Source organism: Caenorhabditis remanei, chromosome IV, assembly GCF_010183535.1.
Source record: "Caenorhabditis remanei strain PX506 chromosome IV, whole genome shotgun sequence".
Taxonomy (NCBI): Eukaryota; Metazoa; Nematoda; class Chromadorea; order Rhabditida; family Rhabditidae; genus Caenorhabditis; species Caenorhabditis remanei.
Window position 1 is genome coordinate 6,200,599 of NC_071331.1, and position 72,089 is coordinate 6,272,687.

The 72,089-nt window shown below is 34.8% G+C and overlaps 4 protein-coding genes across 4 annotated transcripts; 3 read left to right on the forward strand and 1 right to left on the reverse strand.

Annotated features, from left to right (window-relative positions):
- Positions 1 to 17,274: 17,274 nt before the first annotated feature.
- GCK72_012575 (uncharacterized protein) lies at positions 17,275 to 18,484 on the forward strand (the record flags this gene model as incomplete). The annotated part of the gene is made up of 2 exons (XM_053729218.1): positions 17,275 to 17,435; positions 18,352 to 18,484. 2 exons carry the CDS (start codon positions 17,275 to 17,277, stop codon positions 18,482 to 18,484), a joined length of 294 nt encoding a protein of 97 aa, XP_053583990.1.
- A 6,210-nt stretch (positions 18,485 to 24,694) lies between these two features.
- Positions 24,695 to 43,630, forward strand: GCK72_012576 (uncharacterized protein; the record flags this gene model as incomplete). Its single annotated transcript, XM_053729219.1, has 13 exons — positions 24,695 to 24,699; positions 25,469 to 25,531; positions 26,597 to 26,750; positions 29,893 to 30,127; positions 30,394 to 30,591; positions 35,599 to 35,724; positions 36,618 to 37,136; positions 37,532 to 37,963; positions 38,066 to 38,245; positions 40,649 to 41,767; positions 41,821 to 41,979; positions 42,329 to 42,497; positions 43,372 to 43,630. The coding sequence occupies 13 exons, from the start codon at positions 24,695 to 24,697 to the stop codon at positions 43,628 to 43,630; spliced, it is 3,618 nt and encodes a 1,205-aa protein (XP_053583991.1).
- A 20,211-nt stretch (positions 43,631 to 63,841) lies between these two features.
- On the forward strand, positions 63,842 to 64,111 carry GCK72_012577 (uncharacterized protein; the record flags this gene model as incomplete). Its single annotated transcript, XM_053729220.1, has 1 exon — positions 63,842 to 64,111. One exon carries the CDS (start codon positions 63,842 to 63,844, stop codon positions 64,109 to 64,111), a length of 270 nt encoding a protein of 89 aa, XP_053583992.1.
- Positions 64,016 to 66,836, reverse strand: GCK72_012578 (uncharacterized protein; the record flags this gene model as incomplete). Its single annotated transcript, XM_053729221.1, has 8 exons — positions 64,016 to 64,129; positions 64,231 to 64,354; positions 64,400 to 64,535; positions 64,581 to 64,626; positions 64,672 to 64,767; positions 64,813 to 65,148; positions 65,233 to 65,412; positions 66,657 to 66,836. The coding sequence occupies 8 exons, from the start codon at positions 66,834 to 66,836 to the stop codon at positions 64,016 to 64,018; spliced, it is 1,212 nt and encodes a 403-aa protein (XP_053583993.1).
- Between the last annotated feature and the right edge of the window lie 5,253 nt (positions 66,837 to 72,089).

The window sequence follows — 72,089 nt, forward strand, 5'->3', positions numbered from 1 at the left end:
TATAATACATTTCTCATTTTTTGGTAACTGTGAAGTTGATAGAATACGGTTATTGTTTTTCTGTGAGATGTTTCCTTATCTTTTTTTCACATTCCACATTGTCACCATTACAAAAATCGGGCTTACGGCATTATGATTATTTGCGAATACAGTAAAATTTTTAATAGTTTCAAAAGTTGCTTTTATTCCATAGATTTCATAGTTCAAACTATTCAGGAGTAATCTGATAATGTCTCAAAAATTTGTGATTGAGTTTCAATAATGCAGAAAATGTTATTATGCAACACAATATTATCTTTCACGGTTTCAAGTTTAAGTTTTCAACCAGATACAGAAAATTTTGTATTGATATGTTAACCGAATTTCGAAAAGTGAAAAACATTTAAAGGATTATTACGAATTTCAGTCGAATCAGTTCTAAAAAACGCAGAGTGTAAAACATTAATCATAAAGTAGTGTTCAACGTACCCCACAACTATTTGAGTATCATCTTCCATGGAGACCTAAGAATATTCATGTGGTTTCCGCAACAGAAAACTTCCAATCTAGTTATTTTCTTCTGTAATTTCCTGTTTCTGTTGGCGAGTTTGGAACTTCTATAACCATTAATACTGTTTCGATATTATCACATTTTGAAAGATTTTTGCCCGAATTCATTACTGAATAGCAGAGCTGTGCGGAAGTAAAATTTTTGAAAAAGGAAGAAGGAAGAAGGAAGAAGGAAGTAAAATTTTTGAAAAGGAAGAAGGAAGAAGAAAGTCGAAGGAAGGAATTCCGCACAGCTCTGCTGAATAGGTAAAAATTTACTGACATTTTCAAAAAAATTGAAACTCGTTGATTGTAAGTCAAATTTCTTTTAAAAACCAAAAATTAGTAGTTCATACCGTTCTATTTCTTGTTAATTAATCTGGTTTTTTTTCAAGTTTGAAATTGGAAACAAGTCAGTTTCACAGTGTTTACTTTTAATTTTAATTTCGATTCAAAGATATTGCACGACTTTCTCCTCTTTGTTTCTAATTTTGATTTTTCTGTTTCAGATTGGTATTATCAGTTTTGACTGAAAATTGATGGTGGTCTTGTCACTTTTTTTCCGATTTTTGCTACTTTTTTCATTCAATATTTCTGTTTCTGGGACTTGTTAAGCTATACACAGAATCTTCACTGATTCTTGCAAAATTACTACTGACTATCTGTTTTCAATCATATGCTATCCGTTTTATTACCTGTTTCATATTTCCTATTTGACGTAATTTCTGTGCCATTTATTTTGATTCTTTGAGAAAACTTTGAAATGAATTTTTCTCCCTTTTCAATATCCAAAAACTTCCCCAAAACCCCCTTAATGAGTGTCCCCCCAGTAAAAGTGAAGCAACCCAAACCCCCCCCCCCAAAAGTAATTGGTTAGTACATAGGAGGTCCATACACTATTTCAAGTACATCATGTCAGAATAGATTATCTCCTCACATCTAAGTCTCTCTCTCTCTCTCTCTCTCCTTCCTACCAGCTGGCTAATCTGTCATTATTAGGCAATGCGGGCGGGACCAGAAGTGTTAGAAGCGAGAGAGTTAGAGAGTGACAGAGAAATGTGTTAAGTGTTGGTAAATGTTCGAGAAAGTGTTTGGGGGGTGGAGATTAGTCAAGTGAACAAGCAACATTTTTTTGTTCATTCCTCCGATTTTTCTGCGTCTCTCGGTTCCTCATGCTCTCTAGCTAGTTGGCAGTAATCTGTTTCTGTTTCCACTACTGTTTCATTGTGCTAATTACTGTTTCCGTTTTTTTTTCTTTGAGTTTTCAATTCCATTTTATCTCTCTGAGAATTCCTACTCCTCCTTTCATCCCAATTAATTTGCCCCTAACCCAAATGGACTGTGAATAAGACGGGGGCGGAAGGAGGCAAAAAGAGGTGAACATGTGGTGGAGCTCATAGGATATGCGCATGTCCTATCCCCCTCTCTCTCCCCAACTGTTCGTTTTTCAATTGGTCCCTCTTCTTTCGATGTTAGTTAATTATCGTTTAGAAAAGGGGACTGTTAGGATGTTGAGAGGAGTTGTTGCATTTTTTGAAATTTATTGACTACTGAAAATCTAGAAAGAACTGTTTCTCGTTTCCTTGAATCTGAAAATGTTTTCTACAGAACAGTTTTCCTGCCGTTGTAATTTTTTACCTGATAAACTATTTTTTAGAAAAAAATAGTGTTCCTCCAAATTTGGCCGAGCATTGTCTTTTTATTCCTTTCATTTATTCATCATCTCGTCGCAACAGGAAAATTTTTTCACCGTTTCATGCTGAACTGAACAGATCTAAAAGGTCCTGTTTTCAGTCTGTACATCGGAGACTGAACATTTAGAACGACGTATTTATTTTCTCATGTCTTTGAAACTGAAAATGTTTTTTTTTCAAGTAACATATATCTCGCCATTGAGCAATATTTTTAACGGATTAATTATTATTAGAAATTGGAGTTTTTCCACGTTTGGCATTGTCTTTTTATCCATTTTATTTATTCATCATCTCGTCGCAACAGAAATTTTTCATTATTTTATGCTGAACTCAACAAATCTAGAATGTCCTGCTTTCAGCTTGCCGCAAAATTTTTTTTCCTGGTACTTTCGACTAATTGAAATGCGTTAAGCCATCAATAACTAAAATTTTCACTGTTTAATCACGTTTCTAACTACAATTAGATTTATTTATTTTGTTTCTGAGTATGTTCTCTTTTTACTGTATGTTCCCTTTTTTAAGACCGTATTCATTTGCAGCAGAGATGCACGAAAGTCTTGTCTTCCGCATTTCTCTAAATTGTCTTCCGTGCATCACAGATGCATTCCAACAAAAATTTCGAACTCCAAATTTTATCAAAACTAATATTCAACGGGTTTTCTAGCTGAAATTTCTAAAAATTATATCAGAAGCATTTGGAAAGCACTAATCTGTGCTAGAATATAAGATTTATCACTAAGTGAGAGAATGCGCAAACTTCTCATTTTCTTTTTTGCCGATGCAAATTTCCTTCCGTCTTCCGTGCATCTCTTATTTGCAAATTGATAAACCGTTAATTTCTGTCGTAGAGAAAACTTGCAAAAGTTAGTAGCATCCCTAATTTTCATACACTGTTTTTTTCATAATTTTCTACGGATGGTCAGAGTGTGTAAAAAAAAGTTATTATATTTCTCACTCATTTTATCTAAATTTTCTACTTCATAATTTCCACCGTTTCATCTACATCGTTTCTACTTGATATAAGTTCTTCAATAGCTAATGTGTTATCTATATTTATTTGCTTCCATTCTTCCATGATTTTGAGATTAAGACACACTCTCTGTGAAACTCGAGCATGGCGATGTACAGAAAAAAGTCAAACCGGTTTTTATGGGTTGGTATTATGCATAGTGGGTACCTAGACAACTAATAACACATTGGTCCATATTTCATTTGGCTCCGCCCCTACCGTCTAAAATAGCACCTATGGGAGGTGAAAATTCTTTAAAAAAATCTGTAAGTTTTTTCGATTAAATTTTGACGGGAACAAATAGAACACGTTATTTTAAGCATTTTTTGTGTTTTGACCATACTTTTAGCGCCTCATTTTCACCGATAAAAATGTCATTTTTGTTAAATTTTCGGGTTTTTTTCAAACTTTTGTTTATAACTCAAAAAACTATTATTTGTTTGAATGAGATCTTTTTATATTCGGAATCTACATGAAATTTGAAGTAATATAAGCAGTGTCCGGTCAAAAATCTCGGGGTACCTATTTTTGCTACAGAGCAAAATATGCAATTTTTTGAAAAATTTCAACGTACCCCTACTCATGGAGCAAAAATTCAATGTCGCCAAATCGTTTGAGATTTTGTCAGAATACTACACCAGATGTGATCTATTCAATCCCAAAATTTCAGCTCATCTGGTTCAATCCGCAGCTTTTTTGAAAATCACTATGTCAGTTTTCAGTGTTCCAACCGGAAAAAATTCCATCAACTTCGAGAGGCGGGGATCAAACCGAATGAGCTGAAATTTTGGGATTGAATAGATCACATTTGGTGTAGTATTCTGACAAAATCTCAAACGATTTGGCGACATTGAATTTTTGCTCCATGAGTAGGGGGACGTTGAAATTTTTCAAAAAATTGCATATTTTGCTCTGTAGCAAAAATAGGTACCCCGAGATTTTTGACCGGACACTGCCTATATTACTTCAAATTTCATGTAGATTCCGAATATAAAAAGATCTCATTCAAACAAACAATAGTTTTTTGAGTTATAAACAAAAGTTTGAAAAAAACCCGAAAATTTAACAAAAATGACATTTTTATCGGTGAAAATGAGGCGCTAAAAGTCTGGTCAAAACACAAAAAATGCTTAAAATAACGTTTTCTATTTGTTCCCGTCAAAATTTAAACGAAAAAACTTTCAGATTTTTTTTTAAGAATTTTCACCTCCCAGAGTGGCTATTTTAGACGGTAGGGGGCGGAGCCAAATGAAATATGGACCAATGTGTTATTAGTTGTCTGGGTACCCACTATGCATAATACCAATCCATAAAAACCGGTTTGACTTTTTTCTGTACAGTGGGTAACAGCTCGAAGCTCGAGTTTCACAGGGAGTGTGTCTTAACTGCTTCAATAAGAACATATATAAATTAACGTTCCTTGTGCAATCGATGTGACTTTTGATCTCGTTGCCAATCTTACTATCATTTCACGTATTCAGCCTTTTCAGCGTTATCAAAAGTACTAAACTCGAATCTCATTACAATACCATATCTCTGATAATTAGCGATGTCTTCAAAACTTGCTTAACTTTTGTATTTTTTACCGATTCAGTGTCACCATCTGTAGTCTTGTCAATTTTCCAAGTCGATCGATTCAAGTCGGTTAAACGGATTTTTTTTGAAACTTGATTTAAAATCATATCCTTAAGAGTTTCATTTAATTTTTTTGATCTTATAGTTGGCAACTTTTACCTGGCATGTATGTGCTATCTGTTACCGTCCGAATCGGACTATGATTCAAGTTAAATCAGTTACATGTGGGTTTTTCTGAGCATTTATCAGCTCAGTACAGTTCTTACAACTGCGCTCCACCGAAATCCTCTTGAGAAATATCTCTTAATTTCGCATATTCATGTTCCTGTATTACACTTAAATTTTGCTTGTTTTTCTTGATCATTCAAATCTCAACCCTATCAGCTCATTCAATTAATATCTGAAACAGAAAATATTCACTAACTTTTACATTAACATTTCTTGAATTTGGCGGATTAGATACGATGAAGCAGACCCGTCCGCAAAAATAGGGCAAACGGAAAAAAATCTGATTCCGAATTATTACTTCTTTTCATTGTAATTGTAAAAAAATACACCGACTTGTTCAAAACCCACTGTTATCTTATGCAAATGTAGAGCCAGAAAAATGTCAATATTAAAACATTGTTAAAGTTTTCTACGTATTCAGATTATAGGCCTAACATGATGTTATCGGAGCAAATCCCAACCCAAATTACTTTATCTCGTGCTGAAGTTGCTCTTGAAATTTTATCAAAAGCTTCACAAATTTTGCAAAAATAAACAAAAAACTTTGTCAATCCCAGGACGGATCACTGTTTACCGATTTTAGCTTCTACTTAAACTACTTGACAGGTTTATGAAGGTTAGTATGTTCTAAGCTGGTTATAGTTTTTACAGTTTCCAACACTGGTTACAACCATAATGATATTCATTGTTTTGATGGGTTTCACTTCAGCAAAACAGTTTTGAAAACTTTTACGCACATCGGATTTCTCGTTCTCATTGTCAGCTCTCCTGCCTCACGTCTACTCATTTTCTTTTACAACGAAGCACAGGTCAAAAAATAGTCGCTCACATATATTTTTTGAAATCATTAAACTTTAAAGCTTTCTGTCGCTGGAATGGACTTCTAACTGTTTTTTACCAGTTCCACTCTCTGCTCAAGTTACTGACTTCTTTAATTTTTAATAATATTTATTGCTCTTAGATTGAAACTTAGATTTACATTGCTTAAGCAGTGCATAAAATCCATTTTGGATCACATAACGTTTTAGTTCCTGAAAACTGTTTTTGCCTGTTTCATGAGCATTTTTGCTGGTTTCTTGGTGTTTGAGATAATTGTTTGGTTGATTTCCCATTGACTCAACATATTTTTGTTTGAGCGAATCAGTATTGAAACTTTTCAAAAACTCAACTTTTACTGTTTCAACTAAGTAGCTAACGATGATATCGGTTACTCTTCTGTTTTTTGAACGATTATCATTTTTTCCCATTAAGTTATTGATCAATCTAGGCTATCCAAAATTGACTTGAAGACGACAGTGTTTGTTTTCCACCAGGCGTTCTTCTTTGCCACGCAATCAAAACTTATCAGTTTTTCCCGCTCTATTTCATACGTTACCAATTCATCGTAAGATTTTCTTGAGATAGCATTTTGAGATATTGCCAGATAAGATGAATTTTGATACGTCCAATCACAGCTTCTGTTTCATCCATGCTTCAAAAAAACTTTTGGTTAATTTTTTGGTAAATCTTCCACGGTTATTGAAAAAATTCCTTTGAAACTCACAATTATTGGTGACATCTCATTTTTCAAGTGACATCTTACAATAATATGACAGTTCAATAGAATATCTCAATATTCCGAATTAACAAAACCATGTTTTTCTCGGATTCACATTGGTTGGTTAACCAAGTGGAACAAGGTGACGGTAATGTGATAATAGTTTATATATTTAATGTTCTTGGAAGTTCATAAAATATGCGCCTCTTCTATTTTGTAATAGTCCATATTTTTGCGAGTATTCCCCCAACATTTTCCCACCATTCTTCTCCTTCTTTCCCCAAAAAATCTGTCCTCTAATACTTTCGGAGATTCCCCCCTTCTCTGGGGGGTCGAGCCTCTTCCGAAATTGTTTGTTTAATTAAAATTTGCTATGTGTGACACACAAACATCCCTCTGCCCCCTTGTTTCCATAAGATAGACACACAGCACATGTATACATGTACTTGAGGGCGAGCAAAGGCATGCCTTTTGCCATTTTTCAAGAAGTTTGTCTCATTTTTGTTTTGTTTCTTTTCGGTACATGTTTTTGATGGGTTTGTTATAGAGAGAAGAGGGTGGATTAGTTTGGTACGGGGGGTACTGCTCTTTTTCACTTTTTTTTCATTTTCCTCGCCTGAAAGAGTGGAAGTAAAGTCAAGTCACAGTTTTTCTGTTAGGAATTTTTTGAAACTGATAAAATAATTTTTGTTTCAAAACATTTAGAAATTTGAAAATTTTCATTCAGTTATGTTGATCCAACGATTTTTCGTGTTCAATTCAACTTAATTTATTGAATCGAAACTGTACCTGAGAATGACGAACAATCTCTCCGTTACCCTACCAAATTCTAATGACTGAAAATCATACTTGCAAAATATCGGCCCGGCCCGGCTCGGCCCGTCGGCGCGGGCCGGTAGAGAAAGTTGCCGGCCCGGCCCGGCCCGGTCGGCCCGGAGTCAAAAAATGAGCACAATTTTTTCACAAAATTTTTCGAAATTTTTTGAAATTTTCGTCAAAAATAGTCAAAAATCCTATGTAAACTTGAGTTTTATCGATATGTAAAAACATAGTCGAAAATTCGACTTTTTTGTGAAAAAATCAAAATAATTTCAAAAAAATTCAAATTTTCAAATTTTTGTACTGTGACCCGGGCCGGTGAAAATTCTCAAATCGGCCCGGCCCGGCCCGGCCCGTTGCAAGTATGCTGAAAATTATTTGAAAAGTGTTCAGAAAATTAAAAAATGAGACTGTAATATGAACTATGAATAAAGCAGCAACGTTATAAAATTGTATTCTTTTAAGGTTTCAATAAAACAGTGAAACGATTTTTCAAATATTCAAAGTTACTAACTTCATTTCATAGAAATTGTTGTTCAACTTTATATTTTTCAGTTTATAAACTTATCCGACTTAAAATTTTGCATTACTATACATACTGTTTCAAGACTTTGACATTATTAATCGTTATATTGTAGAAAACAATGATCAGATTTTTCCGTCGATTTGATTTATTTCTCATTGATTTCCTCATGGAGTCACAATTGCTGAGTATTTCTGTTAGAAACCTTTGTAAGTACTTGATGTTCTCCGGATGAGTTTTCTGGTTCCCGTTTTATTACTTGACATATTTTGTGCTGTTTTGCAAATTACCAAAAGGAACATTATAATTGTGTTGGGACAATTTCTGTTATTTTTTATATTCTCACTAATATGTTTTGGCATTTAACTAAATTAAACTTTAGTAAAACAGGAACTCTATTCGAGAACTGCTTATAAAAACTAAAAATAGACTTTCACTTAGTTTTGATTCATCTGAAAGGGTTGACCAGATCTTGACAATTATTATGTACGTAATAATTTTACGCTTCTTCAATCCAATCTTCTTCTTTATTCTTCTTGTCAAATTCTAGATCACCGCTCACTAATTTCAGTTTATCGCAATAGGTCCCCACCCCAACCAGATCTGCCGCCTCGTGAGGGCTTGATCAGGTCTCCAGTGTCCACTGTTGATTTTTTAAAGTCAAAAAATATATTAACAATTTGTAAATTGTAAATTAAGTTAAGAATTCGCCAAAGAAGTAGTGAAGACCGATTCAAAGATTTTTCAACAAATCATGAAAACGGTAGAAAATAAGGTAATTTTATACTTCCCATCCTACCTATTCAGCTACAGTTTTTTCGATGGCATTGGGTTTTCAAATAAATCTCGCAAATATATGACTAGTCTGAAATAGTGAAAAACCGGGAAGCTCTAAACCACAATCCGTATCACAGAATTATTATAAGGAAGGTTTTTTGTCAGTGCTTCTGTTATAATCCCATTTTGGAAAGGAATACCAATAGGAACAAGACATCGAACCAAATAATAGTATTCTGAAACAGTAAAACGAAATTTTTGAAGTTATTCTTGACTTTCCAGTGTTTTATCCGAAATTACTTCTTGTAATACATATTTTTTTTACATATTTCCTGTTCCCATCCCCCATCTACCCAAAATCTATAAATCCAAAGGAAGCCCTAAAATTAATCCCTCAACCCTCTATTTCTCCGAAAGCGTCAACTCACTTCAGTTTCTCTCTCTCTCTACTTTTTGAAGGGACCACTGGAGGTCTTCTCAGGTTTCATTGTCTCTTCTTTTCTCCCTTTTATTTTTATTTTTCAACTGAAAACTAGTTTTTACTAGTTCTTTTTTCTTGAAAACTTCGAAAATCTAGGCAAGGAATGTCGGAAATGAAAGTTGTGCATTTTTACTGAAATTTCGAAACAGTTCAAAAAGTCAAAAATGTAAAAGTTTGATGAGTCCGTTTCAATTTGTTTCGGATTTTAAAATAACTTTAGCTGAAACTATCAAGAATCCGTCATAATATCCCAGCTGGCTTCTAGTAGCCTTATTTTTATTTGATGTTTCTTCCTCGTATATGTAAATCCCCTCTTTAGTATATTTTTTACCCCGGGACATATTGTAACTGGACGTTTCGAAACCAGAACGTTTCGACGCTAAACGTGAACAACTACACTGAAAGATTTTTCAGTATATTTTTTAACGTTTAATAACAAAATGTCTCGATTTCCATTTATCTGCTTTCAAAATTTCCCGGACGACACTTTTTCCATTCATAAATCTTTCCGCGACACTATCCTCCCGGTGATCTCGAACACCAAACAATATTACTGTTTGTTCTTTAACATATCACGAGAAGGTACTTTTTTTTGTTGATAATATGTGAACTTTTCTACCATGGATTTATTTAATTCTCGAAATTAGTTTTCTACTTTATCAAATCTATTTGAAACGTACTAAAGATGCAATCGGTCCCTTTTAACGAAAAAATCTAAACCATTTCACCTTCACTGTTTGCTCACAGAATAAAAAACGAAATGTCGAATTTAACGACAATTCGAATGGTTCGAATATGTCACTCTTCCAAAGAATCATAAAAATGTGAAATAGTTCATTTTTATTTGCATATCTGTATTTTTTACGTCTTTGGCGTGATTTATGGCCCGTGATTTTCAGTCGTTTTCAGTCGTTACAAACTGCTTTTGATAAAACAGAAAATAAACAGCTAGTGTTTTAAAAATTTGTTTCACACACATATTAGTTCGGGCCAGTTCTTATAACTGCGCTCCACCGAAATGCTCTGGAAAAATGTCTCTTTTTCTCTGAGTCTTTCAATATCGCACTTAATTTTCTTCGGATTCGATAGAGCGCGGTTGTAAGAAGCGTTCCGTGTTGATTCATCTAAAAACTATAGTCAATGTTCCTGTTTCATTGTGGACATAACATTTGCCTTTTTTCACTCGATTTGCTTTTGATTTTTTTTCTTATTCTCATCTCTTGTTCTCTGCCTTGTGCAACTTTTTTTCTGCTACATATCCTAAAAGTTGTAATCATGACAAATCATTCGGCGGATGACTGAATTTCGCTTACCTTCGATTTGAAACTGATAATTTTCCAATTTACCATAATTTTCTGTTCCATATTGGATAGAATTTTCAGCTCATGTTGAGATTTTTGATCTCTGAAATCCTTGTATCTGTTTGATGATTCTCCAGGCTGATAATTACTTTGAATCATATTTGCAAAATATCGGCCCGGCCGGTAGAGAAAGTTGCCGGCCCGGACCGGAGTCAAAAAATAAGCACAATTTTTTCACAAAATTTTTCGAAATTTTTTGAAATTTTCATCAAAAATAGTCAAAAATCCTATTTAAAGTTGAGTTTTATCGATATGTAAAAACATAGTCGAAAATTCGACTTTTTTGCGAAAAAATCAAATAAATTTTCAAAAAAATTCAAAATTTCAAATTTTGTACCGGTGAAAATTCTCAAATCGGCCCGTCCCGTAGCAAGTATGCTTTGAATACTCTATGTTGTCCTAAAGACTATATTATCAATTCACAATTTTCTGCAGAAAAAAGTTTGTCACGTCTAACAGCGGTGGTAGCGATGAAAACTATAATATTTATGCAAGGGGGGGGGGGGGGCGTGGCGGATTTGAATTTATTTTTTAAAAAATTTTCACATTCCATTAGTAAATTTACATTTTCGGCATCTGGCTTCCTCGTTCGCATACTCAAGTTTTGACATTGATACTTTGTTTTCTAATTCTTGTTAGTAATATCAGCAAAAAACCAAAAAATTCTTGGTCTAACAGTCGGACTAGCTGGAAATTTCAGTTCGCATGTCAAATATTTCTGTTTCATGACTTTTCCAATATTATGAACAAATTTTGTGTTTCATAACTGTGTTTTAAAACGGTAAAGATTTCCAATTAAATGATCTTCAATATGATTCAAGATCAAATCAAGCGTTTGGGCTAAGTATCCACAATTTATTATTGAAAAGTCATTTTTGGAAGATGGGGTCAGTCTACTAAATTTGTCCCAAGTCAGTTTGGTTCTACGACGTTCGTATCAGTCGGATTAATTAACTGGGCAGGGTAATATCATATTCAAAACAGTTTATTTTTTGCAACTGTTCGGAAAATTTTCGACAACATATTTGCATTCCTCAGGACGATTTTCGTGTTTCGATCTGAAATTTGGGTCATTTGACTCACTTTCACTGTCCAAATTATGATAGACAGACTAGAATAGTGGATCTTTATTGAAAATCTTAAGTTTCAAGTCGGGATTTTAAAGATATTATGTGATACAATGTCAATTCTTCGTTCGCTGGCGTAACAAAACAACAAAAAATGCTTCATCTAACAGTCAGTCTATTTCTCAGTTCACGTGTCCAAAATTTCTGTTTCATGACTGTTTTCTGAAGAACTAAAGAGTTTTTGGTTTAATACATCTTGCGGTAGTAATGGTAAGGTTTGTGAGAATTTACTTATGAAAACAAGATCCTTCTGACTAATTTTCTTCCAATTTTCATCACAGTCTGAAACAATTGATTTATTTGTTACTGTTTCAGATCATTTACGAAATTTTTGCTACTTTGATAGGTTAAATTGTTTGTTTCGCTAGTATTTCGATATTTCTAAAATGAAAACCGTTTCAATATGATTAAAATGTCTTCAATATTCTGAACGAATGTTGCGGTTCAAAATAATGCTTTAAAAACGGTAAAGATTACCAATTCATTCAACAAAAGGTATCATAACGCAACTTTCGCTGAGGTCGTATCAAAAATAATGATTCAAGGATCTAGAAATTTTTTGTTCAGAGCACCATTATTTGCTACAAAATATCACGTTTACAAAATTTCAAATCAGGCGTTAGTATCATCGGAGACATTATCTCTGCTATCGGAGACATTATCTCTGCTATCGGAGACATTATCTCTGCAAGGTTATAACAGATTTAAAACAGTAAATTTTTTGTAACTGTTCAGAATAGTTTCTACACCACTTTATTCTGGACGATTTTCGTGTTTCGATCCGAAAGTTGCAATATGGTCAAAAAAATCATTATTAGAATGAATCAATGTTTTAGGATACAGCCCTCGTAATTTTTCGACAATATTTTTGAGAATGACTCAATTTCGGTCTATCGGGTCAGGCAAGTAAATTTTTCTAGTTTGAAAATGCATATCGGACGTATCAGTCAGACTAATCTCGATAGAGTTTTACCAGATTCAAAACAGTTTATTTTTTGTAACTGTTTCAGATTATAGTTTTAATTATGTATGAGTCTTATTTTAGCTCCCAATTTCGCAAGGGTTTCACTGTTTCGTACTTAAAGTATAGATTCGCAGATTTAGACAAGCATTATTAAATACCTCCCATCTTGCACTTCCCTCTTCATTACCCTTCTTAATTTCCTCTCTCCCTCCTCCGAACCACTTCTCATTCTTCATTTTCACTAAATTATTTTACGAGCCATTCGTCCCGTCCGTCCTGCCGAAGAAAAGTGTCGCCTCAGGCGACACCGACGCCTTGAAGGAGGAAAAAGAAAGGGGAGGACACTTTTTATTGAATTTATGCCTGCTTTTCGGCATTCGAGAGCCTCTAGAGACTCGCTGGTCAGTGCTTTGAAGTTTTTGAAGAGGAGGAAAAAGAGAGAGAGATAGGAGGAATAAGAAATATGTTCGAACTTTTTGAAATCTCATTCGCAACGATTTTTTCTTGTTTCAAATGCAGTTTATTGTTTGGATAGGCGATCAGTATTTAGTGACTTAGTGCATTTAACGACTAGAGGGTTTCACTGCACTTTCAAAGGAAATGTCAAAATTTTTGTTTTATGAGCCTACAACTCGCTGATTAATTACATATGTATGTCGTATCAAAATTCTCATCTATTATAGTTGAACCAGATTCTGAAAATTTGAAAATGCGATCGCAGATTTCTGTACAGTTTCACATTTGACTCATAAAACGGATTTTTTTCAAAGACATTACTGTGCTTAGATATGTACCCTCCATCAGTATTGTAATTTTTTGAAATTCTCACTGTTTTGAGAATATCAGAAATCGTCTGAATAGTTTTGAGAGCAATTCTTTCCGAATTTGATAAATCTTTCTTTCACTTATTCACTATTTCATGACCTTATTATTTCAATTCTGTCAGTAACTTTAATAATCAAAATGACTTTGATATTCCAGACACTGTTACAAGAGCATTTCTTAGTCTCAGAACGTTTTGAATGTTTTTACTTATTGCTGAAACGAAGAAATTGAATAGAACGATTTTGTTATCAATCAGGAAAGGGGAGCGTTATAAATTTCCAATTGAAAAAAAACATTTTTAACGAGTTTCACACAGTGTGTTTGATAGTCCCACTATTTTAAATTTTCGTTTGTACTGAAAAGTTTGGAAGTCTAGTCTATTCGCTTTAAAAAAATCTTGAACTTTTAGAATTCGACTTTCTTCTCTTTTCCATTTATTATTCTAATTCATGATTCTCTTTTATCAAATCTGTCAGTAAGTGTAATAATATTAATGTAAGCTGAATTGTACCTTTTGTTGTTCCAGACACTGTTACACGAATTATCTTGCCAGGGAAGTCTCAAATATTTCAATTTTGGATTTACTTGGGAGCAACATGTGAAAAAATTGACAAAAATGAGATACGGCAAAGTTCCAATCACTAAGTAGGGAACAGGGGTGTGCGGAACGGAATTCGGAATTCCGAAAAATTCCGAAAATCGGCTAATTTTCGGAACGGAATTCCGATCGGAATATTCCGAAAAAAAAATTCGGAACGAAATTCCAATCGGAATATTCCGAAAAAAAAATTTCGGAATGAAATTCCGATCGGAATATTCCGAAAAAAAAATTTCGGAATGGAATTCCGATCGGAACGTTCCGAAAAAAATTCGGAATGGAAGAGAAAGAACTGTATTAAAGGCGCATGCGCACTTTTCATGACGGGTCTCGAACAAATTTTTTTCTGCAGTTTTCAGGTGGTTTTTTTTTAATTTTCGTCTTTTCGCAGTGTTTTTTTAAAACAAAAAAACGGTTTTCAGCATTCGATATGGGTAAATGGGACAGTCTGTTGAAAAAAATTCCGAAAGTCCGAAAATCGGAATATTCCGAAATTCCGAAAGTCCGAAAATCCGAAATTCGGACAATTCCGAAATTCCGAAATTCCGAAAATCCGAAATTCGGAATAGTCCGAGATTCCGAAAGTCCGAAAATTTGAAATTCGGACAATTCCGAGATTCCGAAATTCCGAAATTTTGAAACTCGGACATTTTTTAGTGTCCGAAATTCCGAAATTTTCCTGTCCGCACACCCCTGAGTAGGGAATCCAAGTACTGGTCAGGGAAGAAGTTGTGTTCTTAATTTTCAGCTGAAAAAGATAATTTTTGAACGTGTTTCACAGTGCACTTGATTGTTCCATACATATTAAAATGTTGTTCATTGTGCTGATAATTTTCGTCCGGTTACCCCTAACTGCATGAAATGAGTTATTCTCAACAAAAAAATCTCCAACCTTCTAGTGAGTGCTTAAACAAAAATTTATCAACTACAAAAGTGAAGCTCTATGTTTTGATCTACCAAATCTACAAAAACCGATTCTTTTAAACGTTATTTAAGACAGTGACAAGCAACCAAGAACGTACTAAACGTTTTGAAACAACACTACGATAATAAAACTTACTGAAACATACATTTTTTGAATATCAACACCGTTTACTTTTCATATGTTTTGGTCTTGCGGCTCCACTCCCATGACTCTCCCATTGAAAACGCGCCAACGTCACCCCATCCATCCCCACTCTCCCTCTTTTCCCAACCCATTTCCCCTTTCCCATCCCCAAAAAAGTGTCCTTTCCCTCAATTTCTCGCTCTTTTTTCGATATTTCCTCTCTACTTTTTCCCATTCGAACAACAATTGCAACACCACCTGCAGGCAGCACAACAGGTGCACCTCTCGTTCGAACACTTTTTTCCGAAATCTCTTTCTCTAAATCTCTCTATCCAATATTGCCCCTTTTTTCACAATAAGCGCGGAATTTTGATTTCAATTGGTATTGTCACATTTGGTTTATTCCTAACTAGTATGAAAAATCATTGGCGTGCAGTGAGAGGAGGACGAGGAAATTATAGGGTAGGTGGACTATTCCTTTTGACTATCTCCGATTGGGCTTACCTTTTTTGGGAGTCGTGATTGAAAATTAATGGAGTTTTCCAAGCGATATCAGGAACTGCAATCAAAATCTATTTTTCTGGGGGATAGGAAACAGAAATATTTAGAAAAAAAAGATAATTTCGATTGAAATATTGTGGGTATTGAATGACTTATTATTCGCCAGTAAAAACTTTGCATCCGAAACAGTAGACACTTTTTGTGTTTTATGAAGTTTCAAAACTGTGCCACGGTCTAATTGATCGTTACGATAAATGAGCTTCTTTTTTATAGTTGACGACTTTTTTGTTCTAGCTTTTCTTTTTTTTCCTTCCACCTTCCGCTTTCCGCTAAATATTTTTTATTCCGCCTTCCGCCTTCCTCCATTTCAAAAACCGTTTTACGAACCACTTATTTTCTGTTTTACGAACTACTTATTTTCCTACCTATTAATGTTTCATTTAATTCCATCCGTTTTTTTTAAATATATGTGCAACCGTAGGAATTTGGTTCATGATACGGAATTTTTCAGAGAAATCACTCATGGTGTAGTGCTAACACAGTGCTCACACATGACTTATTTTTGGATGTGTTTCTAATACTATTGGTGGAATAAGAGGATGGTACGAGCCCCAGCATAACGAAGAATTGAAAACCGCTTCGCTTAAAATATCACTAACTTTTTTCCGTTCCAGCACATCACAATTAATTGAAACAGTACAATTTTATCTAGTTTAATATCTCCGGACAGGAAACTATTTTCCTATGACTGGCGGCCATATGAAAAGTGGTGAGAAAATGAGGACCCAATGGAATTGCAGTGTCGGTTTTTTCATAATTTTTTCGTTTATTCAGCAGGCCCGAAATCGAGGGGTGTTCCATCCTTTTTGTGCGCACTGTACAATGTATCTTTCCAGCATTATGATTAGTGATAATGATTTCTTCCATAAGCCTACTACCATACCCATTTTCTACTACCATTCACTTTTGTCCTGGAACCGAAAAAAGCTGTTGTTGGATGTATTATTTCGGAACCAATCGAAAAATCGAAAATCACCTTGGTCCAAATTGAAAATAGGAAACAGCGCTTTTTTTGTACTCAATACCAATATCACTATTTTTTTCCGTTCCAACTGTTCACAATTAATTGAAACAGTACAATTGTATTTTGTTTAACCGAATATTTCACTGAGTATATGTTCCCAGTTTTATCTTTTTTTGATTTTCCGATTACTCCTCTAATCTCTCAATCAACCACCACCACAACTCATCTCCCGTTCTCTTACACATTTCACTTGGGATACCTCTGCACCCGGTCCCAGAGCCAAAGAGAAAAAAAACTAGTGGCACATCAATCTCCCTCACTAATATTTCTTTTGCACTCCCCCTATCCTCTCCTACCACCAATTGTCAATCAACTAACAGATTCTATCAAACGGCTGGTGTCAAAATTATTTCGGTTTTGAAAAGTTCAGAAATTTAATCAAGGGGGTTAATTTTGATTTGATGGATATATTTTTTAAATCATTTGGACTCCATTTTCATAGTTTTTGTGTTATTTTAACTTTTTACGTCCTTGATTTGAAATCTCTACATATTTCCCAATTTTTTTCCCGTTTTTCAAAGTTCTCATATAATTTTTCTATATTTTTTCTCAATTATCTCAATATCCTTGATTTACCTTCTAATTCAATTTCCAGATGATCTCCTCGGGTTGGATGCAAGAAATGGAGCCGATACCCGAAGAGGGCACCGAGGCAGATGGCTCCGAGTGGGGTGCCACGTCAGACGGAGGCACCGGGAAGAGGACGATGCGGAAGAAGGAGGTGTACACCTCCGAGCAGATTAATACACTTGTTAGGTTAGTTTTTTTCTCTTTGATTTAAAGGTACATACCTCAACCCCAAAAAAAGACAAAAAGGACCGCCAAATCCTAATACAAACAACCACCTGCATCACCCCATATTTCCGTTTTTGCATCGGATTAAAGGGAGGTACCATTCTGTCTGTGTCTGCCTGATTCCTTACACTATTTCATTGTGATCTACAAAATGTTTATTGTTGTCATTAATATTCGACCGATTCGTCTATAGATGGATGAATTATTGTTTTTCGTGTAGAGACTGTCCTGATATAGTTGAGTCTTTGATTTCTTCGGGTTTCCACGTGGACTTTTTAGTCAACAATTTAAATGTTTCGGATTCTTGCTAACTTCAAATCATATTTTTATAGTGAATAATTCAAACGTACCGTTTCTGAAATCTAGAATTTTCTGTTGCATAAGTTATGTTTAGAAACACCATCGTTAATTTTCCGCTCCTTGGATTGCTTTTTGTCTTTACCGTTTTTTCAAAAAGTTTTGTGTTCCAGAACATTCATAAATTCAGGTGTAGTCTTAATTTTTCAGTTTGTCGAGTGTGCAATTGCCATGTTCTTCTTAATATACCTACACCCCACCAGCGTGTCTAAATGCAGCTCCTGCAGCTGGAACTGAACTTTTCCCGGATTTTGAAGTAGCGTATCTTGATCTCAAAGACATTCTCGTGATTTTGATATGACTATGTCATGTTGATTTGTCAAAGTCATGGCATTAGGGTGTCGGTCCAATAAAGAAAATATGGTATCAGTTTCACACATTTTTCTTTTGGTTAACTTTTTGAAGTAGTTGGTGACTGTGTAAAAAAAACTGTTCTGTCCCAGAAATACCATAAATCATAATGTCGGTTCCAACACGTTACTTCTGGGTTATTTCAAATTTCCTAGTTTCATAATTTCAGTTTCCAAATATCCAAGTTAAAAGTTTCTCCGACTATGAGATTCAAATTTCTTAAGTTCAAAGACCACGTCATCACCCACAATAGTGGTTCATCAGAATTTTCGGAACTAGAAACTTTTGTTACAATAATCTAAAGAAAAACTGTCCTTAAATCTCACTGTGTAAGGTTTTTACCAAATTCAGAAATAGTTAAAAACGTAGTTTTGAATCAAGAAAAACTTTCAGTTACATAACTTTAGTTTAGAAACGGTATCAATATTCAATTTGATCAATTTATACACTATACACCGACTTCAGCAATTCTGCGACCGAATACGCAGAATGCTTCATTGAGAAATTCCAGTGGCTTAGACAATATGACTGCTCTTGCTTTTCAAATGTCACTGTTCTGATAAATTCATAAAATTCACAATCAAATCACTGGGTTGATAGCTACAGGTGCTGCAGTATTTGTCTAAATTTAAAGATTTATGATAAGACCGAATTGGGTTGATTGATATTCATTTTTGGTTTAAGTTTCAGGAGTTTTGATGAGACCGAAAGCAATTTAGCAACCCAGCAATGAAAGCGGTTCGATGACTTCTTTAATTGGTGACTGTGTTAAAACTCTTCTGTTCTAGAAATACCATAAGACAAAAGTTTTGTTTTCTCAAGTTTGATAGTTCCAGTTTTCCAATATCCAAGTTAAAAGTTTTTCTGAGATTCAAATTTCATTATCAATTGATAGATTTAAAAAATGACCTTGAATAACCATTCGATGTTTTCTCCTACTTTACAATATTCATGAAACATAAATTTGCAATTTCAGTGAACTGATATCATGCTATTTTTAAATTTCATTAATTCATTGAAGGAATTTTGCAGAATATTCAACAGGAACACCTATTAATCCCCCGTTGAAAGACTATCTGACCCCTCTTTGATGGCTCTTTCTCTCTCTTCATAAACGTGTCATCATTCCCCTATTCCCTATGACCCCTCTCCTCCAACAGAATGGTATGTGTGAGTAAGAGTATGCGCACACACTGATTCATTCACCCTTCTCTTCTCTCCATTGCTTCTTGTAAACAAAACATAAAACAATGTGTCCTCTCGTTCTGCGTCTCCTGACCTCTCGCTCGTGTTGGCAGAGTGCCAAAATGTGGGAGAGATAAGTGGGGAGAGAAGAGAAATAGAGAGAGAGAGAGGGGGAGAAGGTGCGAAGAAATGTGTGTCCTTCGATGAATTGGGAAACAGAACGACGATTGTTTTTGATTCGTCTTTTCCAATATGTTCTCTTCGGGACAGTGGGAACTGGGATGTAATGACTCTAGTACGGTTTGAGTAAAACTATTCTGAGTTTTGTAAATGTTGTTCTTGAAACAGTTTATTTTTCAAAATAGTTACAGTTTCTTATAGTTTTCATATAAAAGGCTTCTATGATTATAACGTTATTTGACTGACATGATAATATTTTTGCCAGGGATTTGCCGAACTGAAAATTTCGGGAATTTCAGAATTCGGAACTTTTCCAATATTTTCCGGCGGAAAAAAGTTCCGAAAGAAGTCGGAAATTTTGGAATATCCGATTTCCGGTCCGCACATTCCTGATGGAGACCCCCTTCTAAAATCCGAGACTAAATCTCAGTAGGACAACCGATCATTTTTGAGATCTTATCAAAAATCTAAAGTTGACTATCTGAAACGGTGATACATAAGTTGCTGTGTTTTTCACAATGTTTCAAAACTTTTTTCAATGTTTCACCTAGGTGTTATAATCGTTAAATAGCTGACATTTTTTGATCCAGGAAAACAAAAATCTATTTTCTAAAAACTATAATTTCAACCGAAAAGTGTCATTAATATTCCAAAACCATTTTTTGAGTGCAAACGTTTCCCCCATTGAAAGCAATGGTTATAGTTGCACAAGTTATTGTTTCACTATTCAATTTTGTAGAATATCTCTGTTTCACTGTTGATTTCACGCCAATTTCCAGTGCGCCTCTTGATTTTTCGAGTTTCGGTAAAGCGCAGTTACGGATAAGACTGTCTTCATTGTAAAACGCATGAATTGGAGCCAAAATAGGTGTCTGCTGAAATCACCTAGTCGAAACTGAAGAAAATAGACAAATTGTATCTGTTTCATCTACTTTTTAACTTTTGTTAAATCTTTCCCGATTTACTGCTACGCCATTATCCGGTCGTTCTCCCTAGTTTTCCAGTTTCAATAGAGTATAGGTTCTGATAAGAGTGCCACACCCTTTGAGAAAATTTCGTTGTTGGTAAAAAATAATGACAAATAACTTCACAAAAATGAGTACCAACTGAAATCACCTAGTTGAAACACTGTGGAACTTTCTAATTTTCGTCGGTTTCATTAGGTTTGTTTAGGTTCGTTATCACAATTCTCGTTGGTTCGTCCACCATCTCTACATGTTGACCATCCATCAAAAACCATATTCAAATGATTCTTTTCGCACTCTCTCTCTCTCTCTCTTTTTCTCTTTGTTTGCTTACCTTTCCCCCCTTCTCATACCTCCACGCTCACCTCCTTTCCGCCCCGGCCAACGGCACAAAAAGAAAACTCTCTTCCTCTCTCTCTCTCTTCCGATCGCCCAGTTTCTTTTTGTTTCTCTTTCTCACTGCTCTCTTTTTCTCGCCGGGGGTTTTCGAAGATTTTGATGATTAGCTATGAGTTTCTAAACGAAATTGGAATTTTTCGTGTAACTGAATAGGAAATAACAATTATAAAACGATGCTTTGTCTGAAAATGTATAATTTTTTGCAGTTTCAGTTTCTAGGTGAGTTTTTAGCGGTCTAGTAGTTAAGGCAATACAGTAGCGAGCATAGGTGAGGGCAGATTCATACTTTCCTGTGTAACTCAGCGGAATCGTGTCCGTTTTGCATAATCTTTTTTTTGACAGATAGCTGAAACATTCAGTAATAAGAAAATAAGTTTTTTGTAAAAGTATCAGTTTTGATTTTTTTTGATAATCGATTTTTCCTGACCGTGATTTGAAAATTTGAAAAAAAACTTTTATTTTTCTCTTGGAGTTATTGAGTTTTTGATGTCAAAATGATGGAACATGTTTAAATAAACAAAAAATTATGTTAAATTAGTTTCTTAGTTCCAGAGCATCGTGCTAGAGCTCCAGAAGTCAATAGTAGCGACCTTGGAAAAACCTTCATAACTCATCAAAAAATTATCCAAATTAGCCAAAACATGTACTCAAAGACGTGTTTTGAGTTTTTCTCCAAACCAACATCAAAAAATCAAGATTAAAAAAAAATAATTTTTCAAATTTTTTTCACTCAAAAATTTTTCATTCCAATTTTTTCCTGGATTTCCGATATTTTCTGGCTATAAAACGAACAAAAAACACAAACATGTGTTTTATTATTTTGTGATAAAGCACTTTGCATGCAGTATTTGAAACGTATGTTCGTTTTATAGCCAGAAAATATCGGAAATCCAGGAAAAAATTGGAATGAAAAAATTTTGAGTGAAAAAAATTTGAAAATATTTTTATCTAAAATCTTGATTTTTTGATGTTGATTTCTAGAAAAACTTAAAACCCGTCTTTTAGTACATTTTTTGGCTAATTTTGATAATTTTTTGATGAGTTATGAAGGTTTTTCCAAGGTCGCTACTATTGACTTCTGGAGCTCTAGCACGATGCTCTGGAACTAAGAAACTAATTTAACATAATTTTTTGTTTATTTAAACATGTTCCATCATTTTTACATTAAAAACTCAATAACTCCAAGAGAAAAATAAAAAGTTTTTTTTCGAATTTTCAAATCACGGTCAGGAAAAAGCGATTATCAAAAAAAATCAGAATTGGAACTATTTCAAAAAACTGATTTTCGTATTGCTGAATGTTTCAGCTATCTGTCAAAAAAAAGATTATGCAAAACGGGCACGATTCAGCAGAGATACACATGAAAGTATGAATCTGCCCTCACCTATGCTCGCTACTGTACGTGATATCTCTGCGAATCTGTGTATGAAAAACAAAATTAAACGATTCTCAGATTTTTTTTTTGATTTTCTGCTATTTTTCACTGTTTCAACTTGGTTCTTCAAGCTACCAAGATTTTTCGCAATAATGTCTCCGAGATTTAAATGTCAATCAGTACTTAATTTAATGAAAAAGGTGCCGTTTCAAACTTTGCACATTTGAGTGCTTGTATTTGAATACCGTTTCTCGAATACCGTTGAAGTGATTATAATGTTAATACGTACTCACTAGGTTCGATTGCGCTCATGTTATTACAAGAATCTCCTTTAACTATAAATCAGTAAGAAAATTCGGGGAAATGTCGATTCAGACTTTGCACATAGGAGGGATCATAGGGTCATCATGTTAATACGTACTGAGTAGATGCGGGTGCCAAATTTTGCATATCATCACACTTGTAACCGGGCCGGATCCGGACCTTGGACGCGCCTTGTCATTTTGAAACAAGTTCAAGACCCGGATCCGGCCCGGTTGCAAGTATGCACGTTTTAAAGAAAAACTTTCTAGACACTGAAATCTCGCTCTCCCACTTTTTCCGATTTTCTGCTCTTTTTCACTGTTTCGAATTGGTTTTTCAAGCTGCCAAGATTTTTCGCAATAATATCACAGGGCCTCTGTCATCTAACTATCAATCGATAATGAATTCGAAAAAAGGTGCCGTTTCAGACTTTGCACATGTGAGTGCTTGTATTTAAAAACCGTTTTACGGACAAAGTAAAAGCTTGTAGAGATTGAAATTTGCTTTTTTTCCGGATTCGAAACTGCGGTATCAGCTTAAAGTATTTGAAAAGACTAGTGGGTGGATTCAAATTTTTCTTTACATCAAACAGTTCATCGCGTGTGTTTCCGAAAGCGACTGATAATAAGACAAAGTCCACATTTTCACTGTTTTCGAGATATCATTTCTAGAGATTTCTCTGTTTTCTACACTCTGGAATTCGGTTGACGATTCGCTTGTGATAACTTCTATTTTCTCACTCAAATTTTTTTCTGTTCCTCTTATTTGATATTTTGAACTCGATTCGGTTTTGAATTTAGTACGTACCAAATCAACTAAAGCAGACAAACTGGAGCACGTATCAATGCTAGTCCGAGCCTGACCATGAATATATTTATTTTCAACTTGATCAGAAAATCAGAAAAAGTGTGATTGACACATACTGTTTCAGTTGAAACTTTTAGATAGAAATGTTCAGAACGAAATTATTGGAAATGAATAATTCTCATTCTGTACAAAAAGTTGCTTCTGTTAAATTGGAATCGGGTGGGACGACTACTTTTACAACAATGTGAACTTTGAATTTTTCTGTTGCATCACTCTCACTTCAATGCACAGTTCTAGGTCTCCCATTAAGAGGTACATATGAACAAAATTCAAAAACGCGTTCCTTCTTCCCTTCACCTTGAAACCGTCAATTTCTATAATTTACCTACTTATCACACCTCCCAAAGCGTTCCTTTCTTTCCTGTTCGTGTCTCCCCTGAATCCAATTCAATTCAACCTACTTCACTTTGGAAATGAACTAAAAATGCAATTTCCCCCCGAATACCCAATACCACTTGACCAATTGTATTTGTCCTGTAAAACTGAGTGTTGGAAAAAAAGATTTGAATGTGTAGATAGGGGTGCGAACTGAGGAAAAAATATGAAAAATTCGGTTTCAGAAATACCTTTTTCTTTTCAAGACACTTTTTTTCCATTCCGATAAAGCAATTTTTGTTTTCCAAATATCATGGACTCTGACTTATCCAAAAAAGGCTCACTTTTCCTCCCTAAAAATCTGTGCCTAATTAAATTTCCGTGTCAATTTCCCCCCCTACACCCCCTATCATCACCATCCCAGATTCTATGTGTGTGTGTGCTCGCCGAGCACACACACACAGACAATTTCACGGAGCTTGACCCTTCCTTTTCTCTTTTCTCTCGATTTTTTTCAATTTCCTCTCTCTCAAGTTTTCCGGAAAAGAGGAGAAATGTGATGAAAACACTTGTTCCGTGACCTCGTTTTCATCTCATTTTTACACAAAAAATACATAGATTTTTGATAGAATCAATGTGTATACACTTTGATAGTGAGTTTGTAGAATGATTTTTCAGTAAAAGAAGCATTGCTTAACCAAAATCGTGATTTAGTTTTTTAAAGGTTTTGAAGCAGGTAAAATTTCTTTTCAAATAGTTCCTTCAATGAAATTTTGATTAAATCAAACAAATGGGGAAATTAGGAGTAGATTTTTTGAAAGTTTCGAAACAGTGATGTTGAATTTCTGGAAAACATTTAACTAAAATGTTTCATTAATAAATTCTTACTGTGGAAGACGAGACGTTTTCAAAACGAAATTCTAATGAAGTAAGTAACTCACTGCGTTACACTAATTTTACACTTTTTTGAAGCGGTGTAAGCTTTATTGGTACATATCTATTCAAGCAAAGTTGAGAATTAAGAATCGCAGTACTATGAGGAAGTTGTGAAACTGTAGTAATACTTCAAGAACCTTCGTAAAAGCTGAAAATAGCGACGAATAAAACTCTTTACAACTTAATCGTCCAGAAGAAACACTAATTTTTTCGGTTTTAGAAATATGAAGAAAGTAGTTTTCACTTTTTCAAATAGTTTTTTTTGTTTCCCGAGTTTTCCAAGCAACATTCACGAAAGTAGAAATGGTTATTCCAACAATTTTCAATTTTTTCCTCCTGTTTCGAACGCAACATTTTTGAAGTTAAACTTTATCTCGTTTACTTGTATCAGATTTATCATCAGAAATACATATTGTTTTTATTTTTGAACGTGTGACTCCCATATCCAATGGGTATACCAGATTAGTGTCAATAGGGGACTTAAAACAACTGACTATAATGATTTCTGTGTACCCTTCTTAATCTTCTGAAACAGCAAATCTTGTATTTTTTCGCTCGAAGTACATATCTGAAATTTTTCATGTTTCTCAAAATTCATAACTATAGAAACTCGTAATCGGGGACAATCAGGATACCGTAATATGTTTATTCCCTGTAAGTTTTTCTCTGATTGATGTGGCGTATTTCGTAAATCTCTGAAATGTCTCTCCCCTCTCCACTTTCTGTAGTCTTCAAATAATCAATCCCACATTTTTTTTCAGCACAGTACCAAAAGAGGCGGTTCCGCAGGAGTGGCTCGTCGAGAATCAGGTCGTTGATCCAGAGTGAGTTGTTTTTTTTTTCTTCAAATCTTCATTTCCGTTTCAAAAAATACAAAAAAATGAGTTAAAAATGTATCATAAATCTCATTCCCTTTGTTCGGAGTCGTTCTCGGAAAGTCCTGCTATGATTATATCAAAATTACTCCAAATCAGTACAAAAAACATTGAATTCGAAACGGAAAAAGAAATATCAAAAAGTTGCAAAAAATACGACGATTTGTTTCGAGTTGACCTCAAACCATATGTTCGATAGTGCCACTTGCCTGCTGCCGTCCAGCTGTGACAATGTGTCTTTTTTCTTATTTTTTTCTCAGCCAACTCGTTGTTTCTCAACTCGGAAAGACTAATTGGAGTATGTAGCAAACTTCTGTTAGGAATGGATATTTTGAAACAGCAGTGAGAATGTACGGTTTTGTGTAGTACTGAAAATAGGGTTGGGAGTTCTAGTTACAATTCTACTCGCCCCCATCTTCATGGAAATTTAGAAATCGTTCTCCACTCTACCTGTATAAAACATGAAAGTGTTTGCGGACTGAAGTTTCCGCGCTCTAGTAAAGCCACGCCCCTTTCAGCTGCCGATACTACATAGCACGAGTTCCTAGTCCTTTTCCAAATACATAGTACTAAGGGCTTTCTGTGGACTGATTAGATTCAACTGGAATCTCTTGAAGTCATAGCTTTGCAACAGTTGAAAAATCCTGAGTAAATTGTTCGGATGAAACGGAAACTGTATGTTTTTATTTTATCTATCACTTTTATGTAACGGTAAAAGTTTCAGTTCAGAGTAAATTTTCTTACTAAATTTCCTATTACCCATTCCCCGTCCCTGAGACGAGGTGGGGGTCTCGTTGCAGAATTTTGGTTTACAGCGGCTCTCTACCGTACTTTACCCATCAATACGTTTTAATACTACGGTAATCGCAACGAGACCCACATCTCTTCCCCAGCCGGAACTTTGAGAGAGTGTCGGCGAATGGGCAATAGCTATACTGGTTTTACTATTTCACATCAAAAATAATCTATTTCACTTTCTTTTCCCATATTAGTTCGGTATTTATTTTTTTGCAGAATGGCAACCTCATACCTGACGGAGTCACTGGCAGGACCAACAAGTGCACGAGGATCATCATACTCATACTCCTACGAATCACACTACGATAACCCACCGGAGGAGGAATACGAACACTTTACGAATGATGATGGCGTACATCAGATGCAGAAAGTGAGTTGTTTTATTTGGAATTTTGAAAAAAAAATTGCAAAAATGCAAAGAAAATCGAAGCTGATCAGCTAAACTATGGATACGGAATAATGCATCGTGACTTGGAAACTGAAGTATTTTTTACTACAAGTCACTCTTTGTCTCTTTATGAAATTTTGCAAACACATTCTAAGTTTTCTGGTCAATTTCAAACAAAAAAAATTAACTTTTAGATAGAGTAGGGACTTTTTGATAGACTGAATACATTAACAGTAACGTTTTTTCTTGTATTTCGGTTACTTTTATAAAAATTTTCAATTTCCGCTTCGATGTAAGTGTCTAAAATCGTCATGATAAATCTACTCTCTTCGTGAAAGGAACCAATAATAAGATTCAAAAATTTTTATTTAATTCCAAGTTGAAGCAGTAACTGCAGGAAGTCTTTCTGACTAATGATTTGGAAGAAATCGTCCTTACCATCAAAAATGGCGCATTTTTAAGATAACTTATGTTAATCTTGAAACAATTTTCTTATTCAATCAGAAATTTAGAACAATGAAATTTAAACTAGAATCACACTAGAATCGCAATTTTCTCAATTTACTATGAACCATCATTAGAACAGTATTTATTAAAGCAACTTTTGCTTATGGAAAGTGAACTGGCCAAAAATTCAGAAGCGGTCTTAACGAATCCAAGAAACGGAATTATTAGTTATTTTATTCATAGGGCAACGTTTGTTAGATACAATACATTAATATTACCTTTTTAGAAATGCTGGTCGCTTTTTTTTGATTCCTCAGAACAATTACCAACTGTGAACCGCATAAATATTAATTTGATCCGAAGCAGAAACCGAAACTTTAAAAACAATTTCTGTCAGTTTTACAAAGATTGTAAGAAAGGTGAACAATGACGACTTCGAAATTATTATCGAACATGTATTTTAGTTTATGCCATTTTCGAAATAGTATTTCTATTCAATTAGAAATAAGAATAGGAGAAACATGACAATATCGCTGTTTTTTTTTTTCAAAATCATATGAATTATTATCAGAACAGTCTATTTGTTATTCACTTTGTTATTAGAGAATATAACATTTTCGATAAAACTTTATCATAAAAGTGAAAATTGTGTAACTGCAAAATTTGTCTGCTACTTTTCAACTATGATTCAGAATTAGAAGAAATTCCGAAAAGTCATCAAAATTATACTCATTTTCGATGAAAAATTGAAAAAATTTCAAGAAAAACTTTGAAAAAATTGGATCTTTTTCCAAACCGGGCCTTTGGGCCTTGAAGAGTATGAAAAAGTGATGATTCAATGTTTTTCGTGGTTATAATTGGGCTAACAAAAATATTGATAAGTGTTTCCATAGGTCACTTATAAAATTATATCGTTAGTGGTTCTCACTTTTTTCCTATTTCGTCTAGTGAAGAAATTTTGTTAGCTCTTTGAATTTTGATAATTTGTAGAACTGTATTCCATCGAACCTTCTTGAACAACTTATACTTTTCTCTGCGTCTCCGTTTTCTATGCATTTTTTTCTCCAAATTTGCTAAACGAGGCTTTGAAAACTAGACTAATTAACGTACTGTTTCGATTTTGTGATTTAACTATAGGATTTTCTTAGAATTTCACTGTGATGAATTTTACTGTGGCAATACCCTCTCTCCTGCAAAAAACTGATATCAGATGACCCTGATGTCTTCTCCCCTTTTTTCCCCCTATCCCTTCTTTTATTTTTCAATTTTTCTTTCAAATCACAAAATCATATCGTACATATAAACAGAAAAAAGAGGGAGAGAGGGGAGAAAAGGAGAAAGGAAAACTTGTAGAAAGAAGATTTGACCCAATCCATTTCTCCTCTATCAACACAATAGTTTTGTGTTATCATTCTTCTTCCTGTCAATCGTTTTCGTCCCGATTCTTCATTTTTTTTTCACTTTTTCGATTCTATAGATTCGTCAGTTTGTATAGAATGTCTGAGAAAAGTGGATATGTGAGATGCGGAATAAGAAAAAACCTAGAGAGGATTGAAAGTAGTGAATCTGAAACAGTCACATTTATTGAAGTAATTAATGAAATGAATGAAATCGATTAAAAAATGTCCGCTGAGGCCAGACAACTATCAAAATTCGCAATAGTATAAAACTAAACCTGCTTCACAACAGTTATTAGAGCTCTAATGTTTTTCATCAATCGTTAACCTTTTTGCAATGTGTTCTTAAATTATTTTCTGTTTCGATTCCATTTGATCAGTCACTTTCTAAAATATACGTGTTTCGCCCATCAATAACAAACCTTGAGTTGCAACCCCTAATGATAACTGTCCAAATGGTGCATTTCAAAACTAGGCCAATTGACTTTGAAATTAAAATTCCACATCCCTTTGCGAGTTTTGTTTCGTATCTTGTCCGGGTGGTTCTCATATGGGGTAGCATTGAATTCGGCTCTGGCCAATCCGCAACGAGACTGTTTCATATAATTAATTGTTTGAAAAGTCAAAGGAATGATTTTTTGTGATTATCATAAAGGATCCAGTCTGTTTGCCCTAACATCCAGATGTCCGAATTTTTGCATTTTTGATTTTACTGCTTCCCATCAGCTCCAATGGCAATACACCAGTCACTTATAATCTTCTTTTTTTTTATTTTAAAACAATAATTTTTATCAGATTTTCGAAAATTTGTGTTTCAGCCGGTTCACAAAAATGTTTGTCCAAAAAATCAACATTTTTTTCGGAAATAACTGAAAACTGTTTTTCGCGTAGAATTGGCGTTTTTGACATTTTCTAAACTTTAAAACTTTTGTTATACAGCTTGTTTTATGAGAAAAACAGATTTCAGCTATTTCAACAAAAAAAAAATTTAGGTTTTTTGAACAAAATTTCCCGTTTATTGAAACCACAAATAATGACTTTTGACTTCTCAAACAATCAATTATGTATTTGAAAAGTCAGAATATTACTGAAAAAATAAGGAAATTGACGCTAAATGTCCCGGAACCTCGAATCCGACACCCTGAAAACAATTGGCCGAAATAAATTATCTTACTGTATCAACTACATAAGAAATACAATGATCTTGTTTTGATCTAATCCCTATTAGACATCCTCAAAATATTCTACAACCCAAAAATCTCAATTTCCCATGATTCCAGGTCACCCGAGTCACAAAAGTCACAACAACCCGATCCGTCCGTCAAGTTCCCGTGCAATCCCCCTACTCGAACATCGACTTCGATTCCTCTGGACTTCCCACTCCATCTCCAGTTATTGATAGAGATCCGAGTTTAGAAATGATGGCTAGAATGGGAAATGGAACATCCGGAGGACATGATTCAGAGGATCGAGCAGCTCCACCACCGGCACCTCATGGCAGGTTTTTGCATGAAGGTGAGAGGGTTTGGGGTCATGGTTAGCAAACTGGAAAAATTCTGATCACATCGGTTTTTTTCCTTAAAAATTGTTTTGTCCTGTTTCCAGAGGTAACAATCTGATTGCTCTATGATGCATTACATTTGACATCTGAAACAGAAAAAAACTGACAAAAATTTAGTTTTTACCTATTTCCCACTGTTTCCTCTACATTTTTTATTCCTATGAAGCCGCTATGAAGCGATTTTTCTGTCGAACTAAGTTTCTAACATTCATTCTTCCAGACAGCGGAATCCCATCAGCTCCTGGTGTCCCGGATGTCGTCGACGCTGGTATCGGAGAGGTTACTGTAGTTTGGAGTGCACCACTTCAAAAGAATGGAGGAGAGATTCGAGGATATCAACTTCAGATGAGAGAGTTACCAGATGGAGAATGGGAAGATATGGGTGTGGATCAATTGATTAAGGACACCAGTTGTAGAGGTGAGGAAGGTTCTTGAAGCGGGTGTGGAACGAACCCGAACTTTAAAAATCCCTGTTATGAAGTAGTTGTAACCGGAGAAAAATCTTCGCGGGGGCGGTTTTCTGCACTTTTTCTGTTAAAAATTTCCATTAAACAATCCTACCCTTTTCAATTTTCCCATTCCAACTTGTGTTTAGTCACCGGCTACCAGATGACTCACCTTGTATGACATTTGTTTCTTTTTGTGTTTTTTGACTCACTTATGAAACAAAAAACAGAAGAGGAACGGCGGAAAACTGTAGTTTTGACTGTTTTTTTTGTCGCATTTCTTTTCTGCTGAACATCGAACTTTAGCAAACTCATTTTCACTCAATTCCAAGTATTCTGGAACAGAGAGTTTCAGCAGAGTTATTGATTGAAATTTTCTTCTCAACAGTATCATCAAGATCGCATTGTTTTCTTATCAAGATACCGCATCACAATTAAAAAAAAATAATACCGCTTCATCATTTCTTCATTTTGAACCAGCGTTTTGAATCTCGATTCACAATGTACTAGCATAATTTAGCATAAATTTTTAAACTTTCCCTTGATATTTACTATCTTCGCATGAATTCTCATTAAGAGTTTTAGTTTCAGTGGGTAGTGATAATAAATCAAAGCATGTACGATTACTATTGAACCAGATTTCACATTGAAATTTAAACTCAACTGATAAATTATTTTCCGAGACCGGTTTCTCTCCGTAATCTCTAGGCGTAGTGACAATCAACTGCACAGATTTGTTTTCAAAAAATCGGTTCATCATTTCGCGTTTTCGAAAAAGCTAATAACTAAACTTTAGACCAATAGACTTTTGGTAACGTACCAATGAAAACTCATTTCTCACTCAATTCTAAGTAATCAGGAACAGAATAGTTTTAGCCACGTTTTAGCTATTTTTTCTTGTGATGTATCAATTAGATACATACCACTGTTTTCTTATCAAAAGTTTCAGTTTCAGTGGGTCGTGATTATAAAGCCAGTGCGATACTTTAATACTAGAATCTTAATTTCGTTGTTCCAGCGAATTTTGAACTTTTGTCCACTCTAAAGTACGATGTAATGCAAATGTTGCCGTTTTTTGCAACAAAAATATTTTCCTAAAATGGTTCTTCTTTATAATCAGACTCGGATTTCATTATCACTGTTTCACCAAACTTTGAATCTTTGTTCACAATTTAATGGTCACTAAGAATTTTAAACTATCTGCACAATTTTTCTGAAAGAAAACTTTTTACCACTTCCTCATTTTGAGCCTAATTGTAAGCTAAAAAATACGATAGTCACAGCACTTCGGATAAATGCAAACTTGTCAAACTTCGGTCGGGCCCGGCTCGGACTGGTTTCAAGAAAAGGTACCGGGCCGAGCCGAGCCGAGAAAGTTCTAATTTCGGCCCGGACAGGCTCGTGACAAGTTTGAATAAAAGCCTAAAATATATACCAAAACTAACTCCTATGTATTACATAAGAAGTAATTCCGATTCTCACACATTTTCTTGTCTAAAGTTTGACCTTCTCTTTCCTCCCCCTTCATTTATTTTGTTCCCTCCTCATGCCCACCTGTCTAATGTTTTCAATCGGCACTCCCGCTGTGAGAAATCAAGAACATCCTTCTCTCCTCCTTTTTTCGGTCACTTTACTACTTGTGTTCTTACCCAAGAGATCTTTTCCGTTTGAAGCAATTTTTTTTAGTTTAGTGTAGTTGAAAGAGCGATAACAGTGTGATTTTAATATTTTGCGCCTAATATCAATATTCTGAAACTGTGAAATTGTTTCATATGTATGGTTCAGTACAATCATAAATTTCCAGAATTTTCTTTTGTTCCGATCGCTTAAACAATAAAAAGAAAAGAAAAATTTAAGGTGTGCACATTCTAATCTTACGATTAATCGCAATTAAACAAAATTTCCCTATATTTAAATTTTTCAATAAACAGGAAAACTTTGAATTTAACTTTTAAAAAATCAAGTTTCAAGATTGTTAGAAAGTCGGCACAACTTGAAATCTCACAGTTTTTTTTGTTAATCTTGATATTTTCCTGTTTCTTAACAGTGTCAACCAGCATTTGTCGAATTTTGTTAGTTGTATCGTTTACGGGCTCATTCACATAACAATAAACTTCTCAAACAGATCAGATATCGATTTTACAGTAGCGAGCATAGGTGAGGGCAGATTCATACTTTCATGTGTATCTCTGCTGAATCGTGTTCGTTTTGCATAACCTTTTTTTTTGACAAATAGCTAAAACATTCAGTAATAAGAAAATAAGTTTTTTGAAAAAGTTAACATTTCAAATTTTATCGATAATCGATTTTTCCTGACCGTGATTTGAAAATTCAAAAAAAAAAACTTTTTATTTTTCTCTTGGAGTTATTGAGTTTTTAATGTCAAAATGATGGATTATGTTCAAATAAACAAAAAATTATGTTGAATTAGTTTCTTAGTTCCTGAGCATCATGCTAGAGCTCCAGAAGTCAAAAGTGGCGCCCTCGGGAAAACCATCATAACTCATCAAAAAATTATCCAAATTAGCCAAACCATGTACCAAAAGACGTGTTTTGAGTTTTTCTACAAAACAACATCAAAAAATCAAGATTTTAGAAAAATAATTTTTCTAATTTTTTTCACTAACAATTTTTTAAATTCCTATTTTTTCTCAATTTCTGGTATTTTCTGACCACAACACGAACAAGGAACACATACATGTGTTTTATTATGTGTGATAAAGCATCTTGTATGCAGTTTTTGAAAGTTATGTTTGTTTTTCATCCAGAAAATACCAGAAATTGAGAAAAAATAGATTTTTTTTAAAAACAAATTTTTTTCACTCAAAAATTTTTCATTCCAATTTTTCCTGGATTTCCGATATTTTCTGGCTATAAAACGAACAAAAAACACAAACTTGTGTTTTATTATTTGTGATAAAGCACTTTGCATGCAGTATTTGGAACGTATGCTTGTTTTATAGCCAGAAAATATCGGAAATCCAGGAAAAAATTGGAATGAAAAATTTTTGAGTGAAAAAAATTTGAAAAATTATTTTTCTAGAATCTTGATTTTTTGATGTTGTTTTGTAGAAAAACTCAAAACACGTCTTTTGGTACATGGTTTGGCTGATTTGGATAATTTTTTGATGAGTTATGATGGTTTTCCCGAGGGCGCCACTTTTGACTTCTGGAGCTCTAGCACGATGCTCAGGAACTAAGAAACTAATTCAACATAATTTTTTGTTTATTTGAACATGTTCCATCCTTTTGACATTAAAAACTCAATAACTCCAACAGAAAAATAAAAAGTTTTTTTTTGAATTTTCAAATCACGGTCAGGAAAAATTGATTATCGATAAAATTTAATATGTTAACTTTTTCAAAAAACTTATTTTCTTATTGCTGAATGTTTCAGCTATCTGTTAAAAAAAAAAGATTATGCAAAACGGACACGATTCAGCAGAGATACACATGAAAGTATGAATCTGCCCTCACCTATGCTCGCTACTGTATATTAATTACTAAAAATTTTTGATAAGAAAACAGTGCAGTTCCATCAAGATCTGATTAGTGAGTAAAATTTCTCAGAAGTTAGTGACATCATCTAAAAGGCTGGTCTTAGTCGTTTCTTTCTTTTCGTTTTTTCTGATTGACTATCAGCTCAAAATTTAACATGAACGAAAAATATTCTTCGTGCAACCGTAAAATGCATTATTTGTGAATTTTCTGTTCTAAAAAGTTGATATAATGCAATCAAAGAATAAATTGTGGTGATGTAGTGTTTTCGTTACTATCAGTTCTGAACAGTAACTAGATGTGGATTTTCCGAAAAAAACGAATAATGGAGTTTTTTTTCTGTCAAAATTTCTGTCATTGTCTATAACTAGCTGTAGGACCAGTGGGATCTGAAATCTTATGAGAAGTCTATTGGAGTTGTCTCCTAGAAACATTTTCCAACAAAATCTGAGATTTCAAGACAAGATGTTGAGGCTCCCTTGCGAGTATTCAAAAACATCTGCCGAGACTGAACTTTTTTTTAGAATAGCAACAACAGAAGCGTTAGAACCACAAATTTGTATTTTTCTCAAAATTTTTGTCCAAGGTGAAACTGTAAAAAATGTTTCAGAAAATTCATTTATAAATATATATATTTTTGAGATACTTAAACTTTTACTTCCTTTGCACACATTATAATAAATTCACACCATTCCCATTTCCACACCACAAATTTTTTAATCAACTTTCTGAAACATTGAAGAATCAGCAAAAATAATTTCTAGACCTGCCTTTTGGTGACTTACTCAAGCCTCGCTCACAATTTTTTGACCTACCATAATAATGGGGGAATTTTTGGAAACAAGGGCCACATTTTCCATCGGCCTTCATTTTTTGTTCAATTTAATCTATTTCTCGTTTTTATACGGTTGTATTGCCAACGTTCATTAACTAGTCTTATTTCTGAAAATAGTAACTTGAAACAGTAAAAATCATGTTCCCCCATCAAATCTGACCTTTTTACCTCTGTTTATCTGCCCGATGCCATCTTGTTTATAACATAACACATCGTCATCTTGTCCCTCCAGAAATCTCTGCGTCTCCACCCTCCTCCACACTATTTCTCTAGTGAGGTAAATGTAGAAAAGTGCAGAGATAACCATCTCGACCTTATTCCTCTCTCCTTCCTTGTCCCCCCTAATTTTAGTTGAATTGATTTGACCTACTTGCTATTCTAATATTAGACTGTGTGAATGATTGTTGAGAGACATTTGGAGCTCACCGAGCACCATGAGCATCATCAGAGTTTTGCGGAGGTTGATGAGGAAGGTAGAGCACTTTTTTGTTTTTTTTGCAAAATGAATATTTTTAGGGACCCTACCACCTCAAATTGACCTTTTGAAACATTTATAAAAAATAATTTTCCGGTTTCATTCATACGATTTTTTAAGCGTGTACCAAAATTCAATGGTACATTTAGTCCAATTAAATTTTTTTTGCAGTAACAAATCTGACATCACACGAAGTGCAATTCCGAGTATCGGCCTACGGAAGAACCGGCTTCGGACCCACATCCAATCCGTCACTACCCGTCAAAATTCCGATCAGTGAGAACGATTTGGCCACGTGTGAGTTTTTTTTAATACGGTTTTGGGGAAGTGAGAAAAAAATCGGGGATGAAAATTTTATGATTAGTATTGTGTGGCCGCTAGATTTAATGAAATTTTCGGTTTTAAGGACCAGGTCACAGAGGTGCGAGGCGTAAGGTCCACGACAAAAAGATTTAAATTTTTCCGTGTTGCGTTGCGTGCGAGTCGTTATATTGAAAGATACGACAAAAAACGTAAATTTTGAATTTGGGATTCATCCAAGTCTTTTTTGGTACCGTGTGCGACGGAGCGCGATTAAGAGATTTTACGCCTCGCACTGTTGCGCCAGGTGCAATTTTTTTTTTGAAGTCTTCTGTTAGCCGGATTTTAACATAGCGTTCGATATTACTTTACCAAAATTCTAAACTCGAAACTGTAAAAATTTGCGAGCGAATTTTTTTTGCGTAGCGTAAATTTACTGAGCCTTAAACAATACAAAGTTCTTATTTGGATCTCAGCAAAATCTATTTTTGGCACCACGCTAACTGTTGTGCAACAGAGCACAATTGCTACACCTAGTGAAATCTCGAAAAGACGCGTGACGGTGGGAAAACTGACCAAAAATTGGGGAAAACTGACATGAATCGGATAAAAAATTGGTCTATTAAGCTGCGTATGGAATTGCCACAGTAAAATGTCGAATTGGAAGTCTAGTGGAGCGCGTTTAATTACAGTACTCACCTCCAGATTCCCGCGATGCTGGGACCTAGCTATAATCCTTGCGCAACACGATATCAGCAACCGTGCTTCAATGGATTTCTAGTTTCATGCCAGAAACATTTTTATAGAAATTAGTGTTTCAGTCAATTAACTTTCGCAAACTCAATTCCAATATTTGATGAACTGCCAATTTCAACAATATCCATTTCCAGCTGCCGGCGCGCCACTGGCTCCTGGCAGACCATCGGTCATCGCCGTCGACGGACAAGGTGTCCTTCTCGAGTGGACCGCTCCAGTCGCCGACGTTCACTCCTCCCCTCCCCAAGGATACCAAGTCGAGTACCGTGTCTACGGAAGTCGTGATTGGATGATAGCCAACGAGCAACTCGTCCAAGACACAATGTTCACCGTCGAATCCCTTCGTCCCAACGGAGTTTACGAGTTTCGAGTGCGCGGGAAGAATCAGGATGGGCTAGGACACCCGAGTCTATCCTCCGGAGGTGTCGCTATCCGTCCAGCAGCGCCGCAGAGAAATGTGCCAACTAGAAAAGTGTCGGAGAGTGTGAACCCACCGGGACAGCCATCAATGGTGGAGGCTGGAGATGATTGGGTGAAGTTGGAATGGGCGCCAAGTGCAGAGAATGCGGGGTATATTGTGGAGTACAGAGAGGTCGGAGACCCAACATGGCATACCGCCAACTATGACCCAATTGTGCAGAATGGGATACAAGGTGAGTTGAAATTTCTTGAATTTACGGTTCTATTCCAGTTTAGATGTCATTTGAAAACTCAAACGTCCCAAAAAACACTTAGACGTCCCTTAAAACATTTCGATGCCTCTCAAAACATTCAAACGTCCTTTTTGGTCCCAAAAATGCTCAGAAATTTTTAAAATCCCAAAAAACGTTTCGGCGTCCCAAAAAATATTTAGACGTCCTGTTAACACTAAAAGTCACTGAAAGTGTTTAAGGGACGTCTAAATGTTTTTCGGGACGTTTAAACATTTCTGAGCACTTTTGGGACCACAAAGAGCGTTTGTGTCGTCTTTGTGTTTTTTGGGACTTCCAAGTTTTTAAGGGCATCTAAACTGGAATAGAGCCAAGTTTTCCTCAATTTCAATTTTCAGTGGAAGGACTGCGTCGCAACTCGACCTACGAATTCTGTGTGATCTCCGTCATCGACGCGGTCTCCTCACACCCATCGGAAACTTCCGACGTCATTAATCTCCGCCCGCAGGGTCGCGCATCCTCCCTTCGCGTCGTTCCAGAAATGACCGAAGCTCCAGAATTCTTGGACATCGATGGAGACAAGATTACGATTTGTTGGTTGCCTGCTCACAGTCAGCTACCGGTTATGGGGTATGACGTGGAATTCCGAGACCTACAACAAGACGATCGCTGGTACAAAGTGAATGATCAACCGGTGTTCGCGTGTAAAATGACAGTGGGTGACCTAATTCTGGATCACGATTACCAGTTCCGAGTGTTGGCTCACAATGCGTCCGGATGCTCCCAACCGAGTCCACCGTCACAGTTTGTGCACATTGAGCCGTCCACAAGTGAGTCATACCTTTAAAAAAAAGTCAGCTGTTTCTTATCAGTGACAAAGGTTTCTTATCACCTTGTTTCCTAGTTTCATAACTCTCAAATTTGATTTCCAGACCGCCTCTCCTCCCACACCTTGGACTCGCCGAATCTTGGACACAACGATATTGTTAAGTACGTGGAGGCTAACCGTTTCGGTGCAGTACCGTTGCTTCAAGAGGAAATGGTTCGAGAGTCGCCACCACTTCCGGAACGAGATGATTCACCGCCGCCGTTGAGACGGGCGAATAATAATGGTGAGTGATACAGATATTTCACAACAATACAATCCTAAATAAGGACTTTGTTGATAAAAAATGAAATAGGAAAAATGAAACCGAAAATATTTGGAGAACGTGTTCTCTGTCAAATAATTCAAATTGATATGTTTCCAAACAAAACAAGTCAGTTGCCTATTTTTTTTGTACTTGACAACTTTTTAATTGCTAAGTACGTAGTGTTTCTCGGATAATGTCTTTTGAAGACAGGTTATAAGGAGTGAAGCGATAATGAGAGAAATAAATTGTTAATAGTAATAGAGAAAAAAATAATGATAAAAAATATGGAGCAATTGAAACCGGGAAAAAAAGTTTAAAACTAGAAAAGTCATTTTAAGATTATATCATAATAAACAAATATATAAATAAATATCTCAATTTCGTACAAATAACACAAGAGTTAGAAGATAGCTTGATTTGTGTACACAACTTTCTGATTGTGTAAATCTCTAACTTTTCCAATTTTTGCTCGTTTTAAGAGTTTATTAGTCTAAAATAATCAGAAAAGCAAAATAAGTCAAGATTATGCTCAAATGAAAGGTCTCAACATGCGGATTTTGAATCTAAAATTAATATTTTGTGAAAATCAGTTTTGGTTGAGTTCTGACCTGTTTTAAGATGTGGAGAGTTTTGAATAGTTTTGAAAATCTGTAACTTTTTTAATTTTTTGCTTGTTTTGGAACATGAAATTGTGAAAATTGAAAGACATTTGCTTGCCTTTTAATTATGATATAAACTGTTGAAAACGATGGAAGAATAGCGCAACAATTCCACAACCACTCAAGGATCAAAATAGAAAACGTAAAACAGTAAAAAAAATTCTGAAATTGAATTTTTTGTTAACACTTTGAAATCGTGTAAACAGTGTCCCAAATAGTAAATTTTGTTAAGCATGAAATTTTTATGACAAATACAACTATGTAGTTTACGACTTTTTGAGTGCCATCGTAATTGTGAAAATTGAGAGACACTTTTAACTATGATTAAAAATGTGAAGAAGAGAAGGCAAACTCCTCATCAATTCCGCTATTACTCAAGGAACAAAATAGAAAATGTAAAGCAAAATTATTTTTTCAGAAACTGAAAATTTGGCAAAATTTTGAGAGCGTGTCCCCAGTGTCCGAAATAGTCAACTTGATTTGAGCGTAAAATTTTGTAGTTAACAACTTCTTTATAGCTATCGTGATTGTGGGAATTTGAAAAAAAGTATAGGAAATAGTAGAAGGAGTGTGAGATAGCTCTGACAATAAACTACAGTATCTGACTTCGCTTTCAATGATAAATGTTGCTGAAGGTGCCATTAATCTAACAGAGTCGAAATTACTGGCTGCACTATATGGAAAACTTGAAGTAGTAAAATAATCTAGCATCTAGCCCGAAACTAGAAATAGTCAAACTTTGAGAGCTTGTCTCACTGTCCCAAGCAGTTCATTTTGTTCGAGTTGAAAATTGCATTGGCAAGCAAACATGGGTTTCCATTTTGTAGTTTATATTTTTTAATAGGGTACGTAGTTTCTTACAGAAAGCATACTGCCACGGGCTGAAATTGGAATTTTTTTTTGGTCCGGCCCGAGGTTTGAAAATCAAACATTTTTTTAAAACTAAATTGTGAACCAAATTTTGAAACGTCGATTTTTGACTACACTTCAGAATTCAATCAAAAGATACTTATGAATCAAGAAATTGGATTTTTAAATGAAAAATCGTTGAAAATTTCAAAAAATGGGTCAAAAAGTAGGTACCTTTTCTTGAAGCGGGGCCGGGCCGAAATTTGACAAGTATGACGACAAGAAGCGAAAAAAAGGTTAAACAATCAATCATTGAAAAAAATGATGATGGAAATAAATCGGGAACTAGAAACAGTTTAAAAAAATTTAGCTCGAACAGAAAACACTCAAAGTTTGAGAGCGTTTGTGCTAGAAAAGACTGATGCATTATTTTCATAGTAGAAAAGTGGTTTGTACACCTGTGCAGCAGCAATAGTGAAACATGATAACGGAACAAAATGGAAAAGTTGAAACAGTGAAAAGGTTAGCTCCAAATTGGAAAGAGGCGCCACTTGAGAGTACATGGTCTTGTAAATAGTTATGTTCATGTTTGTCCTAACTTAAAATTTTTGATGAGAAATGACATGTCATAGTGTCATAGAATAACTTTGTTCAAATTGGAAATTTTTGGAATGAATAAAACTAGAATATCATTTTTGCAGTTGAAAATTTCATACAAAAAATGATAAAAACAAGTGGAAAAACTGAAACAGTGAAAACTTTAACCCACAACTGGAAATTATAGAATTTCGAGGCTATTTTGAAATAATCGCTTTTAACAATTGAATTACCATCAGTTAAAAGAGCGATAACTCAAAAACTCCATTATTTTCAGTCCAATGGCGCGATCCATCTCTCAAAGAAGTCATCGAGTACCTCTCCTCCCAAGACAAGGACAAACAACTAAATGCATCCGGTTACCTTCAACATCTCACCTACAGTGACAACCTCATCAAAGAAGAGACTCGAGAACTCGGTGGGATCCCGAAACTTATTGCTCTCCTCCGATCAGACACCCCGAGAATCCAGAAGAATGCCTGTGCCTGCTTGAAGAATCTCAGCTACGGAAAGGAGAATGATGCGAACAAGTTGGCAGTGATGGAAGGGGATGGTGTACGTCTTCTGGCTGAAGTCTTGAGAACAACTCATGATGCATCGGTCAAGGAGGAGGCAACAGCAGCTCTTTGGAACCTGAGCTCGGCGGATATGTTGAAACCAGTCATCCTTGAATCCGCTACGGAGATACTAAGCCAACAGGTTATCGCTCCAATCTTCACTCAAAACGGGTCAGGGACCGCTGTCGACCCATCCCGCCACTTTGGATCCACCCTATTCAAAAATTCTACTGGAATCCTTCGAAATGTGTCAGCAGCATCGCAAACCGCTAGACGACGCCTTCGAGATGTGCCGAATCTCATCGAAGCTCTGGTTCATTTCCTGACTCATTCCATACAAAGGACTCAGGTGGATACACCGACGGTGGAGAATGCGGTGTGCTTGCTGAGGAATTTAAGTTATAGAATTCAAGAAGTGGTTGACCCGAACTATGATCCAGCAGCCGCCCATATCAACTCGAAGAATATGAAACATGCGGCATCACCAAAGCCTAAAAAGAAGGAAAAAGAAAAGAAAAAGGATAAGGACTCCAAAAAAAACCCGAAGAACATCGCAACGGGACCATCCGTACTCTGGCAGCCACATGTCGTAAAACTCTACCTGAAACTTCTCCAAGATAGCTCTAATATTGAGACACTTGAAGCGTCGGCTGGTGCTATCCAAAACTTGGCCGCGTGCCAATTCCCACCATCTGCCGAGGTTCGTGCGGCGGTTCGTGTTGAGAAGGGCCTTCCGGTACTGGTAGAGTTGATCAGACTTCCCGAAGACTTTGTGGTGTGCGCAGTGGCGACGGCGTTGAGGAATTTGGCGATTGATCCAAGGAATCGAGAGCTTATTGGTTAGTTTATCTTTTCAACAACAAGTCAAGATTAACCGCTCAAAAAGTTTCAGGAAAATACGCTCTCCGTGAATTCCTCGACAAGCTTCCGGAGGCTGGCTCCCCACGTCGCAGCAACGTGTCCGATCAGACCATCGGAGCAGTCTTGGGAATTCTATTCGAGATTGTCAGGAGCTCGGCGGCCTACACGAAAGATGTTCATGAGTTGAAAGGTATGTAGATCAAAATGTTTTCGAAAATTTAAATTTTTTTATATGAATCGATTCAGAAAGCCTAGGTCCGAAAAAAAATCGCTCCTCGTCGTGCAATTGAATATTTTCAAAAATTTTCTTGCAAAAATTGAAAATTCACGTTCACTACGTACTGAAAAAGTGCGCGACGGATAGCGATTTTTGACACTTTGAGGCCTCATAACTCATTTCAGATTTTTTGATTTTCAAACATGGCTCCAAGAGAATTTTTTCTTTTCTCTGGGTTTCTGATTTGAAAAAACCTTAATTTTTGGAATAGTGGTGCCCCTTTTTAACCACATAGAAAACATCAAACCCAGTTTTGTTCCAGGCACCGACAAACTGCGAGCACTCTCCCGCTCGTATCCAACATATTCTCATCGAGTGTGCAAGTATGCCAGTCAGGTACTGTATGTGATGTGGCAGCACAAGGAGCTTCACGATGGATTCAAGAGGAGTGGACTCAAGGAGGCGGACTTCTATTCGGGAACTGCAAGGAGGTAAGAATCAGGATTTTCTGTTTCAACTAGTTTAGTTTTGCAAAAATATTATTTTTCTCCGATTGATCCGTTGTGTATAGAATGCGAAAAAAAATTCGGACAGATTTCGGAAAAACCGTTCGAAAAATTATGGAAATTTGCCCTGAAATTTTCAAAAATTAAGTAACAAAGCTAGTTTTTTTCCTGAACGTTTTTCTAATTTTGTACTCAAAAACTGGTTTCTGGAGTCTTTTCTTTAAATACTTACAGTTTTCATACAAATTCAAAATGTTTTCCTCCGAAAAACTCACTTTTAAAGACAGTTTTCTTGAAATTTTTTTTCGAGTTTTTCGGTTTTTTCGGTCAAAAATTTTCGAATAAAACGTTGATGTTCTCAATATTTCGGTTTTCGAAAAAAGGTTTCTTAGGGATCTACAGGTTGGGAAAATCCGGGCCAACCCGGCTTCGCCCGGATTCAAAAATGTGCGCAATTTTTTTTGAAATTTTTTTTGAAATTTTCATCAAAAAAATAGTAAAAATTCTCCAGTATTCTCGTACGCTTCAAAAAAATAGTCGAAAATTCGACTTTTTTGGAAAAAAAAAATCAAATTTTTTTGAAAATATTTCAAATTTCTACAAGAGCCGTGCCGAGGAAAATTCTTCAGTCGGCCCGGCCCGGCCCGGATTTTCCCAACCCTGATCTACAGTAAGGATCAGAATTTTCCGTTTCAACTAGCTTAGTTCTGCAAAGATTTTTTTCCCTCGATTGATCCGAACAGAATCAGCAAGGCTGTGCAAAATTTTTTTTTCGAAATATTCGATTTTTAGGTACAAAATTTTTCGAAAAAATTTCTGCGACAGATTCTAGGACGATTAATGTTCCTGCATTTTCCAGAGGCGACTCGTCTACCCTTGCGCGTCCCATCTCCTCGCAAGGCCGTGAACGTCCATCAATGCACAATCTCGACGAGACCCTTTCATCTGGCGGTGGCTACGGTACCATGGATCATCGTCACCCGCCAAACTCGAACCGCCCAGCCAGTGCCACGTCACAAACCATCCAACGAAGATACGACCAGGTGCCGAGTGGACCCGTCTACGCATCTGTAAACAAGCAATCGCCACGTGGCAATGTGGATGATAGCTGGGTATAGGTTTTTATTGATTTTTTATTTTTTATTTTTAAATTTGTCTTCCGTCTTCCCGCTGAGAAAATCGACTAGATTATTGTCTTTCCCCTTTTTCAACCCTGCCCAACACTTTCCAATTTTCACTTTTTATAATGCTCAAAATTTGCATTTTTGTCCCCTTCCTCACCCCCTCCCACAAAAAACCGGTATCTAGAGAAAAAGTTCCGAAAAATTATTGTTTTTATTCATTTGCAATTCCATACCCCCTCTCCAACTATGTGCTATTTTCTGACCCGTTTTTGCTCTTTTTACCCGAAATAAATCTAGATTACTGTAGAGATCGGTGTGCTTTCTTGTTTATATTCACGTTTTCGTAGTGAACGAAAAAGGAAAACGTGAATTTATGAGATAGCTGAAGCAGAAAATTTTTCAACGACCAAAATCGGTATAATCGGTATAATGTTATAGACTTCTATAAACTCTTCTTTTTCAATATTCTCGAAATATATTTACCTCGAAACCGAAAGTCTAGTGAAGCGCGTTTGCACACCACTTGGCAAACTGCCAATTGAGTCACCGCCCTTCGCACAAAAAAGTCGAAAAAAATTTCAGCCCACAAAAAAATGTTTCGATACAGTTTTCGACCTTCGTGCTGATTTTACTGGGGCGCAGATGCTTCTCATGAATCAGATCTAAAAATTGCCTGTTTATAGTCAGCTAAATAATTTGCTTTGTAAATAGTTTCTTTTAAAAATCTGACTAATCTTTCGGGTATATACTAACGGAGTCAAAAATCTGACCAAATGTTTCAAAACTATTTGAAACAGAGAGTACGAAACTAAATTCGAATTTTAAAAACTGAAAACAAAGTGTATCTCTTTTCTTGAGATAAGTTTGATTTTTGTCTCATTTTCGCAGGGTTACAATTAAAATATCCTACTAAACTTCTGAAGAAGAATGAATAGATTCAAAATAACACAATTTTGAACTTGTAAGTTTCTATAGTGTCGCCTAATGCACAAATGGTGTTGCTCCTTGATTTGTGGATTTATACAACGAATCGTCTGCTCAAATTCTTTTTTATTTTTTTAAATTATGCAAAACAGATTTTTTTTGAAAAGTGTTCAGAAGAGTTTGACGGCAAGTCGGTGGATCAACATGTCGTTTCGTAAAAGGATATTCTACTTTTGAGTTATAGTTGTTTCTGGTGATTCCGAAACACTCTGAATACGTGTTCGAGAACTTTCTGCAGATGCTGAAACAGTTTTCACCTGCCCGGCCCGACTCAGCAAAATCTGATTGGACTATGCAACCCCGTCCGACGGCAGGTTTTTTTCAGAAACATAAGATTTTTAGCCATTTCAGACAATATTTTTTATCTAAAAATTGTAACAGTTTCAGAACATCCTCATTGTGAGAAACTTTTATTTAAAAAATGTTAGGAATACTTTAAGCTCAGGTTTCTGAACATCTTTTTTCTGTATCAAAAACTTCAATTTCTCACGAAAATGAACGTTTTCTGGCTCATTCGATAGAGAATTTCATGATACACAATTCTGACAGATGAAACATTTTTTCATCTATTGCGCCGTCTAAAAACCTACAAATACTGCATTTTCAGTGCGAAAAAATAAAAATAAATTGAATTAAAACGTAAAACGTGAAAAAATTGACATCACGTTTCATTGCAGTTCTTTTTCGCAATGTGGGAGTCTGTGAGATGGTTAAAAAAGTAATTATTTTTAACCCCGGACTACAATTTTATGCTTAATGAAACTGCAGAAAAAACGAGTTATCAAAGTACAAAAATTATCATTTTGGCTACTTTTTAGCACGACTGATGTTCTTAAATTTTTTTAATGCTATCACCGGGTTTCTCGAATTTCTCAAAGATTCTGCGGGAAATATCTAAGTTTTAACTGTTTCATAAAATTTTTTTATGAGAAGTGATAAGTTTCCCACATGTCGTTGACAGAAACATATGTATTCATTAAACAACTCTGTATTATATATCAATTCTAATTTGAATATTCAATAGCAGAAAGTTATTAAAATTTCTAAAAAAGTGTATAAGAGAAATGATGTCCACAGTATCAATTAAGACTAAAAAAAGACTGAATAAACTTATTGAAAACGGGAAAAAAAGTATTATTGAAGCTTCTTACCGAATGGAAATTAGAATCTCAATGCGTTTCACACGCTATAGTTTATTTAAAAAATTAGTAAATACGCAATACCACCGCGGGTAAATTCGAATCTTGCATTTTAAGATGAAAGGACAATGTTGAACACACCAATTTTATCAATGACTAGTAACGTTTTTGCTTTTTTCAACAGAAAATAAATAATCACTGTAGAAATCGTGTACCATTTTACCGATTCACGTTCTTGTTAGTTTTGAAAGGAGGTGAAATATCATTTGAAATACGATTGATTACCATAAAGAGATCGCTGAAGCAGAAAATGAAGTATCTCAAAATGGAACTGACTATACAGTCAAACTGATCATTATTGCTGTTTCAAGATGGCCATTTATTCTTCCGAGCTTTCGCCATATTTAATTCTATTTTCGAATCGCAGTTTCAAAAGAAGAGAGCCATAACTCAAACCGTGAAACAGGTTTCTTATTGGAATCAGTTTGGTCTTTTCAGATTTTTTCACGAGCTATTGTTTTTTTAGTTCACGTTCATATTATTGCTTTTATAATTTGGTCAGTCTGTATGTACCAAAGGCTGAAGTTCAAAATAACGCAAGTAAGCCAAAACTGTTTCATATATTCTGTAAATAAACACATTTGTCATTTGACTGTTACACCAGTCGTTGTTATTTCGATTATGAAAAAAAACATCAGACTGGAGAATTATTGCAGAATAAGAGCACAATCTAGCAGAGATTTTGACACCATATTGAGATTTTTTTTTAAGTTTCAGAAAGAGAGAATTAGATATGCAGTTCTAAAACATTTCATTACAAATGAAAAATTAAAGAAACATTTTTTAATAGTTAAAGATAATTAACGTAATTGGTTTTAATTTTGCAGAAATTCCAACTGAACCATCTATGATTTAATGTTTTCACTAACTGTATTACCTTTATGTTTTTATAGCTAATTATGAGCACATCGGGATAAAACCATAAAAGGATAGTTGTGACAATTCTGCAAGATCATATAATATTATCTGTCCAACTATAACCGGGCATTTTTATGTTATTTAGTTGTATTCAGCTAATTCCTCGTACGATTATGCCTGGTTACGTCTAAGAAAAATCATTGTCATCAAAACAATTTAATGGTTTTTCAAAACAGAGTAGAAATGCAGTTCGAAGTCCTTGGATCAAAAGATTTTTAATTTTTTCTTTTTTTTGTGATATTTTCACAATTTTCTCCAAGTTTTCAAGACAACTGAAAAGCGTGATATAGTAAAAATAATTGTATAGTATACTGAGATAACACAGCATTCTATCTCATTACTAGACTTTATGACATGTGTTCGAAACATTATTTTTTGTAGCAAGAAACCATAGAAGTAATCGAATTTGAATTGCTGCATTAGACGAAATTCTTCTTTATAACTTCTTCTTTCGCGAGTGATTGATCAATCTTTTTAGAGCTAAACAAAGTAATTTTTAGTGGGAATGAGACATGTATGACATAGTTGTCCGTAATCCGGATTCCGGATTTCGGTATTTGAAAAAGTTCATTCCGGTTCCGGATTCCGGATACCGGAAAATTAAAAATTTGATTCCGGTTCCGGATTCCGGTTTTTCGGAAAATGGCATTCCGTACAACTATGATGTATGAATTTCTTACAGAGCAAGCTGTCACAATTTTGGGTCAAAATAGCACAGTTATGAAACAGTTTCTTCAACATGTATTTATCAGTTTCACGTTGTCATTAACCCATCATCGATTTTTGTTATTTTGATACAGTGGTTGAACTTCGTAAACACGACACTAGAAGGAAACTGATGTAACTATTTATTTTTCAATCACATTTCATTATCAAAAAAGTTTTTAGAAACCTGCTCCTCACACACACTCCCGGTACCAGTTTCGTTCGCCCGAATCAACTGCTTTTAAAGCCTTTTTTTCTCCAAGGATGAGCAACTTAGTTTATTCATTTGCATTTCTACACTTATTTTATTCATTCGCATTTATACGTGTTCAGAACAACTTGAAAATAAATCTAGATTGCTTTCCATACGGAACGGCGTTTCTAAACGGATTCATCTGTTCTACAAATTCTGTAAAATAAACACATTTATCACTTGACTGTTACGTCAGGTGTTTTCAAATTCTAAAGATGAATTAGACTGGAAAATTTTTGCAGAATCGAGAACATTTTTTTTAATAGAACGACACCTCTAATAGAACGACACCCATCTATACTCGGAATTCATGAATATGATAACCCCAGTGTATTTTCTTGGTTCTGATTAGAAGCAGCGTGAATAGTAACCTCTAGATCAACAAATAGAACTTTCAAAAAAGTGTTTTCCGTTTAACTTTAATGAGTTTCTGAAATCACAAAATTTTTCTAAGAGGCGGTTGAAAAATAGGCCGACATGTCCCTCTAATACAGTTTTTACGGTAATTATTACACAGTTATTACATTGTCGAACAAAACTCATAGTCATCAAAATGGTTTCTTGAAACAGAGTCAAAATGCAGTTTGAAGTTGTTGGATCAAAAAATCTTCTGGTTGTCTTAATTTTTTTGAAACGTTATCAATTTTCTCCAGGTTTCCAAGAAAACTGAAAAACGTGATATATCACGTTTTGTATACTGAGAGCACACTATTCCAACGTAAAGCAGGAAACGAATACATGGGTAGAATTGTCTTAACGAACTATCTCACTACTGGAAAACTTTATGACATGAGTCCGAAACATTATAACAAGAATCCATAGAAGTAATCGAATTTGAATTGCTTCATTAGACAAAATTCTTCTTTAGAACTATTATCGCAAGTAATTGATCAATTTTTTTTTCAAGCTAAACACAGTAATTTTCAGTGAGAGTGAGACTTATTCTAATTTTTTGCCTAGCATGTTGTCGCAATTTCTGATTAAAATGACACTGAAACAGTTATCCCAGTTTCACGCCTTCATTAAGCAACCATCGAATTCGTGTGAATTTGATGCAAATACAGCTCTTAATCAGGTGAACATCATTACCCGAAACTATTAAAAAACTGTTGCAACTATCTATTTTTCAATCATATTTCATTTTCAAAATATTGTTTTTAACCTGTTTCTCACACATTAACGGCACCCGCTCTGAATTACTCCACTGCTTTTAAAGATGTTTATTATAAAAGGATGAGCGGGAATGTATAAATGAATACAAATCAAATGAATGAAAATTTTGATTTTCATCAAAAAATATTTGCCGAAACCGTGTTGATTTTATTATAATACGATTGATAGAAACGCCAACTACTCTCATGCATTTTCAAATGAAAATTTCTCTTTTATGATTGACATAAATTTTCATATCACGAGGTACATGCAATCGCCGTTGATTATCTGTTGGCATTCTGCTCAAATAATTATTTCAGTGACGCAAAAAGTTAATACAGTTTTACAATTTTTTTTGCTATACGAAATGGCGGAGACTGAAGTAGAACATAGATCGGTTCGATGGTGCATTGCTCCTGCGTGTAGATCTGTTCACTTGTACACAAATTGAAAACGTACGTAATCTTCCAGTGAAACAAACAACTTGAATGACAGTTGTCTTTCTAAAAACCTATATCTAACAAATATTCGAAAAACTGTTACCTATTGTACTGTGGCTGAAAGAGTGAAAAAGTTGGGTTTCAACAAATACGAAATTTCAACGATTAGGAAACCCAGTCTTTAAATACTGTTGCAATAAGCAACTTCCACAATGTGAATTCTTATTATAGTTGTGGAACAGAAAAATGAAACAATTTGAGAAAACCAATAAGTGTCGGAAACTGATTTTTTTGTATTTGCTTTCTGTTCTACCGACAACACAATAATAAAAATATGTGTAATTTCTTCAGTTAAAATAATCACTAAAAGCGGTTAAAAAAAACTATATTTGGACACAAGAAAAACAAGGAACAAGCTTGTGCGGTCACCGTGAACTGAAAACGTGGTCAAATAATTTGCCTAGTCCTGATTGACAGGGCCGGGCCGGTAAAGAAAGTTGCCGGCCCGGCCCGGCTCGATCGGCCCGGAGGCAAAAAAATGTGCACGATTTTTACACAAAATTGTTCGAAATTTTTAATAATTTTCATCAAAAATAGTCAAAAATCTTATGTAAACTTGTGTTTTATCGAAATGTAAAAACATAGTCGAAAAGCCGAATTTTTTGCAAAAAAATCAAAAAAAATTTCGAAAAAATGGTTATTTTCAAATTTTTGTACTGTGACCCGGTCCGGCTCGGCCCGTTGCAAGTATGATTGAATCTATGGAAATTTGATGCAAAGGTTGCTTCCAATCAGGTGAACATCATAAAAGCGACGCTAGAAGGTAACTGATGCAACTTTATTTTCATATTTCATTGTCACAATAGTTTTTTTAAACCTAATCCTCACACATCCACGGTACCAGTTTCGATCGCCCGAATTTTTTGAAGATACTTATTTTGAAAGGATATGGAAAGGATATCGAAAGTGATATGAATGAAAATTTTTATTTTAAAATATTTGCCGAAACCGTGTAGATTTTATTATAATACTTTTGTTGGAAACACCAAGTACTCTCATGCATTATCAAACGAAAACTTCTGTTGCATGATTGACATAAATTTTCATATCACGAGATACATTTAATGAATTTGCTTCATTTTATTTAAATGCATATGTAGACTTGTCTTGATAATTGAAGCGTTACGATCTCTTCGATATGAGACTTTCTTAGTCGTTGATTATTTGTGGGCATTCTGCTCAAACAATTGTTTCAGTGACATAAAAATACTTATTAAAGTTTTCCAAACTTTTTTGTTTTACGAAATGGTGAAAACTGAAGTAGAACATGATTATAGATCGGTTCGATGGAGCATTGCTCCTGCGTATAATTCTGTTCACTTGTACACAAATTGAAAACGTAATCTTGCAGTGAAACAAAAAACGGGAATTTACATTCGAATCCCAGAATCTATGTTTCAAACAAATATTCAGAAGAACTGTTATTTTTGTGCACTGGCTGAAAGAGTGAAAAAGTTGAGTTTCAACGAATTCAAATAATCGACAATCAGAGACCCAATTTTCAAATGTTGTTGCAGTAAGCAACTTTTAGAATGTGAGTTCTCATTATAGTTCTGGAACAGAAAAAAATTATACAATTTGAGAAAACCAAGAAATTTCCGGAAAATTTATGCTGTTTTTTTAAAAATTAATAATTAAAAAATTTTTATTAACGAAAAAACTGTTACAACCCAAGGGAAGAACACTTCAATCTAAATGTTAATTGTGAAAAAAAGAAAATTGTATCTTTAAAAACTCTGGGTTAGAGAAGTTGATTAAATAAACGAACAAATCCAGAAAAAATTTGTTTCAATTGGAATATAGTTGGTAGTGACCCATTTCGATCCAAGCGCGGGGATGCACTGTGTTACACACCAAAAGAAAAAGTATAATGCATTTCGAAAAAATGTATTATAGACCAATTAAGCATGATAAGTGAGGGTAAATATTTTTAAAGGTGGACTAAACTAAACTCGGATATTTTCACAGAATAATGTATGTGTACCTGTGAGTTCATTTTCATATCGAAAAAATTTTAAAATTCGGTCTGAAACCCGCTGAGTGCGATCGCCGGTGAGTTTGGGCATTTTTGCCGGCCGGTGAAAACTGGCGTTATGAAATTCGACTTTGGTCGTATGTTCATTTGTTCATTTCCGTGAGTTCATTATCATATCGAAAGACTTTTTCAATTCGGCCCAAACCCCGCTGAGAACAAGCGGCAAAACGTTTGGGCATTCCAGTGGCCGTGGAACATTCTAGAACTTTTTTCGAAAATGTTTTTTTTGCATGTTTCCATCGGGTTTTTCTACCATTTTTGTACTATTTCTGTCAAATTTTGCCGTTTACTTTCTTTATTGAAAGAACACAGCAAAAATGAGCGAAAATACCGACAACATTTGAAAAAATCAACATGGCCGAAGTCGAATTTCTAGGCCACCGAAATGCCCAAACTCACCGGCGATCGCTCTCAGCGGGTTTCAGACCAATTTTAAAAATTCTTTCGATATAAAAATGAACTCACAGGTACCCATACATTATTCTATGAAAAAATCAGAGTTGAGTTTAGTTCACCTTTAACCTATCTGAAACTTACATTTTTTAAATTAACCAGATTCAAACTAGCGGGAAACAGAAAAAGCATATTAAAATTTGAAGAGAAAATTGATAACAACACAAGTCTTGATGGTTAAGTATTTTCTGAACCGTTGTTTTTTTTTCATGATTTCTAAGTAAGTAATAATACAAATATTTACAATTTCTAAGATTTCAGAAAATGAGTCGAAGAAAATCTTGAAACACTGGTTCAGATCGTCCCTAACATCAATTGCTTTGTTGCAATCACGTGACCTTCATAAGCTACACATCAGCCAAACCGATCCGATTCGTTTAGCTTTCCACATTGTTGTAAAAAAACAGTATCTGCTAGTTTTATCATTTTACTAAAAATAAGTGTCATGTGTTGAGTGAAAGCAATCACAAGAAACAGTTAAAAAAACTCTATTTGGATACAACAGAAGAACCAAGCAAAACAGATGATGGTAACTCTAGAAAACAAAAACGAAACGAAGTTTATTAAAGGTTGAAAAAAGCAAGATAGAGTCTTAATTTTAGAGGGTTATGTATGACAGTTTTAACGCGGAATAGTTTGTAGGTCGAGTCCGTGTAAAGCTTGCTGTGTGGTGGCTGGTCTTGGGATTGTCACAGGTTGGGAAGATTATGTGTAAAGAAAGTGGCGTGCCTGGAAATAGATTTCCAGACCCTGATCGGAATGTGGATGGGCTTTGAATGACTATGACGAAAGAGTATTGAAAGAATCATCTTGTAGAACCTTCGAATAGTCTTCAGTCGTATTTGAAACTGACATGGAATGTATTTTGACTGGCCCCCCTAACCTATCGCTTTTATTTGCTTAATTGATAGTTTTCAGAGAGAGAACACTAACCTAAAAGGGTTTTCTTGTGACGTGACCTGGTTTTTGAAAAATTGAGATTTTTCAAAAATGCAATTTTTTCTCAAAAATTTTTTTCTTCTATTTTTTTGTCTGTAATGCAGCATGGATGGCAAGTAGAAAATACATGTATTAGATAGCTAATGTCCTTGGCTACAAAAAACACAAATTTAAATAAAAAAATTAATTTTGAAAATTTTTGAATTTTTCAAAAAACTGATGACCTCCAAAAAAAATGTTTTTTTTCATCCACGAATATTTGATTTTTCAATTTGAAAAAAAAGAACAACTCATTTAAAGTATTTTTACAAAAAAAATTTTTGGGGTCACCGGACTTTGAAGCGAGATATAAGGATTTGAAAAATTTCGTTTTTCAAAAAAGAGCAATGAATGGGGTGTGCAGAATGTGGAACCCAATTCACAACAAAGATGAAACCTTTGAATGGAACCGAATGAACACAGGTTATGTATAAGTTATAAGTACCTGATTTTGAAATTAGAACTTTTTTCGTCAACTCTACGAGAAAGGGCACATGTTCAAAAAGAGCAAATTTTCCGGACGAGATGAAAATTCAGATGCTCATAACTACTTAAAAACTCCAGTAAAACGGTTAAAGTTAATAAAAACGTGCTGAATACGTCTAGTTTATCAAAATACATCATTTTGAGCAATTTTGAAATTTTTTATTTTTTTCGATTTTCAGATTTATTTTCATGTGGTACCCCCTTATGAAAATCGAAAAAAATTCAAAAAATTCAAAATTGCTCAAAATGATGTATTTTGATAAACTAGACGTATTCAGCACGTTTTTATTAACTTTAACCGTTTTACTGGAGTTTTTAAGTAGTTATGAGCATCTGAATTTTCATCTCGTCCGGAAAATTTGCTCTTTTTGAACATGTGCCCTTTCTCGTAGAGTTGACGAAAAAAGTTCTAATTTCAAAATCAGGTACTTATAACTTATACATAACCTGTGTTCATTCGGTTCCATTCAAAGGTTTCATCTTTGTTGTGAATTGGGTTCCACATTCTGCACACCCCATTCATTGCACTTTTTTGAAAAACGAAATTTTTCAAATCCTTATATCTCGCTTCAAAGTCCGGTGACCCCAAAAATTTTTTTTGTAAAAATACATTAAATGAGTTGTTCTTTTTTTTCAAATTGAAAAATCAAATATTCGTGGATGAAAAAAAAAATTTTTTTTGGAGGTCATCAGTTTTTTGAAAAATTCAAAAATTTTCAAAATTAATTTTTTTATTTAAATTTGTGTTTTTTGTAGCCAAGGACATTAGCTATCTAATACATGTATTTTCTACTTGCCCTCCATGCTGCATTACAGACAAAAAAATTGAAGAAAAAATTTTTTGAGAAAAAATTGCATTTTTGAAAAATCTCAATTTTTCAAAAACCAGGTCACGTCACAAGAAAACCCTTTTTGGTTAGTGTTCTCTCTCTGAAAACTATCAATTAAGCAAATAAAAGTGATAGGTTAGGGGGGCCAGTCAAAATACATTCCATGTGAGACTACATGATTCTGTTCCGGAGTATCTATTAATTTTCGACGTATACTATCTCTATCAATAAAAATACTTTTTACGTTTTATTGAAATTGTATGAATCACCAAATACCCGAGTATTTTGAATTTTCATTCGAAGTTAATGGAGAACTCAGTAGTAAAAGTTGGCTGAATGTTTCCTACGTAACTGCTTTGAGGGATACAAACTTATGACCGAACGCTCGTGGTTACAGTACTGTGCCCAACTGCGTCTGGCAGACGAGATCATTGTCGGAACCGCGTGAGCTAATTATAAGTGCGGGTGCCAACCAATCACAATTTTTGCGTTCCCACCATACTTGCAAACCGGGCCAAAACGGGCCGACACGGGCCGGCTCGTAACTCGCTTCAAACGCAATATTATGAGCTGAAAAATATACCAAAATGTAGAACTCGACGATTTCTATCTCCGTGACCTTATACGGGCCGGATGGCCATTCGTTAATGAGCCGCGGGCCGGGAAAAAGTGACAAAAAACGCGAAAATCGCCAAAAAAGCCATTCTAGCCCGGCCCGCGGCATATTAACGAATAGACATCCGGCCCGTAGTAGTCTCGCGCCAGCCCGTGTCGGCCCGTTTCGACTCGCGCCAGCCCAACGAGCTGTTAGAGGCGTAATGCAAATAGCACATTAATGTGAAACTTTTAGCAAATTTATAACACTAGTGATAGCATTAATATTTACCTTTCGAATTATAATTGAAAAAATTGATTAAATAGATCAATCTAATACAACCATTGATGAGTTTGACATGTGAGTGTGACAGATATTTTATGAAGGATACTGAATTTGAATAAACTATCGACAGTGTTAACTAGAATGTCAAATTACTAAAATGTCAAACAAACATTTCTGAAATATCATGGAATTGTAGCAGAAAAGATTAGAGTTGTGAGTGATAAGCTTATTTAAGGTTTTAAATTTGAACAAGTAACAACTTTGAAAATAATTTTTCATTGCTGTTGCTTCCAAAGCAGAAACATTGTCGAAGCTCCATTTTTCGTTTTTATTTCCAAATTGAACAGAACAGAAGATCAGTTGATCGTTTTGAGCTGAATTTCTCGTTTTTGCAAGTATTTCACCGAGCAGCCATGATTCATTAAAAGCGAGGGGAGTGTTACTAAATAAATCAAATGTGCGTAACAGAAACTCAATTATAAAGACGAAGTCCGGTTTTGATAACATGGCAATTAAAAAAAAACAATCAAACGTGCGTGAAACAAAATAATTTTTCAAAACAATGTAGTATTACGTAGAAATAAAAATGAACAGAAAAATCAATACATCTGAGAAACTAATCAAAACTTATATTATATATATATGAACTTCTTATAAGAAGACTATGTATTGTATGTTTTTTTTCCTTTCTACCGTGAGAAGAAAATAGCAGTGAGTAAAACTAGTAGATAAATAAATTGTTTTGGCAATTCGAATTCCTCCAGCAGCGAACAATTTGACAAGGGAACCCCGAGCACTTGCAAGTTTGGAATTCGATGAAACTTTGGTGGAAGGTCAAGGACCACTCCAATAGAGTTCCCACAAAATATTGGAATCCGCCCGGGACTCTGCTCCGAGTTATGGGCTCTCAAAGTTCAGCTCAGATTTAACACAGTAAACCTCATTTCCTCACTTCTCAACAGTTCCCAAAAATTCACTTCCCTCCCTTTGCCACGTTTTCGACTGGCCGAGTGGCCGAGGGGATGTGCGTTGAGTTACTGCTGGAAGGGGAAAGGGATCGACCCCATGCCAGGAATTTTGGTTTTTTATTTTTTTGTCTTTCCTGGATGGACAGTTTCATCCTTTTTTGAATGTTTTGGGTGATTTTTTATATTGTCTTGTACTTATTTTACCATGAAATTTCATTATTTGAAGTTTTGGAAAAATTATTTTTTTTGGATGAAATTTTCAAAGTTCCTTACCCCTTGGGTACCAATTTTATACCAAAAACATGTTCATCGAAATAACGTTTGGGAATAGTCAACGACAGTACCCATGAACACATAATAATCTATTAGAGACATGAAATGTCCAGTCCTGAAGTTGGTTTGTAGTGATTTCGATCCAAGTTTGCAAGTTTATCCAAAACTTTTACCGAAGACTGATTAAAAATACACTTCTAATGTCTCTCTAATAGATTATGTGTCACCCAAAACATTCAAAAAAGGATGAAACTGTCCATCCAGGAAAGACAAAAAAATAAAAAACCAAAATTCCTGGCATGGGGTCGATCCCTTTCCCCTTCCAGCAGTAACTCAACGCACATCCCCTCGGCCACTCGGCCAGTCGAAAACGTGGCAAAGGGAGGGAAGTGAATTTTTGGGAACTGTTGAGAAGTGAGGAAATGAGGTTTACTGTGTTAAATCTGAGCTGAACTTTGAGAGCCCATAACTCGGAGCAGAATATCGGGCGGATTCCAATATTTTGTGGGAACTCTATTGGAGTGGTCCTTGACCTTCCACCAAAGTTTCATCGAATTCCAAACTTGCAAGTGCTCGGGGTTCCCTTGTGAGGTACTTTTATTAAAATAAGCTGTTTGAAACATGATTTTTTAAGTTAGAATTATAAACGTTTGCAACCTTTTTTTCTCTTGTAAGTGTCCTCGGACGAAACATACTACTCGGATTCCACTGTCTGTCTGCTCATTTCGGGTATTGGGTTGCTTTGTTCTCATTACTCAATAAGGGTTGATCAGTCAGTTAACACATTTGCGAAACAGCATCAAAACAAATCATCCTGGGTGTAAAATTAGATAAATTGGTTCAGCTGATGCGTACATTTCCGACCATCAAATCTCAACAAAACTCAGGTTCATCAAACAAAAACAATTTACCGGCAAAGTTTGGAATGCCACGAAACATTCGAGATACCGATCCTGCTTGATTCCAGTACTTGAAGTAATGTAGTTCATCAATGTCTTTCGTTCAAATTAGATGTAGCAAGTAAACTATCTTTAGGGTAATGCAAACTAAAAAATGGAATAAATGAAACATGAATGCATTATATTATATATCTTAATCTTACAATTATCTTATATAATATTTTTTTATTAATTAAATGTGAAGACAACACCCTGCGTAAAATGTATTTTGTGAAACTGGAAAGATATACGGTATGGGAAGATTGAATAGTTACACCAAGAACGGACGCATCGAAAAAACACTACATTGAAAAAATGAGTCAGACATGTTTTTCACTTTCTGCAACTTTAACAGTCGGCTGCAATGAACGTAATCAGGAAGCATTGTTGAGACTGAACATGAGTTCACCACGACTTTCGAATTGTCAGATCTATCAGACAGTGGTTTTTGATGAACTAGTACTGTTCCACAATCTTAATTTTGACACAGTTCAAGAATTCCCCAATATCCGTTTGAAATACTGATGAAACGGAGCAAAAATACCGGTTTAGTTGAAAAATAAATGTACTTGGACAGTTTTGAACTGGTTATGCTATCACAGATACAGGATGCAAAAATTACTTTAGTTAATAACATTAAAACATTTTCAACAAATAAAACTCTAAATTTCACATCAGACTATAAATAACCAAACCGAAACCATATTGAAATGAACAGAAATGGAACAGTGTCATAATACAGATTGCAAAAGCCAAGATTCTACTTATAAGTTCCTTCTCAAAGTTAATTCCAACGAGAATAATTTTAAATGCCTAATAAAAATGCATAACTAGGAGAAATATCGCTAATTGTCATGCAAAATAGATTAAGAAAAATACCTAAATTTTTAAACCGATAAGCAAGGCTCAAACAAACCACAACATTTAAGAAAAAATTTAAGGAATGGAGAAGAAACAGAGTTTACTGTGAAAAAGGACAAATATATTTTTTGAGTTCCCCAAATATAAGATAAAACTTTTTTTTCAAGGTTTGAATAGGCTCGCAGCAATATCTGAACTAGTATAGGAAACGTTAGGAGCTTAATCATCATCTTTCTGAAAAAAAGAACAATCGAGACATATGAAAACATATAATAATTGCAATAAAGTTGGAACAACCATTGAGCAAAGCGACGAAAACTTTTGGATTTGTAGTGGTTCTGAAACATTATAAGATGTTAACATTTCAGTGGAAAACCAACTGATACTTACAGATAGTTGGAGTTATAGTTTTGATTTAAAACAGGAAAATTGTATCAAAAATGTTTCTAACCAGTGTTCGTCGTCTATTTTAAAAGTGAAGTGTACACTTTTAAAATTTAATGTGTTTCTCGGTTGTGTCATCAGAACAAATTAAAAACAGTAGTGCTTTCCGTGTGGGTCCATTTGTAATGTTTCTTATCAAAGTTTGGCAAATCGTTGACCCCAAACCGAAATACGAAAACACCCAAGTATTATTTATAAAATTAACTTTTTTGTTGTCTTTTGAATTCTCAACCAAAATTATTATATTTCTAAAAAGTTAGAAATGTTCAGAAAATCCAAGTCCACAGCTGATTCTGTTTTCGAGAGAAACTGGAATTGTACCATCATCGATGTTCACTTCCACTAAAACCATCTCAATACTTCTGGGAAAAACATTGGGATTTAATAGAGGATTTTGGTGAAGATAAGTTTAAAAATTGAACAAAATAATGAGAAGAAAGGTTTCTTACCCTTCTGTCACCGGTGAATCTGAAATTTCCAAAAAGACTGCCGTATTTCAAAGGACTACAGAACACACTGACAACATCGATTTTTATCTTTTAATTTACCTGAAACTGAAGGAATTCTGAAAAAAAAAACAGTGTTCAGGTATACAATTTTTTATCGTTTAAACTATTTTTGATTTTCTCTGTTAATCTTGGGAAAGCACTTACATTCCAGAATTGAAGATTGAACTGATTTTGAGATTGAGAATGAATGGTGGCTGTGAAACTGTAATAAACACCTTTTTTTTAATCTACCATTTATTCATTAAAATAATTGTACAAAGGGGATTGTCGTCATGTCGGAAATTACGACTCGTCCAAACTTAATCAGAAATCGGAAAAATTTGGGTCAATGTCAGAACTGAAAACTAATGAAATTGCAACATCAGCGTAAAGTTCGATAGATAATTTGGAAAAAAGGATCACATTGAAAAAGTAACCATACAAAAATATTTGATAATTTTGAGAAACTGCATTAGATAACATCAAAAATTTTTCTAGGAGGCTATCAGAAATTTATTTTTCCATTCTTTTGAGTACGTTGTGAAATATCAATTTTTCATGGAAAAATAATTTTCATTGATCCAACAAATAGAGTTATTCTTTACTTATATGTTTGTGTCGTGTGACAGAAAAAGCTGCTTTTCAATTTTTCAATTAAAACTTGTTTGAAACTTCTTTCTTATGCATCACAAAGTGTGTCAGTTTTTGAAATTTTTTTTAATATTTTTGGAAAAGCACAAAACGTGGCTTCATTTACTGTTTCACACAATGCTGATTATACATAGAGTAAGCTACCATTTGTTTCTTCTGCATGATGGAATATTTTATACATATAGATTTATCTTGCTTATTATTCTGAATTTCGAGTTATCTGCCAAAGTTTCATGCAAAGGGAATTCCCCGTGTCAGAAATTTCTTATATTGAGAGTATAAAGATTGTTTTTGTTTTTTCTAAATTTGAAATTTTGCAACACATGTTCTTCAGTTACAAACCCCTGAAACTAAAGAGGAACTAATGTTTCTGAAACTTTAAAAATACGTTACAGTACTGAAAGTGTAGTCCAAATTTTTCTCAACAGGCCAAAAGTTCCCCAGTTGAAGTCTTTTCAATCTATATAGGTATTCCAGAGTCTGGCTTCCACAGTCTGAATTTCGATCTAGTTTCCGCATTTTGTGAGAATGTTCAGCTAATCTTGCAACTGGCCCTAATAGTTTGCTTCTTTCCGTTTTGTAAAGGGTTCAGTATAATATCTCATCCTTATTTTCTTGCACATTTTCATTTCTCACACATTCTCGCGAGAATCAGCTGAACTTCATCAAAATTTCACGGAAGAATCGTGGCCCCGTTTTATTGTTTAAAAAAATGAATAATTATGAACAGAACTATTTTGAACACTCTGTAGCCTGTTATATTAATTTTCATGAAAGTTGTGTCAAAAATCATTCGATATTTTTTGGAAATCGGAGAATTGTTACAAAAAAGTTCTCCTCACTCTTTAAAAATGTGCGAAACAGTTGTTATCAGAACTCGGTTCCTGATGAATAAGTATAAAGGGGGAAGCTTCACAAAAAAAATTGTTAAAGGAGTTTCACATTTATATATAGAGCTGTAATTTATTTATTTATTTATTTATTTTTTATTTTTATTTACGTCTTCAAGGGTACGTGAAAGACAAAAATATGTATGAGTTCAATTTAGCCGTGTTCCAATTTCCTGTATTCGTAGCACAAATGCAACTTTTGTTTTTCTTATTTCTTGGAACGAACGTTTTTTCGAGGGAGATTGGAGATAGATTAGCATGGTTATAGTTCTTAAACTCGATCCCCAGTGTGTCCAAAGTCACGATTTCACTACGAAAAATCATAACAAAGATTCGAAAAGCTATCCATGTTTGGGGTCTGATTTTCATCATCTTCTTCCTCTGATCTTTCCGGCGTTTCTTGAGTTTTTTCAGCTCCCGCTTTCTTTGAAGTATGGCGTAAGCCTGCTTTTCAGCCCATTCATGCTTCTGCTCACTTGCATTCTTTTTGATTTGTTCTCTTTTCTTCGCTACTCTCAACCTTTCATGTCTCAGACCTTCTTTACGATATTCTTGTATCAATCCTTCCACGATTTTTACGCTGATGCCTTTGACTAACTTGTCCCAGCTCTCGTCATCGAATACCATGTCGATTGCCCGTTTGATTCCTTACGTCTTCCTAACGAATGCCGATAAATTAATTGATTTTGTATTTCATATTATTTGCATTCCTAAATCAAAGTAACAAAAATTTTGGTCATCCAAACAAGAACCAACGAAAACGTCTTTTAGAACAATTGTTTGTAAAACAGTAGGAAAATCTGATTTTGAAAAAATTGTACATTCTAGTGGGAAATGGGTTTTTGGAAGAAAAATATTTATTCTTCCTCGCGACATAATTACCAAAATGTTGAAACTGTAACATGATTTAAATCAAATAATCAATCCATTTTTTTTATTTTTAAACTTAATGTGACCATGCTCCAGAATTAGACAAAAACTTTTTTTAAAGATGAAAGTGATTCGAAATTATTGTGAATAATTCCTCCAATACTTCTCCGTTACAGTATATTGAGATACATGGTTGCCTTGAGATATCGTTCAATTTACATTGGAAACAAGAAATCTGCTGTTATATTTCAAGTTTTTAATCGATTTTAACTTATAGGAAGCAAAAGAAAATTTTTAAAATATTGTGAGAAGCAACAAAATAACCACTCTTGTCATGGTTTCAAGGTTTTCAATAACTTAGTTGAAACAATCAGAACCAGAAAACAAGTAGTAGTTTGAATTCCAGTATTTCTCGGTTTCAATACAACCATATTAGCCGTAAAGTTATTCATTATATGTTATTTCGGTTTCCATTCGTTTCAAATCGAGTATATAATTTAAATTTATTTATTTCATCGAAGGGTGGATACCACTTACACGTGAAAATTAATTGATTTTGAGAGTTACATGAAAGAGATGGTAATAAATAGGGAAAGAAATAGATAACCGGGAATGGGAGCACATGGAGAGTAAAGAGGGGTAAAATAGTTAGAGTGTTGTGGGATTTGTTACAAACATCACGAGAAATATGTAACAGTTTGTATGGAAATGAGTTCATAAACATATGTATCTGTTTCTAGAAAGTCACTTCTTCACATAAAAGTACAATTTGTCAGTTTTTTGTTGGTGAGACATTTTCAAAGTCATTATTCCTTTCGGTTCCTGATTTCTAAATCTACGTTCAGCATTCAACAGTTTTTAATCAGATGGATATGAAGCATTTCAAAACCGTTTTTTTTAAATTGAACCGATGTGTGAATTTGTGAATTTCACGAGGGTACTATGAGCATGTGTAACTGAAAATAACATTAACGAGAAAATTAACGAGAAATATTAACGAGAAAAAATCGATTAACAAAGTTAAAACATAATTGAAATACATTTTAACATTTCAATATTATTCATGCTTAATTGTTTGAGATTTTAAAATCTGAATTAGACTTTTGTCGCTCTGCAGGTCTTCAAAATAAGATTCTTCTTATTTCATAAAAAAGTTTGAACATTTCAAAAATGAAGATCAAACTACACTTGAAAAAGTTATGTGAATATGAAAACTACTGGAAAAGGTTAGTTAGAAGTGAACAATAATCCTACGCGAAACCTTTGGTTATCATCGACGTATATTATGAGCAGACAAAAGATAGATACTTGAAACAGTGTTAAAGAAGAGAAGCAACAAAAATATCTCTAAATGTAGAAACTGAACAATTTTGAGATAAAATAAGATTTCAAACAAACGTTTCTTTTTGCAGATTTGTGATGAAAACACGAAGACAGTACCAACAATAACAGTATGATAGCAAAAACCATCATACAGAAACCGTGAAAATGTTTCAACACTTTCTGTTTCAAAAACTTAAAATCATCCAGCAAGGCTGTTTTTCATTAGTAGGGTTAATTTACAAAAACGTTTCAATGAGAGCGAAAATGGTAAAAATCTGGAAAAAACTATTTCGGAATGACTTGTTCAGATAGCAACTAAAGTTGTGACCTGTTCGTCAGCAGATCTGACTTTTGTTTTCACTGAGATATACGTTGAGTATCGACTTTCAGGGTTGTGAGTGGTGTCAATGATAGATTCCTGATTTAAATGTTCAAAAAATAACACTCATTGGTTTCAACTGCATTTCCCGCAGCTTGTTCTTGTTTCGAAACATTGTTAAATTTTTCAACATTTTCTGCTACAATAATTCCATTTATTAAGTTTGTATTTAACAATGCAGTGAGTCCCTTTTTACTTTTCTCTTGCATTTAACTACAAATCTGTCAGCTGTTCTCCCTCATCGAATTAAGACAAGAAAATAATTAAGACTTCATTAACAGGTTGCGGAACTGTTGATGACGAGTGGGCGTGCTAGAGATCCCAGTTTTGCGGGCCTTTAAAAAATGTCCGAACTGGTTTATTCCGATAATACCGCTTTGAAATTAAGATCAAGCGTATATGAGGGCATGCACCACTTTTTCGGTGTCCAGTACCGTCCGGGTTACTATTGTACAGTAGGTGCTCATAGGTCCAAAAATTAAAGCTGAAATTTTCAGCACATATTGAGTGGAATAAGAGTACATATGCATTTAACAAATCTTTGGAATTTTTGAATATTTTTCAACTTGAATACTAAATTTTACCGTTTCACGAATGTGTTTACAAAAATGTGTCAAAATCAAAACAGTGACGCTTCTTGACCAATTTGATAAGTTTACAACAAAAAATATCCATCGGTCTTGATCCAATCCTTTGCTCCAATGAGTTCGTAAGCTAATGAAAAAAAAGGAAATCATGAAAATAATTATGACTTTATTAAAATACACCGAGAAACAGAAAAAAAGGAAACCATTGAAAATGGATATGGCAATGTGTGGTGTTGGGGGGAAAAATAGGAATGGTAAGGGAGATATGACGAATTCAGACGGAGAATTTCACTGGGATTCAGAAGAGATCATGGTGGAGTGGAGATTCGGTGAATTAGTGTCGGTTAGCAAGACCTCCAGAATGAGATGGGCGATGCGGACCGAAGAAACCGTAAAGGTACGGGTTGACGACCGAGTTGAAGATGATTAGTTGTTGGCAGAAATGAACCTGAAAATAAATTGTTTGGAATAGGACTAAACTGGAATATAAAAAAGAAAAATGTTTCATGAACTTTTCGAAACATTTTTAGTTTTTTTTTGAGAACTTACATGTTTTAGATATGAAGCGAAGAAATCTCGGTCAAGGAATTGGATAAGACTGATAAGGTTATATGGCAGCCAGCAGATGATGTAGGCAAGAACAAGCAAGAAAGATACACGAAGGGCGCGGGATCTGGAATTGGTTACTGTAGATTTTCAATACCACACGTTGACTTACCTATTCAGATTGGCATTGTATGAAGTACTCGTATGTACACCAGTTCTCATCACCGCCGACGCCTCCGAAGGGGAAATCGATGGGCGTTGGGTCAGGGGAACCTCCGTCTCGTCGTTCACCACAATCCTTGGTGTCGCTACAAAAAAACTGTGTGCTACCGTAACACAACTAGCCAACTCACTCATCGGCTTCTCGGGCTCCTTGATGTTGACGTGACGGGAGAACGTCTTCAAAGGATTCCATTCAGAGGCTCTGGTTAGTACAGTATCTACCGTATCGCAGCCGGTGTGGAAGGAGAATGAGGAGGTGTGACGGATGGAGGGACGAGAGTTGATCCATACCCATGAGATGACTATGATGTAGGAAAGCTGGAAAATTGGTTATATTTCCGACTTCTTTTTTAGTTGCCTCACCATGATAATGATACACGGAATCCAGAAAACCAGACTAATATGAAGTATACTGTACCAGAACTCTGCGTCGAAACTTGACACCACTTGCGGCTTCCCGAAGTTCTCCATTCTTGCGATTTCCCATATTTGAAGACATTGACTCCAGTTGTACTGTGGAAGTGCCAAGTAGGCACGCCACACAAACAGTTGGGGACAGGAAATGACAAGAGCCACTATCCACGCGACGATTAACATCATTTTGGTACGACGGAGAGCTTTATTGGGACTATGATGGGATGGGGAGAGGACGGAGAGAAGACGGTCCACTGCGATGCAGACGATCACGTTGGAGGAGCTCTGGAAACTTGTTAATGATTTTTAGAATACAAAGAGGGACTAATCGATTAAATCGAAAATCTCGTCATGTCACTTAAGACCCACCTGAAACGCAAAAGTGTGAAACATCTTGACAATCTTGCACAATGCATCTCCGCCTCTCCAATCGTAGGTCAGTAACCAGCAGGCACGGGATGGTACATAAATGAATAGGACTAGGAGGTCAGAGTAGTTGAGTGAACGTTTCAGAAGGTCTAGCCGGGTAGAGGTGGGTCGTTCGCTGAGCTGCAAATTTTTTTTCTGTTTTGTAAAGTTTATTTTTCTGGACCAGTTTTCTTTGTAGCATTAAAGGGACTATATTTAATTGCCAGATGCTTCTAATTAATTTTGATTAGTTTGAAGAGCAATTTTAGGAATTATTTCTGCAGTTGGCCGGTTTATCAATCTCTGGATGGGTATAACACGGCAAAGGGACACATCCAAGTTAGTCGCCAACAACAAAATGGAGCACTTTGTGGGCAAAATGTTATCTTCAAAACTAGAGCAATGACATCCACCAACGAAGCACCGCTAACCGCCGTGATGCTTTAAAATACAACTGTAACCGGTGATATTTTTGGCAAAAAAGTTCCAGAGAACCTTATCCAAGATTAGCTCCTCCCATTTCAGCATCATTGTGGCACGGTTCAAATAATTTGGAGTTGATTTTGCCGGAAAAAGTTGTTTTTGATATTTTTCTTCAAAATGACCAAAACAAAATGACCAAAAATGACCAAAATCATTCCCCGTTTCTTTCGTAGTGAAATCGTGACTTTGGACACACTGGGAATCGAGTTTAGGAACTATAAGCATGCTAATCTATCTCCAATCTCCCTCGAAAAAATTTTCGTTCCAAGAAATAAGAAAAAGAAAAAGTTGCATTTGTGCTACAAATACAGGAAATTGGAACACGGCTAAATTGAACTCATACATATTTTTGTCTATCACGTACCCTTGCGGACGTAAATTAAATAAATAAATAAATAAACTTGTCATTAGTTGCGTCGTGAAAGTTCTTATTTTCAGCCGTAAGCGAAACAGGTGATCTTTTTGGTCAAGACTTTCTTGAAAAACCTAATTTTAGATGAATTATCATGACAAGGCTTCGGGGCGAAAATCCACAAACTAATTTTTCAAAACAGTTGTCCGGGTAATGTTTCAAGAAGTCAAGATGATGAGATTTTGCTTTAGCTGAGCATTCGTATCCAAGCGCTCTAATCCAAACTTTTTTTCACAATTTCATTACTTTCGATTTCTTCGCATAACTACCGTATCCAAAAGACCGTGAAGGCCGCTCTCCAATAAATACCCAACTACAAAAATTGGATACCTAGACTTGTCCCTATTGTTGAGGGTATCGGATCGATCAGTTCGTATTTTTCATGAAAATGGATTTTTATTACTCAATTTTACCGTTTCAACATATAATTTTTAAACAATGATTGATGTTCCAATTAATGATTTTACGGTCTATCCCGTCCATTACCAACCTGAGTATACGCGGCCAAGTTCAAAGGCGCGCCAACAATGAAATTGAGTACCAACGTGAACATCTCCACATAATCCCCCAGGATTGGTTCAGGCGGTAAGATCGGATTATCCGCGTCGTAGGATTCTGACGAGGATGACGTCATCATAGTTGAAGTGGTTAAATTTGGAGGTAGGAGCATCTGCAAATATACTTATGAATTAGGGAAATGTAAGATCAGGAAAAAATAAATGTTAAGGTAGAAGCAGTATACAAGTGGCGGGAAGGGAAAAAAGTGGGCGGGGCCTAGAAATTGGAAAAAATCAGCTGCCAGCGAGCGGTTTCACCTGTTTCAGTACTATTTTCAGAAAAAATTGCAACGCGGCAATCATAAGATAACGTCATTTCGAATTTTGACAGGTACATGAAATAGAATTTTTTTCAAAAAAAAGAAGTTTTTTGTCAAAAAAAAAACAAGAGGTCACTTTTTTCCTACCTATCTCTCAAAACTCAAAAGACAGAAAAACGAGAGAAAAAGTTGTTTCCCCGTAGAGAACTTCTTGATTGAAAAGAGGAAAACGAGGGGGGGGGGGGACAGATTAGATGGACAAGTTTGAGGAGTGACGTGAGATAGAGAGAGAGAGTGAAGGCTCAGGCTCTCCGAGTCTCCAAGTGAAGAAAATAAAACTTCTTTGACCGATTAGACAAGATTAATCCATCAGAGTCGGATTTGGTATATGTTTAGAATTGAAAAAAGGGGGGAAAATGAGAAAAAGATTTTTGAGAGATCAAAAATGAGAAGGGGAACACATTTTTGAAAAAGATTTCCGGGGATTTACTGTTATATCATGGTGTGATTAGGGAAAGCAAAAAAATCATTTTCATTCTCATTTTGATTCGTATTGATAATCAAGAGGTTTCATAACTTTCACATCTGGGGCACATATTTCAAAAAGAAACGCTAAAATATCGATATAATCAGAATAACAATAAACTCGAATTATCAAGTCATACTGAAGCAGTTCCAATTCTTAAAAAATAAGAAACGCGTAAAACAGTTTAATTTTCAAAAACAGGTATCATAGGAATCACTAATACGAATACTTCACTCCGGGCACGCTTATAAGGAATGTGAAATAGATAATGAATAACTTAGACAGTTCCCAGTATCCAATATAACATTTCCTAGTAACAGCGGAAGATTATTTTCAAGAACTTCACTGTTTATTAAATCACATGAAAAAAATGAAGAAAAAGAAAACAAGGAATAAGATTGGATGTAGTAATATCTCAAAAAAAAAACTCACGAATAAAGGTATTTTCAGAAACGTTATTTTTTTATGGATTTTTTTGTATAAGAAGGATAAGTATTAAACATTTTTCGCACAAAAAAGATAACAGCTTGAAACAGAGTTTAAAAGTTAAAAAGTGCAGTAATTTTTAATTGCGTTTCAGGATTCTGATTATAGACCAAATTTTTGAAAAAAAATTCAGTTTCTAACACAGAGACGATATAATAACACGCGAGTCACTGTGTTCTTCTATTTTCAGCTCACTTCTTGAAATGTTGATTCATAACAAATTTTTGTTACATACATAACTGTAATATTACCGGAAATACATCATCAATACTCAAATTCTTACACCTATATTATTGCTTCGAAACTGAAAAACCGGAAGACAGAATTCTGATAAAAGCGGGATGTAATTACGTACATATGTATTTCTTGCTGAAACAAGTTCACGCAATTCAAAGGTGATTTAAAAATCCAAAAAAGAGGATTTACGGAAACTGAATATACCGACAAATGTTTCTCCACCATCACTATAAAAACTCATCTAGGATCTTCACAATTTGAAACAAACGGACGAATGCTTTTTTCAGTCTTCAGCTTACTTCTCAAAATTTTGAAACAGCAATTGATAATGACTTCAGTTTCATATCTGTGATTTGATTGGACCGGTTTCTCGGCGAGTATTAAATCAATTAGACCCACGTCAGAAATGCTCGTACTGAACACATCGGCATTGGTGATTTTCAACATTTAAAATCAAAATTCTGAATCCGTAAATATCTGCAAAACTGAACAAAACAACGAGTACATGAGTGAAAACAAAGAGGTCCAAACCCCATTAAAACGTCCGACGGATTTTATGACTTTAAACTAAAATCACACGGCGTGCACTTATTGTTGTTGGAAATGTTTTTTAGGGTGGTGCAGATCATAAAATTGTTACACAATTAGAGAAAAGGGAACTGAACGCATAAGTTATAGACTTGAAACAGAAAATATTTAATTTTAGAAAAAATGACGGAGGTCCGCGTGGGATGTGATTCCATAACTAGTACATAGGCTAGGCTAGCCTTGAAACAAAAAATAAAGATTAGCAATTCCAAAACGAAGATTAAATTCCTATATCTTCTTCTTCTCTTCTACGTATTCATCTTCCTCAACTTCAATATCATCTATATTCAGAAAATGCATAAATATATTCATTGAAATTTCCGCTGGCTGCTAATCGACAAGTGAATATGATCTATGTGCATAAATTAGTCACGTAACACACACACACCAAGGTGTCTTTTCTAAAAATAAGAGTGTAGAAAGGTCAAAAATTACTTGGGGGAAGGAAAAGGAAAAGTCGAATTTGAGGAACTTTTGAAATGAGGGGAGGAGAGGGGGGAAACCCTAGACTGATCTCAAATTTCAAAACGACAAGTTTCGGACAAAGAAGCGGCGGAAAGAATTGAGCTCAAATGAGGGAGGAGGGAGGGTGATCAAAAAAGCAAGCAGAAATCTCTAGAAACAAAGTAATGAGAAATATTGAAAACCAATTGGAAAAAATAATGAAATGAAACAGTAGAGCGAGGAAAAAAAAGAAAATGTGATTGGAAAAACACTGATCACTGTTGTACCACGGGTCAAGCAAGTTTTTGAAACGTATCAAAAACAGTGAAATAGATTATTGACGTTGTGAAAAATAGAGAACCAGAAATTTTGCAAAAAATTTAATATTCCATTAAAAATATGAATGAAATATTATAAATCAAAAGTCACAGCAAAATATAGATCTCGGCGAGTTTTACGTCTCTGATAAAATACGGGCCGCTTTAAAGCTCATTATTGTACCACGGGCCAAACTAGAGTTCCAAAAAAAAGAAACAAGCTATTTTGGTATGGCTCTGAACCCTCAGTTTACATTTTAATATGTTTCGACCCACAATTAAAATTTTTTTTTTGACTCACGATACTGATTTCGGTACAAGTTATCTTTCGGTATGGCTGACAAGTATGACTTTCCGGGATGCAGAAAGGTTTCTTCTTGAATATGGCATTATTTTCATTTAGTCAGATTTGGAAATGAATATCCCGTTTCAACTACATAGAATAGGACATTATGAATTTTTTTTGAACTACGGTTTCGTCTGACGTGAATAGCCCCATTATTTCCCACACCGTTATCACTAGTTTTATTTCATTTGCAGCTAAACCTCTAATAAATTTTGGACTTAGAACAATATATTGATACATATGAGAAACAGTCAAATAGATTTTTCACGTGCTGAAAATGACGTGGTGACTACTTATTCAAGTTAGATAACTACGGCGCCGGGTAGAAGCAGGTGGTTTTGAACATTTCTGTTATCGTCGAACCAAGAAAACGAAAAAATATTTCATTCAAAACATGAATGAAACGGTGGAAATAGGATTTTAAAAAATGTGACAAGGAATTTTTTTCTGGAAGGATGAAGGGTTTCCCTTTGAGTCATGAATGACTTTCTTCCCAAGTCTGAAAAAGAAAATATCTGTTTCCACTAGAATATGTCATTATAATTTTTAAACATTTTTTGATCCAGCGGTAATGAGACGTGCGGACAACATTATTAATAAGTTTCCGACATAGAACGATATATTGAAACATTTCGGAACAGTCAAGTAGATTTTCTTGAATATAGCATAGCAAGTCATGACGAATCATATATGTAGAAGAAGCTGATAGTGAAAAAAATTCTGCCTTTGGGAAGCAGCAGGTGATTTCAGACACAAACTATACTTGATGATCTACCAAATTCACACTTCAAATGTTTCACTTACAAGATAATTGAAGCTGTGAAAAATTCCCTATAAAAGAGACGGATTGCTTGGAATGTGATCTATGCCAAAAAACAACGAATGAGATTATTTTGAAACGGAATCTGGAATAAAAAACATGTCCCACCAACTTTGAAATGAGAGATAGCACTAACAAGTATGGATGGAACCTATAGAGAAAATACAGTTAGTTTAGATTTGCTGTGCAGTGCGAATTGAATGAATCATCTTACTTTTCAAATCGATATTCAAAAATTGCTTAAAAAAGGAATATCTACACATATTCTGTCTTTCATTCTGAATCTTCAGAACATAAAAAGTAGAAAAGAGAAGGGAAACTGAAAAGCTGAACCAGAAGTACATAACATGAGAAGTGTTTCCGTTTCCACTTATTCACATTAGCAGTGATGTTGTATTCAAAATGATTCCGATACTTAGAGTGAGCTTTTGTACAACAAGCTTCTTTCTATTGTTTTAGCGATAGTCTTACTAACTAGGGAAGGTCCTCCAGTCAGTATGGATTTATGGGACGAGACTTATATAGAACGTTGTGTTTAACCCACTTCGACTAACAAGTAACTGAAAGAAACGCGAATCTAGCAAGACAAGAAACAAAAATACTAAGGAACATTCGGGAAACAACAAGTTTTTAGTCAAAAGCCTTTAGAAAGATCGATGATAACCGGTCAGAAAAGAAAAACTGCAAAAATGATATATTTTTTTAATTTTTATTGAATTTTTTCAAAGAATCCAAATCAGTTATTAAGGAACGTAGCTTATGATAAACATTGTTGTAAAAATTCTTCTGAGATATCGCTGTTCCGAAACAGAACACAAATTATGCACTACACGACACCAAGCGGAAAATAGTCATGACAACGGTTGGAAACCAATTTACACATATGTGTGAAACAGTGCACCAAAAACTACACTGCATTATACTATACAGACAAAGTTTGTTTCAATTGAAAAGCTAGTCAGAAATGACAGAAAGAGGAGCATAAAATAACAGTTGTAGTCCACAAAAAGACTAGATGAAAACGAAATAATTATAAAGTTTCAAAGCATTCATATCAGAAGCCATGAAACATTTTTTTCAATTCAGATGGCCTTTTAATAACGAAAAATCTCTGAATGTCTTGCTGGCGCAGCTCACAATCAGTAAATTGAAATTTATTCTACTACGTGTGAAGTTTGAGCAAAATTTGTACATGTAACTCTGAAACATGGTGGGGGGGGGGAATATTTATGTCGAAGAGTGGGAATCAATTTTCATTTGCTAATTCACAATTTTACTGGAACAGGAAAACACTAATCATCAGTCCAATCGAAAATTTTCAAAAACGTTTTCTGTCTTCTTG